This window comes from Lepisosteus platostomus, chromosome 7, assembly GCF_059453375.1.
Source record: "Lepisosteus platostomus isolate fLepPlt1 chromosome 7, fLepPlt1.hap1, whole genome shotgun sequence".
In the NCBI taxonomy this organism is placed as follows: Eukaryota; Metazoa; Chordata; class Actinopteri; order Semionotiformes; family Lepisosteidae; genus Lepisosteus; species Lepisosteus platostomus.
Genome location: NC_142617.1, coordinates 2,247,391 through 2,300,916, shown reverse-complemented (window position 1 = coordinate 2,300,916; position 53,526 = coordinate 2,247,391). Strand labels below are relative to the sequence as shown.

At 36.6% G+C, this 53,526-nt stretch overlaps 9 protein-coding genes and 1 pseudogene across 9 annotated transcripts; all 10 read right to left on the bottom strand.

Moving 5' to 3' along the window:
* Positions 1-3,362: 3,362 nt before the first annotated feature.
* Positions 3,363-4,526, bottom strand: LOC148657840 (olfactory receptor 52E8-like; annotated as a pseudogene).
* A 6,242-nt stretch (positions 4,527-10,768) lies between these two features.
* LOC148657839 (olfactory receptor 52E8-like) lies at positions 10,769-11,909 on the bottom strand. The gene has a single exon (XM_088641882.1). The coding sequence runs from the start codon at positions 11,856-11,858 to the stop codon at positions 10,857-10,859; it is 1,002 nt and encodes a 333-aa protein (XP_088498008.1). The 5' UTR covers positions 11,859-11,909; the 3' UTR covers positions 10,769-10,856.
* A 3,346-nt stretch (positions 11,910-15,255) lies between these two features.
* LOC148657838 (olfactory receptor 52E8-like) lies at positions 15,256-16,296 on the bottom strand. Its single transcript, XM_088638286.1, has one exon. The coding sequence runs from the start codon at positions 16,243-16,245 to the stop codon at positions 15,256-15,258; it is 990 nt and encodes a 329-aa protein (XP_088494412.1). The 5' UTR covers positions 16,246-16,296.
* A 3,512-nt stretch (positions 16,297-19,808) lies between these two features.
* LOC148657837 (olfactory receptor 52E8-like) lies at positions 19,809-20,792 on the bottom strand. The gene has a single exon (XM_088638285.1). The coding sequence runs from the start codon at positions 20,790-20,792 to the stop codon at positions 19,809-19,811; it is 984 nt and encodes a 327-aa protein (XP_088494411.1).
* Positions 20,793-25,912: 5,120 nt separating this feature from the next.
* On the bottom strand, positions 25,913-26,875 carry LOC148657836 (olfactory receptor 52D1-like). Its single transcript, XM_088638284.1, has one exon. It carries the CDS (start codon positions 26,873-26,875, stop codon positions 25,913-25,915), a length of 963 nt encoding a protein of 320 aa, XP_088494410.1.
* A 3,379-nt stretch (positions 26,876-30,254) lies between these two features.
* LOC148657835 (olfactory receptor 52Z1-like) lies at positions 30,255-31,244 on the bottom strand. The gene has a single exon (XM_088638283.1). The coding sequence runs from the start codon at positions 31,242-31,244 to the stop codon at positions 30,255-30,257; it is 990 nt and encodes a 329-aa protein (XP_088494409.1).
* Positions 31,245-35,005: 3,761 nt separating this feature from the next.
* On the bottom strand, positions 35,006-35,986 carry LOC148657834 (olfactory receptor 52E8-like). Its single transcript, XM_088638282.1, has one exon. It carries the CDS (start codon positions 35,984-35,986, stop codon positions 35,006-35,008), a length of 981 nt encoding a protein of 326 aa, XP_088494408.1.
* A 3,255-nt stretch (positions 35,987-39,241) lies between these two features.
* LOC148657833 (olfactory receptor 52Z1-like) lies at positions 39,242-40,186 on the bottom strand. The gene has a single exon (XM_088638281.1). The coding sequence runs from the start codon at positions 40,184-40,186 to the stop codon at positions 39,242-39,244; it is 945 nt and encodes a 314-aa protein (XP_088494407.1).
* A 4,242-nt stretch (positions 40,187-44,428) lies between these two features.
* LOC148657832 (olfactory receptor 52E8-like) lies at positions 44,429-45,818 on the bottom strand. The gene has a single exon (XM_088641881.1). The coding sequence runs from the start codon at positions 45,816-45,818 to the stop codon at positions 44,829-44,831; it is 990 nt and encodes a 329-aa protein (XP_088498007.1). The 3' UTR covers positions 44,429-44,828.
* A 3,734-nt stretch (positions 45,819-49,552) lies between these two features.
* On the bottom strand, positions 49,553-51,551 carry LOC148657831 (olfactory receptor 52E8-like). Its single transcript, XM_088641880.1, has 2 exons — positions 51,401-51,551; positions 49,553-50,560 (listed from the first exon to the last, which is right to left on the bottom strand). The coding sequence occupies exon 2, from the start codon at positions 50,527-50,529 to the stop codon at positions 49,585-49,587; it is 945 nt and encodes a 314-aa protein (XP_088498006.1). The 5' UTR covers positions 50,530-50,560; positions 51,401-51,551; the 3' UTR covers positions 49,553-49,584.
* Positions 51,552-53,526: the final 1,975 nt, after the last annotated feature.

Sequence of the window (53,526 nt, the reverse complement as noted above, 5' to 3'; positions counted from 1 at the left end):
ATTTTAGAAGATGCAGTAGTTTCAGGAGGAGATCCCAAAATGCAGGATTTCAATCTTTTCACATTTTAAAAGCAGAATGAATAAATGTGCTGGGCTCACATGTTAGTTGGCTGTTAGATCTATTAAATGAAGGTGATGGGGAGGTGTGGGAGTGCTGCTGCTACACAACTGTTTTTTGGGACAGGGGGTTCTCTGTTTGGACTTTTGTGTCCTTGCAGTGTTCAAGTGTTTTTTTCCTTCAGATGGTTCAGTTTTCCCTGTGTGTTTTGAGAGACTTAAGGATCTAAAGAACAGACTTTTTTATAATAATAATAATAATAATAATAATAATAATAATAATAATAATAATAATAATAATAATAATACATTGCTTTATTATCCCTATACAATTTCTTGCATTAGGAATTTGTCTTTTTGCATACCCCAGCTTGCTCTCCATGAGACACAGACGGAGAGAGAAGCTTGGGGTCAGAGCACAGGGTCAGCCATTGTATGGCGCCCCTGGAGCAGTTGGGGTGAAGGGCCTTGCTCAGGGGCCCAACAGAGTAGGATTCCTCTGCTGGCTGTGGGATTTGAACCAGTAACCTTCCAGTCACAGGCGCAGATCCTTAGCCACCGCTATGCCCTATAAGAATATTATTCTGACAAGAAGGCAGTGGTGCAGTGCAGCATATAAGTAAATTGTAAAAAACATAATATTCATATTATTAAATGATGTTTTTAAATGGCAATACAATTACAACATATTTAGTGAGATATCACAAGTTATCTGAAGAAATGTAGAAGATGCAACTCAATTTTCTTTGCTATAAAAGATACAATTACCTACAAAAATTCATCATCTGCAGTATGCCTTCTGATATCAGGGGCTCCTCAATATTTCCTTTTGTGGTTTGGACTTTCCACTATATGAATTCATTACAGATATCAGGGAGGAACAATGCCTGATCAGGTCACCTTTAAAAAGGCTGTAGTTCAAAGCTTCACTGCAAGAAAAAGGCCATACTTAGGCAGTTCCATAATGCCCCGAATGTCACCAGAAGTAAGGGAGAGGGCCATTGACATGCTACAGGCAGGCATGTCATGTGCCAACGTTGCCAGACAATATGGAGTTCTTACATGGCGCCAAACATGTCTACGGACAAGTACTGACATCATCACATTATTAATCGGCCTTCGAACGTGTTGAATGGACTTACTGTCCTAGAGAAAATTATTTTTTACACCATATTCATATTTTACACCAATATCCTCTAGCTGCCATTTAAGCAAACTCTGAGTTGCCTTCATTAGTTTGTCAGAGATGAGAGACAAGGCAGGGGTAGCTCCTTTCTCCACTGTTGTTTGCATTGGCAGTTGAGCCACTGGCCATTGCAATTAGTTCTCATCCATTTATACTGGGGGTAGAAGTGGGGACTTTAGATCAAGCCATTTCCTTGTCTGCGGACGACACCATGCTGTACCTTACAAATCCCTCAGAAATCCTTTAGAAACCTTTAGAAACCTTTACTACAGCAGCATGAAGAGATATCAGGTTACAGCGTGAATAGAACAAATGATGGAAACAAAATGCAATTACACCACTTAATATGGCTGTGAAGATTATGCCTCGAATGAACATAGAAACTTATTTGGGGAGTGAATTGATGCTGACCAGTATAAGAGTTACTTAAATGGCATCAATTGCTGTTAATAATGGTACATTGTAAACGTGATGATGATGATGATGTTATCCGGTCAGTCGGATCCAACTCTCAGCGATTCTATAGGCCATCTCTCGCCACACTTTTCTGTCTTGGACTTTCCCTTTCAGCTGTTCTGTGCCTAAGCCAGTATCCGTCTTGATGGCGTCGAGCCACCGCGTTCTTTGACGGCCTCGTCTTCTTGTTCCACTGACCATTCCAAGCATCATTGCTTTCTCCAACCCAATGGGCATTGATTTGGCATTGTATATTCACGGCGAAAATGCGGCTATACGTATATATACGTCGCCGCGACGTACAATCAACGTCGAATAGCAACCGTAAAATCGACGACGTTAATAAACGCATATATAACGTCGAAAACACATCTAACACAGTGCCTGAGGCTTTTTACTGTATGTATCGTGTGTGCCTCAACTAGGAGTATACGGCACTCTGCACAGTGCACGAAGTAAATTACAGCACTCTGCACAGTGTATGAAGTAAATTATTTTCGCAGTAATTAATTTACACGTGTATAATAAATATAGTAATAAATATAATAAATTAATTACTGCGAAAATAATTTACTTCATACACTGTGCAGAGTGTCACCCCCCTCAGAAAATACATATTTTTCAGGTGTGAATGTGTTTTTTCAGAATAAATTTCTAAACCAAATCATTGGGTTGATTTATTAGTTTCTACACCTGTAAAACCTATCTTTGATGTATAACAGACCTCTAACCATATACGTATAATAGACCTCTAAAGTTATCCGTATAATATACCTCTAACCATATACGTATAATAGTCCTCTAAAGTAATCCGGAACTCCTACCATATAAGTATAATAGTCCTCTAAATTTATCCATATAATAGAACTACTATATTATAGAATATACCATTTACGTATAATGAACATCTAATCATAGACGTATAATTGACGTATAACAATAGACGTATATTAGAATTTCATTCTAGACGAATTGCAGACCACATTTAGACTTCTAAGGTATGCGTTTAATAGACGTATATTATACGTCTTTTGCCCACTGGGAATTAATCTGATCTTTACACTGTAAAAGTAGTATATTGCAAAATGTGGTATAATATAGTATAATGCCTAATGTGGTTGAGAGAAATCACCTTATATTTTCAACTGGAAAAAAGTACCTTGACAAACAAAATCTAATGTATTGAGAAAGTATGAGGAAAATCTGTTACGTTTGTGTCAACCTCTACTCCCATGACTAATATGAGTAGTTTAGTTAAACACATGTTGGTTGTCTTGACTATGCTATTTTATGCTACAGTAAGTTTACAAGCTCAAATTTATTTTAAATCATTCTATCTCAACATTTGGTCTTGTTTTATATTTTACATATGCTTGTTTATAATTGTTGTGTACTGTACATGTAATACGTGTAATTCAATAAAGTAATAAAGACAATGTTAAAAAATTAAATAAAACAATGCATGTAAATGGGGAAAGGGGTAATTTAATCCAGTTCTGCTCCCAAACAGACAGATGAAGTCCCAAATAAATACAACACATTTTTATTAATGGAAAATTAATTAAAAAAAAGCTACATGTTTGTTAATGTCACTGTTTCAATTTCATATAAAATATGATGGGAAACTTATATACATTTGGTTAAGTGGACCAAATAGCCTCCATTCATTTGTAACCATTCTTACATTCCAGCAGAAGATTTCACACTGGGGGTGTGTGAAAAAAAATATCAAGTCAATTTTTCAAAGAAAGTAATGTTATGAAAAATATTCTTACCTTTTGTGAAGGCCTCTCACCTCTATTTTTTTTTTTATCTTGTCGATTTATCTTGTTCAGATAATATGAAATGTTTTATAATGTAAACATCAATATCCAATATTCTTGACTCTTGAATTTTCTTTTGGCAGCTATTTACTATACACTAGCTCTGAGCAATTTTGTGACACCTAAATATGTTGTAAACTCTTCTCCTGATCTGGTGTAATTTTAAACCATAAATGATGGGATTGAAAAGAGGAGGGATGATTAGAAATTCTAGTGACATAACGTTACGAAGAGACTGGGGCATGTCACTTGTCCCATATCTACTGTGTAGTGCATCAAAGAGCATGGCAATGATGAAGTTGGTAAAGGTTAGAAGGTGTGGCAGACAGGTGTTCATAAATTTAATTTGGTTCTTCTGAGATCTTCTACAGGCAACAATTATCTGTCCATAGGAATAAAAGACATAAATCACAGGTGCAAAAAACATTGGAATCTGAATATATCCATACACAAGACTATATGTAGATGGTATGCAGGACAGTTTCACCACTGACCAATTTTCACAGTAAAGTTTTTCAATGCGATTTCCACATAAAGGTAGCCTGACAGTCAACAAAATGGATAATATCATTGAAAAAGAAGGATAAATCCAAGCAAAAGGAATTAATTTACTAATTAGAAGAGGAGTCATAACTGAATTATATTGTAAAGACCTACATATTGCTACATAACGGTCATAAGCCATTACAGTTAAGTTAGCTATTTCACATAAACGAGAGGAGTAAATCACAGACTTGAATCAAGCATCCACTGTATGAGATCACATGAGAGTCCGAGAGAAAGTCAGCCAACAGTTTTGGATAGAAACCAGCAGTTCCATACAGTCCATTAACACATAAATTGCAAACAAAGATATACAATGGTTGATGTAGAGATTTCTCCAGAAGGATGGTCACAATAAGTGTCAAATTAACAAAAGTGATAGAAAGATAGACCAACAAAGTGAAAGAAAAAAATATATATTTATTTGTTCTTGTAGTGTTCAGTCCTGAGAGTCTTAACATTGGATAATAAGATAGGTTGTCCATTAATGGCAATTGAAATTTCTTCCTGATTAAGTCTAGAAATAAAGAAGAACATATAAAATACCACAAATATCTCATTGCATTTTATTCAAAAGCAACATTAATATTAAATGTAAACATTATATAAAATAAACGTTATAAAAGTTTGCTATTGTAGTACTGTATGTGTAATGTGATAGTTTTCATTAAATTAATTTGTGTTTATTTACCCAGTACACCTTCTCCTTATTTAGTGTGAAAGTGGTTTTCAGATAGTTTTATTTTTATATTTCTGTGTGCCCCAAACACAATAGCTTTTATACATGCCATTCAGTACATATTACTTCAGAATTTATCAAGAACACTTCATCTAACATAAAATCTTCATAAAGGTAAAGGTGCTCTAACGGTTATTTCTTGTATGACACAGTTATTGAGTTCATTTATTGCCATGGCAGTGGAGCATGTCTAGTTTTCATACAACACGTTTCCCAAATACATTAAGAAAAATATTTCTCACACTGGAATTACATGTCAAATCTGACATGCTTGTGAGCAAAATGAACCATCAAAAAAAATCCACAACTTTAATATGACTATTTTCTCATTGTTTTGAATCATAATGTCTATAGTAAAAAGCTAGATACAACAAATTTAATATAAAATGACATTAAAAAGAATGAAGCATTGCTGTATTGATTCAGTTCAGAGCTATTAAACTGTCTTACTGTAATATACAGTAAATTCAATACTTTCTGTAAGCACATGTTTTACCTGATTATAGGCAGTGACTACAGTGACTCCTGTCTCGATCACCCTTTCATTTCCTGTCAGCTGTCAGGACGGCACAGCATCTCAGCCTTATCTTCTGCTTTTAAAGTGAGGCTTATCGTTCATGATCTTAGAAACATCCCAAAAGATTTCAGGCTCATGCTCTGTTATAATGATATGAGATAAGAATAATTCTTAAATCATTCCTGATCACCAATAGCAACAAGGCAACAGCAGTGGGATCTGTTGTGAAGCTGTTGTGATACCTGCCTGAAGTAATAAAAGAAAAGAGAAAAAACTCCTGAAGGACTAAATAAATCAAGAAAACAAGAGACAATAAAAATGTGTCAAAGATATTAACTTATTCGTACCAAAGTAATGAAAACCATTTTATGAATGTACATAATACTTGTACATGATTGATGAATAAATGGATAAGTACTACCTTGAATCATTAAAGTATTCTAATTTTTTGTCTTTTACATACACCGTATTTCTCATGTCTTAAAAGAATGATATTGTATTCGGACATCCTCCTGAGATCAGCAGTCTATGGTGAAAGAGTTTTAGTGAACTACCTTTTTTTTCTGGTGACTGGACTTATGGTGTTCTTCAGTCTAATAAGTGTTGAAGGTGATCAGGCCTCTTCTTCTGAGTCACTTCTCTTATTTCTCAGACTTGGCCAAACTTATTCGATTGAAATTCTCTATAGACTGACTCTCTCTTCTAAACAATCTTTATACATGAAAAACATGAGACACACTTGGCAGGTGTGACTGAATTCCACATGCAATAGCTCTGGTTTGCAATCTCACCTGGACCTCATAGACCTGAGTCTGAACCTGAACCCTTCCTTCTGTCTGTAGAGCTTGTCTGGGATCCTGTTCTTCAGATGGTTTTTATTCCATCTTGTGGCCAAAATGTGGGTTCTTTACCTCAGTGGTGACTTTAAAGCTCTCTGGGATCCTAGAGACTGAAAGATATTATAGATATATAAGGAACTATAGTTTCTTATTCTATTTTTTATTAATAAAAGTGAGCTGAGTGAGTTTATGGTTTTTAGAGAAACCAGCTTTGTAAACTGTTGGCTACATTTTGGAAGGCAAAGGGTCGTGAGACAGGCCCAGGACTATCTTTGTAATTAAACTTAAACTGAGGTGGTAACAGAATGAGGACTTTCAGGTAGCAATAACCTCTCCATTGACAGAATGACTTCAACTGACCATCTACATGAAAATGACCAGCCTGCACTGCTCAGTGCTAACAGTTCTTTTATATAGGATGTGGTTCCTTGACAGATAAAATTCTCCATTAGAAAATATCCAAGACATGGGAAGACTGGTAAAGTTAGAAGACTTTATTGACAGATGAACGTTTGTCATTGACAGACCTGATATAGGACACTGAGCACGGAGAACTGATGTGTGTTACGCAGACTGTAGCTTTGTTTTAGCCAACGTGTGTGTTGGTGCAAGCGTCAGGAACACTAAGGAACACATTCTGTTCTGGAAATACCCCAAAATGCCTTTGCCAATGTTTTCTCGAATATTGTTTCATGGACTGTAACAGTTTGAGCTTCCCATGTCAGCTGGTTCAATGGTCCATAGAAAGTGCAAAGATGGTCATAATAATTTTAGGTGACGTGTGGTAATGTGACATTTTCTCCCAAAGGGCTTACATAAATATATAAAATCTTATAACTTCTCAGTAAGGATGATGTTTACTATGGAAAAAAGAAACACAACATTTTCTGAAATGAGAATGCTATAGTTATAGTTTATGTATTTTCACAAAAAGTTGTCAATTTGTTTTAAACCCTCCGACCAGTAATACAGCTTGTGCAGTGAGTCATTGCAACTTGCCAATCACTCGAAAGCTCGTTAGGTGCACTTTTACCCAACAAGGTCCAGGTGGAACAATGCTCCTCACGGCGCCACCATGCCATCCAAGGAAGTAACCATTATCATTATAATAAACCACTGTGAGAGAGTTTGTTTCCTTCAAAATACACTGGAAAATAGAATCTGTCCAGACTCTGAGACTCATTATTAAGGTACATCCTGTTATTTAATTGAGGGAGCTCCAATTTATTACCTTATTCCTTTATTACCGATGCCTTGCTTAGAGTACAGTAGGTGTTATGATGCAATCCTGTCTGTAAAAACAGGCTGGGTCTGGTGAAGGCAAGCAGACAAGTGAGAGCTGGGTACAGTGTGTGCCAGGCTGACTGGTATAACAGCAGATGACCTGGCTATGCAGACAGAAGGCTGACAGAATAGGTACAACACAGCTGAGCAGATCAGAACAGGGGAGCTGTGCAGTGCTGGCCCACAGAGCAGAACAGACAAGCTGCTCAGTGCAGGCCCACTGAGCAGAACAGGAGAGCTGCGCAGTGCAGACCGCAGAGCAGAACAGACGAGCTGCGCAATGCAGGCCCACTGAGCAGAACAGGGGAGCTGCTCAGTGCAGACCGCAGAACAGAACAGGGGAGCTGCGCCGTGCAGGCCCACAGAGCAGAACAGGGGAGCTGCTCAGTGCAGGCCTGCAGAACAGAACTGGGGAGCAGTGCAGTGCAGGCCCGCAGAGCAGAACAGGGGAGCTGTGCAGTGTAGGCCTGCAGAACAGAACAGGGGAGCTACGCCGTGGAGGCCCGCAGAGCAGAACAGGGGAGCTGCGCCGTGCAGGCCTGCAGAACAGAACAGGGGAGCTGCGCCTTGCAGGCCCGCAGAGCAGAACAGACGAGCTGCGCAATGCAGGCCCACTGAGCAGAACAGGGGAGCTGCGCAGTGCAGGCTCGCAGAACAGAACAGAGGAGCTGCGCAGTGTAGGCCTGCAGAGCAGAACAGGGGAGCTGCGCAGTGCAGGCCTGCAGAGCAGAACAGGGGAGCTGCGCAGTGCAGGACCACTGAGCAGAACAGGAGAGCTGCGCAGTGCAGACCGCAGAGCAGAACAGACGAGCTGCGCAATGCAGGCCCACTGAGCAGAACAGGGGAGCTGCTCAGTGCAGACCGCAGAACAGAACAGGGGAGCTGCGCCGTGCAGGCCCACAGAGCAGAACAGGGGAGCTGCTCAGTGCAGGCCCGCAGAGCAGAACAGGGGAGCTGCGCAGTGCAGGCTCGCAGAACAGAACAGAGGAGCTGCGCAGTGTAGGCCTGCAGAACAGAACAGGGGAGCTACGCCGTGGAGGCCCGCAGAGCAGAACAGGGGAGCTGCGCCGTGCAGGCCCGCAGAGCAGAACTGGGGAGCTGTGCAGTGCAGGCCTGCAGAACAGAACAGGGGAGCTGCGCCTTGCAGGCCTGCAGAACAGAACAGGGGAGCTGCGCCTTGCAGGCCCGCAGAGCAGAACAGACGAGCTGCGCAATGCAGGCCCACTGAGCAGAACAGGGGAGCTGCGCAGTGCAGGCTCGCAGAACAGAACAGAGGAGCTGCGCAGTGTAGGCCTGCAGAACAGAACAGGGGAGCTGCGCAGTGCAGGCCTGCAGAGCAGAACAGGGGAGCTGCGCAGTGCAGGCCTGCAGAACAGAACAGGGGAGCTGCGCAGTGCAGGCCTGCAGAACAGAACTGGGGAGCTGTGCAGTGCAGGCCTGCAGAACAGAACAGGGGAGCTGCTCAATGCTGGCCCGCAGAGCAGAACAGACGAGCTGCGCAGTGCAGGCCTGCAGAAGAGAACAGGGGAGCTGTGCAGTGCAGGCCCGCAGAGCAGAACAGGGGAGCTGCGCAGTGCAGGCCTGCAGAACAGAACATGGAGCTGCGGAGCCAAGCATATTAGGTAGGTGACACCATCCACGGTACATGTAGCAAGTTCTGGCTCTGAATCAGAATCAAGGATTCAGATGGGCTCAGGGCGAGTACAGGACGGGAAGTACTGGCAGGCTGGCTCATGCCAGGAGCACTTCCACACACCGGTAGGAAGCTCCACGACACAGAGTCTGGACAGGTAGGGCATACGTACTGTACCTGGTGCTAATGAGGTAATTGCCCTTTAAGAAGTGGGGGCAAGACGGCTTCCCCGATCGTGTTCTGTTGTCATTGGGAGGTGTTTGACTTCTCATGTGTACCCGGCTGGTTGCTATGGGAGCTATGTGTTCTGGCACCCTGGGCGTAACAGGAAGGACTTACATTCCCAATTTGTTAACATCTGACAGGGATTTAATCACAGCTATGATTCTTTTATTTAGTAAGACAGAGGTTCCCTATTTGCCTTTTAAGGCGTTTCTTGTGTTTAGATTACAGGGGTAGAATTAAGTTTTTTTTAAATGTCTGTATAAATCAGGGCTACGGACTCACAAACTTGGAAATATCAATATACCTTATTGTTGTGATTGTTGAGTGTTGCATTTGTGTTTTATTTCAATTGATACATATTTTTCTCTCTTGTTAAGCTTGTTGCCTGGTCAGTCCATATTTGCATATTAAGTGGGGAATAAAAATACATATATGCTGTGTAACACTAAGTGTTAAATGAAATTAGGAGAGAGATTATCATAAATCTTTACACAGTCAATTGCTTACATAGCAAGCTGGTGCCATGACCTAGTTTTTATATGTATTTAATTAATTCATTTTACAGTTACGGTCCCTAAATAATTTAAAAATAACCTTTCTCATGACATAATATCTTACAGATCAAAGCCTCAGAAAAGTGCTAACTAAATTATTTTCCCTAGCCTGAACCTTACACTGATCTGCATTTTAATATTTTTATTTTTGTGACTCTGTAGTTTTGTATATGAGGTAGTTTGTGGTCTATGGTCTGGAAAGCTTGTTTGCTCTTATATGACATATGATTATCTTGCACTCTGTTATAGTGAAAGTCATATCCTTATGTCATATCCCATGATTGTGTCATTTACATGATTGTAAATCCCTTAATCTACATATGTGTAAAAACCCTACAGTTAAAAACTGACCCACAGTATATCATGCACGTCAGATACTTAATTGAGCAGTGAACATATACTGTACTACATGTGCTTCTCTTAGTCATTTTACTAATGAATTTCAGAGGAAAAAAGACTTTTCCTTTGTTATGATATGCATATTTACGTAAAAGCCCACCCCACCAAAAATGGCAAATTTCACACAAAAAAACTACATACAGTAATGAGCGCAACTACATGATATGGATTATTTATTGATTTGTATGTTATACGAAACTGATTTCTGTAGTCTTGAAGTACAGTAACATGTAGGCAAGGCCACATCCTGACAGATATGAGGTTCAGGAAGATAAGAATGAGAAAAAAAAGTTGATTAAAACTAGAATAGAAAAACATAGATACAGTATAGACAAGACAAGGCATTTCAAAGATATTCTGTTTGAAACAAAGAACAGATAAAAATTATCAAGAAACTGTTTAACTAAATGAACTAATGTTGAAAATAAAAAGAGAAAGAAAAATATATACAATGAAATATATAAAGTGTTGTTATATTTAATTTCAGCAAAAGAGGACAGTACATTAAGAGAAAGGGTCAGAACAGATTTTCCCAGCTCAAAGTAAGACAACATACGAAGTCTGAATAACTAAGGAATGAATAACTAATAACAAATATGACCTAGAGAGTTATGGATACATTTTTCTGTACTAAAGTGGTTTTCTGCTTCTTGCCCACAGATGCTCCAACAGAATTTATATGTTTTCCAAAGAACATTTTCATGGTCCTTCGTCTTATCTCCTGCAATTTAACTCCATAGACGATGGGATTTAAAAGAGGAGGCAACAGAACAAAATTTATTGACATCATAGTACGAACCACATGGGGCATATTACTGAGGTCAAAACGATGTTGAAGAATTTCAAAAAATGTGGCGATGCTGTAGTTTGTAAAGCTCAGTAAATGAGGGGTACAGGTCTGTAGAGCTTTAGCACGAGCTTCCTTTGTAGATTTCAGACACACTGCCAGGATTCTGATATAGGAGTAGATGATGACAGCGAATGGAAAACACATAACAGTAACTGTCACGACATAACCAAAGGAACTGTTTACAGACACATCTGAGCATGACAGCCTGACAACTGACCAGTTATCACAGTACACTTTTTCTATTATAAACCCACAGAGAGGCAACCGAATTGTTAGAATTAGATGTATCAAATTAATACAAATGGGGTATGTATATACAAACACTAAAAGCTGAATCATTTTACATGGAGTCATAATGCTGCTGTACATCAGTGGATGACATATGGACACATATCGATCATAGCCCATCAGGGCCAAAACTGAATATTCAAATGATCCATACGTGAATATAAAAAATATCTGAGTCAAGCAGCCAGTTCTAGATATGGAGGGGGTTTCTGACAAGAGGTTGGCTAAGATATTGGGATAAAATGCTGTGCTACCATATACCCCATTCAGGGATAAGTTACAAATAAATATGTACATGGGTTCATGGAGTTTTCTTTCTCTAGCAATTGTTGTTATAAGAACTGTATTTACAAAGACAATCAAAAGATATATCAAGAGGGTGACCATGAAGTATAAATACCTAATGTTGCCTTTAGCTACATAAGAATTAAAAAGGAATACTGTCACAGGGGTTGAATTCTGCATAGTAAGTATCTTCTTGGTTTTCTGAAGTCACCTAGGAAACCAATTGTGAAAGTTTTCTGAATATACTGTTTTTTTGTTTTTTATACCATTAGAAGTTTCAATTAAAACTATAGTAAATGTACTATAATAAAACATTCTACTCCTTTCACTGTAAATTTTTTTTATGTCAACCTATTAAAGTGTTTTCTTCACTTCACATATGTACTTTTTTTAAAACAAAAACTTTTTATAGAGAATGTCTGATTAACAAAAAGTCATGTCAATGTAATGTGTTTTAATAGGACATTTGAAGCTGAAATACTTCAAATTCACATACCGTATATTTTAATATCTCCTTGCACTGAGACATCAAAACTGAATACCTTCTTAGCTTACGTCCTGCTCTGTCCTCATTAGGAGAATTCCCTGTCTAAAGGAGAAGAACTGTTAACATGGGAACAATAAACACAACGTTAAATTTCATAACTAATTATTGGTGAGAGAATTTCCCCAGTGACAACCTGGAGCTGAACAGAGATTTAAAACTCCACGTGTTTATTGTTCTCCTAGACCATTACAATGCAAACAATGTAAAAAGTACACAGAACATATCCTGTAAATACCTGCAGTGTTCCTTATTCCACTTTAGATCAAACACAATTCAGCCTTTACAAGTCTTTACAAGAGTAAAGGATTGGTTAGGAAACAGTAAATCTAATCTTAAACTTTTTTTTAAATGAAATACTGATAATTTTAGACTTTACTTCCTACAGTACAGTATGTTAACCGATTTTATCTAATCTAATTCACCAAGATTGCTGCTGTCATACAGTACATACCTGAAAATCCTTGTCATGAATAGTGACTTACAATAGGATGGGTCTGTGCTAAAGACAATACCACCTTTTATACTCTATCCTCATCTGTAGGGACTGGATGGGTTTGTTCTGCTGTAACAACTCCCATGTGTGAGAGTTAACTGGAGTTTTGTAGTCTCCAGTAACACTTTGAGATACAAGGGTTACAAGCTCAATATAGCTTAGGCTCTCTTTTTCAGCTTTGTAAAATTATTTGGGACACAAACACCATGGTACAGATAATAAAGTATAGCTAAACTTGTGTACGGTATGTTGAATTATACACAGGTTCTGTGTCATTTTTCTGTGTTAGACAAATGATTAAACAACAATGACATTGAAACAAATGTGATGCACTTCAACAAACGCAGCAATGTAATAGTTTGTGAAACTAGGTACTATAAATGAGGGGCATAGGTTTATAAAGCTTCAGCTCAAAACTTCTTTGAAGCTTTCAGTCACATTGCAAGAATTGCAAGAGATAATGATCACAATGAAGAGAAGACATAGTAAAAACTGAAAAGGAGTTGTTGAGGAAGATGTAAAAGAATGTTTCTGCACATATTAGAGTCACAAGGTCTATTATTTCACTTAGAATTAAGTGTTAATAAAGATTTCTAATAATCCTTCTGTGCCTGGACCAAGCAGTGTGGTGCATCTCTCTAAATGCACAGGCATATAAAAGAGGCCTGATCTCAGCCACAAGATGACCTAGTGTTCTTTGCATTTGGTAAAGTAAGGGAGGTGAGTTTGTCTTTTGGATAATGGTCTTTCCAATGACAGTGACAATCTAAACTCCCTTGATGGATGTCACTGCTGGTGCTTCGGTGTCCATCAGAGAGCCATAGGAACATCTGGACCTGATCTTAGGTCCTGATCTCAAAGCCACAGGGCATGATCATTTACCCAAAGTGAGATCCACCAATAGGTGATCTGTAGGTAGAGTATCAGAACCAAACCTGATGGTCTCTCAGCTAGTGATGTTGCCCCATATAACCTGTAACCCAGTACATCTTTGACGGTTAACCACTGACTTCAAATCTCTCTCTGAACTGACAAACGGACTTTTTCAAACCTCTGACAGCAAGAAGTCAAGGTCCGGGGGTTTCTCCAAGACATCAGTCTGAGAGAGTGTTAGTAAAGTACAGAATTCTGTTGAAGATAATCTTCCTGAAACAAAAGAAATCTTGTGTTCACAAACCCACTGATATTTTCACCCAATCAATGAAATTAGACAATTGGACATCCAGAATATCTAAGTATTTTGAACAAAAGCTATAGCTGGAAAAAACTGAGTCCCCCCTTTGTCTGACTTGCGAGGCCTCAAGAAGACAACCTGTACAGACTGTTTTTAAAGACCAAAGTCAGCAAGAAGCTACTGTGGCAGAGCCACCTGAGCCCAGCACAAGGAAAAGTTCTGTCTCTCCTGTGTCTGCCCCGACAAACCCACCCAGCTTTTTACAAACTCAAATTTTAAACTCATCTAGGAGGTTTGACCAACAGGTTGTTGAGTATTACTTCATTAATCACATTAGTTATTAACTCTGAATCTTTGTAATCCCTAAGTGAATAATTAATCATTCCATGGTCACAGCAGATAACATCACTGATATATATTCTATTAAATCTGTTGCCTGTTATGCATGTTTTGGTTACATCAATAAATTGTTTATGATGTATTTTTCAATCTGTGCGCAAGACTGTAAATTATTATGTTTCATAAGTTCCTTAAAGTTGTGAAGTACCTTCACGATTTAAATGTTATCTTGTTTGCTCTTTTAGAACGAATAATTCACTAAATAGTGAAAGAAACCAAAACATGTTCTAAATACTGTAAACCATGATTGTGACATTTGTAAATGTCCTGAAGCTACATACAGTATGTGTAAAAATTCCTCTTTTTACTCCTGACCCAAAATATATCATCCATGTCAGATACTTCGTGGAGAAGTGACATACAGTATACTGGTGAACTGCACAAGAAGAAAGACCCTTCAGTTCTTATGATATGCATATTAAAAAATCCTGCCCCCCCCCAAAAAAAAAACCCTGCAAATTTCATTTAAAAAACACACAACACTTTGGGCACAAAAAACATAATAGGGATCATTTATTGATTTGTATGTTGATTTCTGTAGTCTTGAAGTCACTTGTAGGCAAGAATTCTAACACATCTTGACAGATATCAGGGGCAGGAAAAAAGACAAGAACAAGATTGACAGTTTATGAAAACTAGAATGGAATAAAATGCTAATAATACTACTAAACTAGATTAGAGAATGGAGGACAGAATTTCAAAGATATTGTGTTTAAAACAAGAACTGATTTATAAAAATAGCCTAGAAACATTTGAGCTAAATAAATGAATAAATTAATTGTGAAAATATGAATAGAAAAATATATTTAGTTCCAGAAAAAGGATACAGTGAATTACAAAAATGTCCCAAAATAGATTTCCCAAATTCAGTGTAAGATATCATAAGAAATCTAAAGAACCAAGGTTTCAACTGCACCAACTGGACAGTTATGGATTTTTTTCTGAAATTTCTTCTGAAGCGTTTTTACATCATGCTTGAAACAAAAATGTTTTTTCTGCTCTTGCCCTCAGATTCTCCAATAGAATTTGTTTTTCTTCCATAGAAGATTTTCATGGTCCTTCTTCTTATCTCCTGCAATTTAACTCCATAAATGATAGGATTTAAAAGAGGAGGCAGCAGAACAGGGTTTATTGACATCATAGTGCGAACCAAATGGGGCATATTACCGAGGTCAAAACGATGTTGAAGAATTTCAAAAAATGTGGCGATGCTGTAGTTTGTGAAGCTCAGTAAATGAGGGGTACAGGTCTGTAGAGCTTTAGCACGAGCTTCCTTTGTAGATTTCAGACACACTGCCAGGATTCTGATATAGGAGTAGATGATGACAGCGAATGGAAGACACATAACAGTAACTGTCACGACATAACCAAAGGAACTGTTTACAGACACATCTGAGCATGACAGCCTGACAACTGACCAGTTATCACAGTACACTTTTTCTATTATAAACCCACAGAGAGGCAACCGAATTGTTAGAATTAGATGTATCAAATTAATACAAATGGGGTATGTATATACAAACACTAAAAGCTGAATCATTTTACATGGAGTCATAATGCTGCTGTACATCAGTGGATGACATATGGACACATATCGATCATAGCCCATCAGAGCTAAAACTGAATATTCAAATGATCCATACGTGAATATAAAAAATATCTGAGTCAAGCAGCCAGTTCTAGATATGGAGGGGGTTTCTGACAAGAGGTTGGCTAAGATATTGGGATAAAATGCTGTGCTACCATATACCCCATTCAGGGATAAGTTACAAATAAATATGTACATGGGTTCATGGAGTTTTCTTTCTCTAGCAATTGTTGTTATAAGAACTGTATTTACAAAGACAATCAAAAGATATATCAAGAGGGTGACCATGAAGTATAAATACTTAATGTTGCCTTCAGCTACATAAGAATTAAAAAGGAATACTGTCACAGGGGTTGAATTCTGCATAGTAAGTATCTTCTTGGTTTTCTGAAGTCACCTAGGAAACCAATTGTGAAAGTTTTCTGAATATACTGTTTTTTGGTTTTTATACCATTAGAAGTTTTAATTAAAACTATAGTAAATGTACTATAATAAAACATTCTACTCCTTTCACTGTACATTTTTTTATGTCAACCTATTAAAGTGTTTTCTTCGCTTCACATACGTACTTTTTTTAAAACAAAAACGTTTTATAGAGAATGTCTGATTAACAAAAAGTCATGTCGATGTAATGTGTTTTAATAAAACATTTAAAGCTGACATACTTCAAATTCACATACTGTATATTTTAATATCTCCTTGCACTGAGACATCAAAACTGAATACCTTCTTAGTTTACGTCCTGCTCTGTCCTCATTAGGAGAATTCCCTGTCTAAAGGAGAAGAACTGTTAACATGGGAACAATAAACACAACGTTAAATTTCATAACTAATTATTGGTGAGAGAATTTCCCCAGTGACAACCTGGAGCTGAACAGAGATTTAAAACTCCACGTGTTTATTGTTCTCCTAGACCATTACAATGCAAACAATGTAAAAAGTACACAGAACATATCCTGTAAATACCTGCAGTGTTCCTTATTCCACTTTAGTTCAAACACAATTCAGCCTTTACAAGTCTTTACAAGAGTAAAGGATTGGTTAGGAAACAGTAAATCTAATCTTAAACTTTTTTTAAATGAAATACTGATAACAATTTTAGACTTTACTTCCTACAGTCCAGTATGTTAACCGATTTAATCTAATCTAATTCATCAAGATTGCTGCTGTCATACAGTACATACCTGAAAATCCTTGTCATGAATAGTGACTTACAGTAGGATGGGTCTGTGCTAAAGACAATACCACCTTTTATACTCTATCCTCATCTGTAGGGACTGGATGGGTTTGTTCTGCTGTAACAACTCCCATGTGTGAGAGGTAACTGGAGTTTTGTAGTCTCCAGTAACACTTTGAGATACAGGGGTTACAAGCTCAATATAGCTTAGGCTCTCTTTTTCAGCTTTGTAAAATTATTTGGGACACAAACACCATGGTACAGATAATAAAGTATAGCTAAACTTGTGTACGGTATGTTGAATTATACACAGGTTCTGTGTCATTTTTCTGTGTTAGACAAATGATTAAACAACAATGACATTGAAACAAATGTGATGCACTTCAACAAACGCAGCAATGTAATAGTTTGTGAAACTAGGTACTATAAATGAGGGGCATAGGTTTATAAAGCTTCAGCTCAAAACTTCTTTGAAGCTTTCAGTCACATTGCAAGAATTGCAAGAGATAATGATCACAATGAAGAGAAGACATAGTAAAAACTGAAAAGGAGTTGTTGAGGAAGATGTAAAAGAATGTTTCTGCACATATTAGAGTCACAAGGTCTATTATTTCACTTAGAATTAAGTGTTAATAAAGATTTCTAATAATCCTTCTGTGCCTGGACCAAGCAGTGTGGTGCATCTCTCTAAATGCACAGGCATATAAAAGAGGCCTGATCTCAGCCACAAGATGACCTAGTGTTCTTTGCATTTGGTAAAGTAAGGGAGGTGAGTTTGTCTTTTGGATAATGGTCTTCCCAATGACAGTGACAATCTAAACTCCCTTGATGGATGTCACTGCTGGTGCTACGGTGTCCATCAGAGAGCCATAGGAACATCTGGACCTGATCTTAGGTCCTGATCTCAAAGCCACAGGGCATGATCATTTACCCAAACTGAGATCCACCAATAGGTGATCTGTAGATAGGGTATCAGAACCAAACCTGATGGTCTCTCAGCTAATGATGTTGCCCCATATAACCTGTAACCCAGTACATCTTTGACAGTTAACCACTGACTTCAAATCTCTCTCTCGAACTGACAAACGGACTTTTTCAAACCTCTGACAGCAAGAAGTCGAGGTCCGGAGGTTTCTCCAGGACATCAGGCTTGAGAGTGTTAGTAAAGTACAGAATTCTGTTGAAGATAATCTTCCTGAAACAAAAGAAATCTTGTGTTCACAAACCTAATGATATTTTCACCCAATCAATGAAATTAGACAATTGGACATCCAGAATATCTAAGTATTTTGAACAAAAGCTATAGCTGGAAAAAAAACCCCTTTGTCTAACTTGCCAGGCCTCAAGAAGACAACCTGTACAGACTGTTTTTAAAGACCAAAGTCAGCAAGAAGCTACTGTGGCAGAGCCACCTGAGCCCAGCACAAGGAAAAGTTCTGTCTCTCCTGTGTCTGCCCCGACAAACCCACCCAGCTTTTTACAAACTCAAATTTTAAACTCATCTAGGAGGTTTGACCAACAGGTTGTTGAGTATTACTTCATTAATCACATCATTCTCAAGAGAACTATTATTACAAATGCATTTTTGATGTTTAGTTCACAATAGTAAATGCATAATTATATGTGTATAAGAATATAAATGTGATTTAGTTATATCAGACTGATAGAACCTACAAGTTAGACTGTAACGCATAATAGTGAAAGCATATTTTTAACTCTGAAGTTATTAACTCTGAATCTTTGCAATCCCTAAGTGAATAATTAATCATCCCATGGTCACAGCAGATAACATCACTGATATATATTCTATTAAATCTGTTGCCTGTTATGCATGTTTTGGTTACATCAATAAATTGTTTATTGTGTATTTTTCAATCTGTGCGCAAGACTGTAAATTATTATGTTTCATAAGTTCCTTAAAGTTGTGAAGTACCTTCACGATTTAAATGTAATCTTGTTTGCTCTTTTAGAACGAATAATTCATTAAATAGTGAAAGAAACCAAAACATGTTCTATATACTGTAAGCCATGATTGTGACATTTGTAAATGTCCTGAAGCTACATACAGTATGTGTAAAAATTCCTCTTTTTACTCCTGACCCAAAATATATCATCCATGTCAGATACTTCGTGGAGAAGTGACATACAGTATACTGGTGAACTTCACAGGAAGAAAGACCCTTCAGTTCTTATGATATGCATATTAAAAAATCCTGCCCCCCCCCAAAAAAAAACCCTGCAAATTTCATTTAAAAACACACAACACTTTGGGCACAAAAAACATAATAGGGATCATTTATTGATTTGTATGTTGATTTCTGTAGTCTTGAAGTCACTTGTAGGCAAGAATTCTAACACATCTTGACAGATATCAGGGGCAGGAAAAAAGACAAGAACAAGATTGACAGTTTATGAAAACTAGAATGGAAAAAAATGTTAATAATACTACTAAACTAGATTAGAGAATGGAAGACAGAATTTCAAAGATATTGTGTTTAAAACAAGAACTGATTTATAAAAATAGCCTAGAAACATTTGAGCTAAATAAATGAATAAATTAATTGTGAAAATATGAATAGAAAAATATATTTAGTTCCAGAAAAAGGATACAATGAATTACAAAAATGTGCCAGAATAGATTTCCCAAATTCAGTGTAAGATATCATAAGAAATCTAAAGAATCAAGGTTTCAACTGCACCAACTGGACAGTTATGGATTTTTTTCTGAAATTTCTTCTGAAGCGTTTTTACATCATGCTTGAAACAAAAATGTTTTTCTGCTCTTGCCCTCAGATTCTCCAATAGAATTTGTTTTTCTGCCATAGAAGATTTTAATGGTCCTTCTTCTTATCTCCTGCAATTTAACTCCATAAATGATAGGATTTAAAAGAGGAGGCAGCAGAACAGGGTTTATTGACATCATAGTGCGAACCAAATGGGGCATATTACCGAGGTCAAAACGATGTTGAAGAATTTCAAAAAACGAGGCTAAGCTGTAGTTTGTGAAGCTCAGTAAATGAGGGGTGCAGGTCTGTAGAGCTTTAGCACGAGCTTCCTTTGAAAATTTCAGACACACTGCCAGGATTCTGACATATGAGTAGATGATCACAGTGAATGGAAGACACATAACAATAACTGTGACAAAGAGTCCAAAGCCACTGTTTACAGACACATTTGAACATGACAGCCTGACAACTGACCAATTATCACAGTAGACTTTGTCTATTATAAACCCACAGAGAGGCAACTGAACCGTTAGAACAACATGTATCAACATAATACAAGCTGGGTACATATATACAGACACTAAAAGTTGAGTCACTTTTAATGGGGTCATAATGCTGTTATACATCAATGGATGACATATGGACACATATCGATCATACGCCATCAAGGCCAAAATTGAATACTCAAATGATCCATATGTATGTGTGCAAAATATCTGAATCATGCACCCAGCTCTAGATATGGAGGGTGTTTCTGACAAGAGGTTAGCCAAGATATTGGGATAAAATGCTGTGCTGCCATACAGCCCATTCAGGGACAAGTTACAAATAAATATATACATGGGTTCATGGAGTTTTCTTTCTCTAACAATTGTTGTTATAAGAACCGTGTTTACAAAGACAATACAAAAATAAGTCAATAGGGTAACTGTGAAATACAAATACTTAATGTTTCCTTTAGCTTCATAAGCAGTGAAAAGGAATACTGTCACAGGGGTTGAATTCTGCATAGTAAGTGTCTTCTCAGTGTTCTGGAAAGCACCTAAGAAACAAATTGTGAAATATATATGAATATATTGTTTAACGGCATTTTAACTTTGGATGTTATCTTCAAAAGTACTGTTAACATACTATCATCTCTGTTCAACCACAGTTCTCCCTACAACTGTTGTCTTCATAGTATTTCAATACCTCCATCCATCCATTTTCACAATCAGATGAAGGGCCCTTTTTCCCAGAAGCCAAATAACCTACCTGTGTATTTTTGAACAGTGGGAGGAAACTGGAGCACTAGGAGGAAACACATGCAAACACATGAAGGACATACAAACTCAACACAGACAGCACATCAGATCTGGAATTGAGCCCAAGGTCCCATTCCTGTGTTACTGTGCTTCAATACCAACATCATTCTGTGTCATTTTCACTGCTGCTACTGTATCACTTTCTAATTAGCAAAAAATAATGTGATTTAAATGTATTTTAATTAAAAGCTGTATTCAGTATATTTTAACATTTCCTAGTACTGTGATAAAAAATCAGTACCTTCTTAGATTGTTTTGCTCTGTCTTCATTAGGAGAATTTCCTGTCTAAAGGAGAAGAACTGTTAACATGGAAGAAAAAAAAACTTTCATTACTAACCATTGTTGGTGAAAGAATTTACCCAATGATGACCTGAAGCTGAATTGAACAGAGAATTAAAACACTTGGTGTTTATTATTCTCCTAGTACATATCAGCATGGAGTATTTAAAACTACACGAAACATTTACTGTAATTAGTTACTGTATAGTGTCAAAAATTCTTCTTTGTTTCTAACACAAATAAGCATTTAACTGTTATGTTAAATAATTAAGGACTTGTTTGGGAACACTGAGTTTAATCTGATTTTTTTTAATAATGATATTCTAAAAATAATTCTAGATTTTACATTACTATATTGTCCTATTAAATATATAATCTGATTTTCAATAGTATCAATGTTGATTGCTGCAATCATACATACCTTTAAATTCTTACCATGAGCAGTGATTTAGGATGGGTCTGTGCTAAAGAAGATACCACTTTCTATTGAGTTTTATACTCTATCCTCCTCTGTAGGGAATGGATAGGCTTTTTCTCTCTAACAACTCCCGTGTGTGAATATGATAACTGAAGTTTGAAACAAAGAAAAATCTGCTCTAGGGTACATTGGGAGTCTCAGGGGCTTGGCATACAACAGCCTTGTAAAATGATATATCACAGGAACACCATGGCATTGTAAATAGAAAATACATGCTGTGTTTTAATATACAAAGCCCTTATGTAATTTCTCTCAATGAGACAATTGTTGAAGATCCAATGAGCACTGAAACACAGATCTTCCCTAACATACAGTACCACACATGTATCTCTGTAAAATAAAAGGCTGATTTTAAATAATTTAAGATTAAGATTTTTGACATACTGTATTAGAATATATAATAATGAAAGATACTCAGTGACATGTTCTTAATATAACATTGATATAGTATATTGTATGCAGTAAAAGATATTGTGAGAGATTCTGTCCTTTAGGGGAAACACTATACTGAATTCCAGATTCATTGCTCATAATGATACCATGGATTTGCATAGTCTGGTCTTCTTAAATTCAATTATTGTAGCAATTTCTTATTTCTCCCCCTGATCTGCTTTGGAGTGGGACTGTTGGTGTTTGATGGCTGCTGTGTGTTGCCCAGGTGTATGCTGCACCTCAGTTCTGGAGAAGTGGATAGGTCCCCTCCTATGTCGAAATCGCTTTCACATCCTTTGGAAAGAATGGTGTAGCAAACACTGTAGAAACAGAAAATTTAATTTAACGATTTAGCTAAAATTCATTATTTGGGCAAACAGCTGGCATATACGGACAAGCATTGCTGCCACCAAGAACAAAACATCTCCCCCTTATTTCATAATTACTAGATACAGTAGCAATGCTTACATCGGTGTACGGTATGTACAACCTGTTATGTTGTGCACTGAATGCATGTAGAAGCTACCGCGAACTTGGCTGGCACTTTTGGTATAATGATTGTGTCAATGTCCAGCATTGCAGAATTTGTACAGATTAACTTCCGACTGGGGTTTAGTCATAATGAAGTCTTGCACTTTTTAGCAAATATGAAAAGAATCATTACAAGCATGAGGACCAGTTTGTGGGATTCAGAGATCAAAACAATGATGGTTCGGTTATGAACAGTTATACAGTACGTGCAATCACTTCGACTGCTTAAAACTGTAAGTCCGCACGTATTGATATAGGTATTAAAGGGATAAGTTAAAGCTTTATTCCATGCTGAAAAGAGAAGAAAATAAACAATGTTTTGGCTGTGAGGTCTTGTGTTTCTTTTTTTCTTTTTTTTTCTTTTTCTTTTCAGCATGGAATAAACCTTTAACTTGCAGCCTACACATGCTGCTTGCTACTTGATATAGGTATTATATGACAATTGTGCTATCGCATGATCACATAAAGTATGTGAGAATTACTATAATAATTCCTTATCTGGTAATTATGAGATAAGGGAGAGGATTTTTCTTTTCCTTGTTGGCAGCAATGTGCTTCCATAGGCATATTTACAGTACATACAGTATCTGGCAGTATATGCAGTCATATTTAATAGCACAGAATTTTAGTCAAACGATATTAGGTTAAGATTGCATAATGCAATAGTGAGTCCTCATGAAATAGTTGAGAAAATCCCTTGGAATTCTAGTGCAATGAATAATAGCAAATTAATGACAAGGGAGGGTACTTTGAGAAGTGATACCTGGAATTGTGCCCCTGGACAAAACCACTATATTCCTTTTAAGGCCTGTTCCTATCTGGAAAATGTGAAATTGTTTTGGGACAGTGTTTTTAATTGGTGGAGCGAACCCTCGGAGCTCCATTTTACATTGAACAATGTATCGATTCCTTTCCCCTAAAAGTTTTGTTATTTGTTTTTAGTAAACAGCTTAGAAATATAGAACATAAATGTAGAAAACAGACGACTTTAAGAAAACCCTAAAGACTAGCCATGTCGGGTTTTATGCAGTCTTGCAAATATTCAACTAGCTCCAGGAGTTCTTTTTAAGGCACATAAACCACACTTTTATTACAACACTGCAATATTTACAATCAATATATATATATATTTTTTTGGTGTGCTTCTCATTCATTCTATGTGAATTGTTTTTCAGCTATTTTATTCATGTTTTATTTTTGAAACACTTCTGGGTCATTGTATATCTCTCCGCAAGCAGTTATAACATCAGTAATTTTGATCAAGTGTAGCTTGTAATTTATGTAATTTATTATCATTATTTAATCATATAGAATATGTTTTCAGTGCAATGGAAAATGAAACTTTCTATTAAATAAATGATCAATTTATGTTTTTCCCTAAATTCAGGAACTATGGGATCAGGAAATGTAGAGGCTAAGGAGGTTGTGTTATAGAACAAATAATCCTATTGTGAAATAAAGCAAAACATATACCTATACTACATCCCATTGAAAAGTAAAACATATTGTACAGTATGTGCTTCTACTCGGTCACTGGACTGATGAACACCCTGCCTTTTTTTTAATAGCCACATTAAAAAAGCCTGTTTTTTTTTTCATGAAAAAACAACAGTATACATTGTGGATATACTACTGCACATGATAGGTATTGTTTATTGATATGTATGTTGTATGAAACTGATTTGTGTAGTGAAGGGCAGGGTGATGAGAAAAGGAAAGCAAGCCTGTGAAAACTATGTCATCTAGTTCATCTGTGCCCCATACTTAATTGAGAAGTGAACAGATACTCTACAGTATGTGCTTCCAGTCAATTTATTGATGAGCTGCACTAAAAGAAAGCCTCTTCCAAGTTTATGATGGACACCCCAAAAACTGCAAATAAAACATTATATATGATTGTGACATTTGTAAATTCCGTGAAGCTACATATGTGTAAAAATAACACTTTTAACAACTGATGCAAAATATATTACCTGAGTCAGATACCTAATTGAGAAGTGGAAACCTACTTAATTTTACTGATGAACTGCACAAGAAGAAGTCAGCAGCCATATCACCCTGCAACTCACAACTGGCAACCCACTGAAGCAAAGCAGGTGTGAGCCTGGTCAATACCTGGATGGGAGACCAGGGAAAAAATAAGGTTGCTACTGTGGTCTGTGTAGTTTGACTGGGACACTATACTCTAAAAAAACATAGTTTAGATGAGATGAGACTAAAAATTCCTGGGTGTTATCCCGGCATCCTAGCCAAATTTCCCATTTGCCTTTGCTGATCATGGCCTCCTAATAATTCACATCTATAAATTGGCTTCATCGCTCTGTTCTCCTCCCCGCTGATAGCTGATGTGTGCTGAGTGTAATGTGCACACTATGGCTGCTGTCACATCATCCAGGTGGGGCTGCACATTGCTGGTGGAGAAGAGCCCCCATTACCTATAACATGCTTTGAGAGGAGTGTCCAGAAAATCGCTGTATAAAATGTAAGGGGTTATTATTTTTAAGAAGCAAAACTCTTCAAGTATTATAATATGCATATTAAAAAAGACCACCCCAGAAAACTGCATTTTCATTAAAGAAAAAAATGCTACACATGGGTAGGCCTTATTCATTAGCATAAATGAACTGATTTCTGTTGTCTAAAGGTCACATGTAGGAATCAGACACATCTTGTCAGATGTCAGTGGAAGGAAGATAAGAACAGGAAAGAAAATTTATGAGAATTAGAACTGGTAAGGATACATAGGCTAGACTAAAGAATGGAGGACAGCTATTCAAAGATATTCTGTTTGAAAAAAATAATGGATTAAAACAAAAAATAGCACAGAAGCCATTAAACTTACTGAATAGATGAACTGTGAAAATCCAAAGAGAAACAAAACAATACACTGATAGTATTGAATTATTTAGTTCCAGCAAAAGAGAACAGTCAATCACATAAGAGATAAGAAGAGGTTTCCCCAACTAATTGTACAACAACATACTGAGGTCTGAAGAACTAAGGTGTCTTCATTGTAATATGACAAACTGGTGAATTACAGAACAGTATTTTTCACTGAAGTTTCTGCTGAACGTGTTTTTACTTCATACTTGAAAGACACATGGTTTACTGCTTTACACTTGCAGGTACTCCAACAGAACTTGTATTTCTTCCAAAGAACATTTTTATGGTCCTTCTTCTTATCTCCTGCAATTTAGCTCCGTAGATGATAGGATTTAAAAGTGGAGGCAGCAGAAAAGGGTTTATTGACATCATACTGCGAACTAAATGGGGCATATTACCGAGGTCAAAACGATGTTGAAGAATTTCAAAAAACGAGGCTAAGCTGTAGTTTGTGAAGCTCAGTAAATGAGGGGTGCAGGTCCGTAGAGCTTTAGCACGAGCTTCCTTTGTAGATTTCAGACACACTGCCAGGATTCTGACATATGAGTAGATGATCACAGTGAATGGAAGACACATAACAATAACTGTGACAAAGAGTCCAAAGGCACTGTTAACAGACACATTTGAACATGACAGCCTGACAACTGACCAATTATCACAGTAGACTTTGTCTATTATAAACCCACAGAGAGGCAACTGAACCGTTAGAACAACATGTATCAACATAATACAAGCTGGGTACATATATACAGACACTAAAAGCTGAGTCACTTTTAATGGGGTCATAATGCTGTTATACATCAATGGATGACATATGGACACATATCGATCATACGCCATCAAGGCCAAAATTGAATACTCAAATGATCCATATGTATGTGTGCAAAATATCTGAATCATGCACCCAGCTCTAGATATGGAGGGTGTTTCTGACAAGAGGTTAGCCAAGATATTGGGATAAAATGCTGTGCTGCCATACAGCCCATTCAGGGACAAGTTACAAATAAATATGTACATGGGTTCATGGAGTTTTCTTTCTCTAGCAATTGTTGTTATAAGAACTGTGTTTACAAAGACAATCAAAAGATATATCAGTAGGGTGACCGAGAAGTACAAATACTTAATGTTGCCTTTGGCTTCATAAGAATTAAAAAGGAATACTGTCACAGGGGTTGAATTCTGCATAGTAAGTGTCTTCTTGGTTTTCTGACGTCACCTAGAAAGCCAATTGTGAAAGTTTTCTGAATATACTGCTTTTAAGCATTTCAACATTAGAAGTTATATTAACAATCATAGTAAACATACTAGTTTAAAACTTTCTAAAACAGTAAAAAAAAATTCCATTGGGTTTCAATACTTTCTGAAAACCTTTTATAGAGAAAGTACTGTACCTGCTTTAGTTCTGTATTTTTCTGTATTTCCAACATTGACATGTTTATATATTTTATCTATGTGCATGCCACCGTGTCTCTGAATTATTTTAGAAATGTCTTTTTCACAGCTGCTACTGTACCACTTTCTAATTAACAAAAAGTCATGTCATTGTAATGTGTTTTAATAGGACATTTAAAGCTGACATACTTCAAATTCACATACCGTATATTTTAATATCTCCTTGCACTGAGACATCAAAACTGAATACCTTCTTAGATAACGTCCTGCTCTGTCCTCATTAGGAGAATTCCCTGTCTAAAGGAGAAGAACTGTTAACATGGGAACAATAAACACAATGTTAAATTTCATAACTAAATATTGGTGAGAGAATTTCCCCAGTGACAACCTGGAGCTGAACAGAGATTTAAAACTCCACGTGTTTATTGTTCTCCTAGACCATTACAATGCAAACAATGTAAAAAGTACACAGAACATATCCTGTAAATACCTGCCGTGTTCCTTATTCCACTTAAGTTCAAACACAATTTAGCCTTTAATAGAAAGTTTATAGCTGACATACATCAGATTCACATATATTTTAATATAGATAAGATCATTTTATTGGCCATATACAATTTCTTGCATTAGGAATTTGTCTTTTTGCATACCCCAGCTTGCTCTCCATGAGACACACAGTCAGAGAGAAGCTGGGGGTCAGAGCGCAGGGTCAGCCATTGTACAGCACCCCTGGAGCAGTTGGGGTTAAGGGCCTTGCCCAGGGGCCCAACAGAGTAGGATTCCTCTGGCAGGTGTGGGATTTGAACCAGCAACCTTCCAGTCACAGGCACAGATCCTGAGCCACAGAGCCACCACACCACCCTTTTTTTTTAATAAGAAAAAAATATCTCCTTGCACTGTGACATAAAAACTGAACACCTTCTTAGTTTATGTCCTATATCTGTTCTCATTAAGACAATTCACTATCTAAATGAGTAGCGCTGTTAATATGGGAAAAGGAAACAATGTTAAAATGTTATAACTAATTATTAGTGAAAGAATTTCCCTGGAGATGACCTTGAGCTGTGTTGAACAGACATTAAAAACTCCAGGTATTTTTTATATTCCTAGGCTCTTACAACAAGAAGTATGTAAAAATATAGTACATATAAAAAACAGAACATATCCTGTAAATACCATTATTCTACTTTATTTCAAACATAATTAAGCATTACAAGTTATTTTAAAGGGGTAAGCACTGGTTAGGAAAAAGTAAAGTTTTAAAAGTGAAATACAACAAATAATAATTATAGACTTTACATTACTATATAACCTGATTGAATATTTAATCTAATTTACCAAGAGTATCACCTCTGATTTCTGCTCTCAGTACATACCTTAAAATTCTTATCATGAGCAGTGATCCAGGATGAGTCTGTTCTAAAGAAGATACCACTTTCCACTGAGTTTTATGCTCTATCCTCATCTGTAGGGAATGGATGGATTTGTTCTGCTGTAACAACTCCCATGTGTGAAAGGTAACTGGAGTTTTCCAGTTTCGAGTAATACTTTGAGATACAAGGGTTATCTGCCATAGTATAGATTAGGCAGTCTCAGGAGCCTGGCATGCAGCTCCCTTGTAAAACTATATGTCACAGGTACACCATGGCAAATCAATACGTACTGTGTTATAATTTACACAGCCCTTATGTCATTTCTCCGTGTGGGACAAATACTGAAAGTAAAATGACAATGAAACTGATTTTTCTTAATTAAACTCATGTCCCTCTGCAACATAAGAAAGTTCATTTCGAATACTTCAAGATTAAACTTATATTTACTGTATTTGACATATGCTATTGTGAGTGGCACATTGCCGCAGTGGTTAGCATTGTTGCCTTGCAGTGCTGAGTCGCTGTGTTCAAATCGGGATCTGGGGTGTTATCTGGAAGGAGTTTGTATGTTCTCCCCATTTCCGTGTGGGTTTCTTCTGGGGGCTTCAGATTCCACCCACAGTCCAAAAACATACTGTTGGGTGAATTGGTTTCTGGGAAGTCTGGTGCTGGTATGAGTGTGTGCATATCCATGTTTGTGTCTTGTGTGTCTGCCCAGAGGTGGACTGGCATCTCATCCAGGATGTATCTGTCAGAGTTTCCACGCACTCGCCACCACAGTCCAATGCGATGATCTGAGCTTCACCTTTCGCTTCATGTTTGTCTCAGTACTTGTAACTACAGAGTCGGGGGTAGTTAATGGAGAAGGTGATGTCTAGAAATGGAAGATTAGTGGAAAAAATCTTAATATTTGTGACACATTTCCATTTCAATGGATTTTTACTCTTAATTCAGTTGCATTCCAGCAGAGATATTGCATGAGAGCTCATTGAATGGAAGACCTGCGGTCCCAGATACGATTGTCCACAGGAGAAGATGGCAGAAGCGCGCCGGGTCCCTTGTGCAGTTCAGGAGACACTGTTTTCAAGTGGCAGTGTCTGTACTCTCGCATGTGCAGTCACTTAAAAACCCACCGTTAACAACTGACCCAAACATATCACCATGGATACTTAATTAAGAAGTCAGCATACTGTATAATATATGTGTTTTTACTCAGTCATTGAACTGCAAAAGAAGAAACAGGATAATGATACACATGTTAAATTATCATGCTTCCCGGAAACTGCAAATTTAATTAAAAAAACAATACACATTGTAAACAAACGACATGTTAGGGATCATTTATTGATGTTTTTAAAATGGATTTCTATAGTTTTGAAGTCGCATGCCAGCAAGGATTCTTTGATGTCACGGCCAAAAGACAAGAACATGAAAGAAAGTTTATGAAAACTAGAATGGGAAAAGATAGACATAAACAAGACAGCATTACAAAGATATTCTGCTTGAAACAACAGATTTAAATGAAAACAGTCTAAAAGACATTGAACTAAATTAATTGTAAAAATATGAAGATAAAAAAGGCACTTTATTCATACCTGTACAATGATGGTATTACATTATATAATATTTAGTTCCACCAAAATAGAACAATGAACGACAAAAGGGACAGAACAGATTTCCCAGCTCATTTTTAAATATACAGTATACGAAGTCTGAAGAGCCAAGGTGTCATCACTGCACCACAACCAACTAGCGAGTTATGGACTTTAATTCTTTTTTAAAATTTTACAAAAATGTTTTTACTTCATACTTGAAATACAAATGGGTTTCTGCTTATTTCCCATAGATTCTCCAATATAATTTGTTTTTCTTCTATAGAACATTTTCATGGTCCTTTGTCTTATCTCCTGTAATTTAACTCCATAGATGATAGGATTTAAAAGAGGAGGAAGTAGAACTGGATTTATTGACATCATAATACGAACCACATGGGGTATATTACTAAATTCAAAACGATGTTGAAGAACTTCAAAAAACGTGGCAATGCTGTAGTTTGTGAAGCTCAGCAAATGAGGGGTACAGGTCTGTAGAGCTTTAGCACGAGCTTCCTTTGTAGATCTCAGACACACTGCCAGGATTCTGACATAAGAGTAGAAGATCACAGCGACTGGAACACCCATCAGAAGTCCCGTGACCAGGAGACCAAAAATATTATTAACAGACACATCTGAACATGCCAGCCTGACAACTGACCAGTTATCACAGTACACTTTTTCTATTATAAACCCACAGAGAGGCAACCGAACCGTTAGAACAAGATGTATCAACATAATAAAAATGGGGTACATATATACAAACAGTATAAGCTGAGTCACTACTGATGGGGTCATAATGCAATTATACCTCAATGGATGACATATAGACACATATCGATCGTACGCCATCAGGGCCAAAATCGAATATTCAAATGATGCACATGTATGTATGAAAAATATCTGAGTCAAGCAGCCAGTTCTAGATATGGAGGGTGCTTCTGACAAGAGGTTAGCCAAGACAATAGGATAAAATGCTGTGCTGCCATACACCCCATTCAGGGACAAATTACAAATAAATATATACATGGGTTCATGGAGTTTTCTTTCTCTAGCAATTGTTGTTATAAGAACTGTATTTACAAAGACAATCAAAATATAAGTCAACAAGGTTAACGTGAAATACAAATACTTAATATTGCCTTTGGCTTCATAAGCAGTGAAAAGGAATACTGTCACAGGGGTTAAATTCTGCATGGTGTCTTCTTGATTTTCTGAAAGCACATTGGAAACAAATTATTAAATATTTATGAGTTGTTTTATTATTATTTTTATAAGCAATTATCTTATAAAAAACATACACAGTATCATAAAAGGTTCCAGTACCTTCACTGTAGAGTTTTTATTCCATATGAGGATTCCTTCACTAAAACTATTTCTTTCTTCCATTTAAAAGCATGCTTTCTGAAAAACAAACCACGAATGTAGTGTAGTTATGAGTGTTTACATTTTAAATCATTTTTAAGCAAAGAGCATACTTTGATAAGCATTGCATACTGTATTGTATTTAACAAAGCACCGTCAAATGTTATTATCTCTCAGAAACAAGGTAGTGAAAGGAGAAGGAGTTAGAAAAGTCACAGTTTTAATATGCATGTAGACACTTTTGTTTCTTATAGCTAGAGTGTGAGGCATACAATAATGCTACTCTTTTATTTACTAATAAGAGTGATTTTTTGTAACATACTGTACAGCAAATACTCATTTTAACCTGTTTGAATCACTAAGAATTATACATTTGATATGATCTCTTCAATGATCATCTCTGAGAAGCAAGCCAAAGGAGCAGACAAAGACAAAGTTGTGAGAGAGGACTTCTCTGCTTTCACAGCCCTGTTCTGAGTACAGGCAGCTATGTCTCTAAATCAGTCTTGTACATTTTCGGTGTTTATCCCAGCTGATAATTCTAATTAGCAACATCATTTTAATGTAATCATTTAATTTAAATGATTGAAGCTAAAACATTCAAAAACATGTAAATATTTCATATATTCTAACATATTTTAGAACTGTGACAATAAACATTTTCTTAGTTTAGGAGCTGTTCTCCTGATTTTTTTGCAGCTTTAATGAAAAAGACCCCTTAATAGAGAAATATAAAATATGATATGAACATGGGATACTAACTAATTATGTAACAAAATCCTCAGTGATGCCCTAGTGAACAGAAATGTAAAACCCCTGGGTTACTCTTGTAGTCCTCTTAATATTTTGTAACACGAAGCCTGCTGATATAATATAAATGACTGCAGTGTTTTATATTGTGCTTTGTTTCAAACACAAAATTAAGGATTAGCTATCTTAAACATTTCATTTTAAGTTTTTTGATGAAAAATATAATAATGATAATCATAAGCTATCTATAGCCATATCAAATTATTTAATAACTATTTCATATGTAACACTGTTCAACAACTGTTGTACTACATACCTCAGAACTCTCTTTGTCCGTGGCTCAGGGAGGGTCTGTAGTAATGGAGAATACGCTGACTTCTGTGCTTTATGCTGTATCCTTGCCCTTACGGAACTGATGAGTTTGTTCTATTCTAATGATTCCCATGTGAATGTGTGTTAATTGGAGTTTATTGCAGCCATTTCAGGTGCAGGCATTCAAAATTTTAAAAAAAAAATGTTGCAGTTTCAAGTGGGCTTTGTCTTTGGACTGTTATATTAATATATACAGTATACTGATAGTGAACATGCTCTAGAATTGACAGGATAGTATACTAAACTATTGTGATTCTATGGTAAAGTGTGCACAGCACAGTAAATGTACCTTAAAACCTTGATCTTTGTGGAGACACATCATGGTAATTGTATTAGATCATCTTTTTTATATTCTCAAAGTTATACTGTTGGTGGTATTTCCATTCACTTGCCTTTTAATTCTATTCAAATATCACTTCTAATGGCTAATTCATGCAATAGGGTTTATACTGAGAAAAGCACTGTTAGTCTGCCTGCAGCTGAGCTGAGAAGTCCACTTGGGGAAGAAAAAAGAGAGGAAACAGTGGCTGATTGTATTGAAAGACACGCATATCATTGTATTTCATTGTGTTTCTAAAATATTTAATATATATTTTATATATATATATTATATATCATATAAATATATATAAATATATGGGCCTGCCCATGAGGACAAGGCTGAGAGGGTCACCCTTGTCTCCATGAGGAATGAGTTAGGAGTGCTGAGCAGACAAGATCTTCTGTTGTATCGACAGGATAAAAATGGACAAGTAATAATAGGTTTATTCCAGGCTGAAAAGAGAAGAAAGAAAACACTACGTTTCAGCCATGGAGCCTTGTTCAGGTGTGTGGCTTCAGGCTTCTTCACACCTGAAGAAGGCTCCACGGCCAAAATGTAGTGTTTTCTTTCTTCTCTTTTCAGCCTGGAATAAACCAATTACTTGTTCCTTTACAGCCTACGCATGCTGACGCAGCTGCCCACCTGAGCTACTATAATAAAAATGGGGTACATACTGTATATACAAACACTATAAGCTGAGTCACTACTGATGGGGTCATAATATACAGTAATTATACCTCAGTGGATGACGTATAGACACATATCGATCGTACTGTACGTCATCAGGGCCAAAAACGGAATATTCAAATTATCCATATGTGCATATAAAAAATATCTGAGTCAAGCAGCCAGTTCTAGATATGGAGGGGGTTTCTGACAAAAGGTTAGCTAAGATATTGGGATAAAATGCTGTGCTACCATATACCGCATTCAGGGATAAATTACAAATAAATATGTACATGGGTTAATGGAGTTATCTTTCTCTAGCAATTGTTGTTATAAGAACTGTATTTACAAAGACAATCAAATTATAAGTCAACAAGGTTAACGTGAAATCCAAATACTTAATGTTGCCTTTGACAAGATCTTGTTGGGTAGGAGAGTGGACTAACCCTGACCTGAAGGTCTGTTTAGGATCACCTTTTATGGTATTAGAGACTGTCGGGAGATTATGGGAAACAGAGATCTAGATTTCAAACATGGATTGAAACCAGCTCCATGTGAGCTGTTGTACGTACATACAAATAAATGTTGATTGACACAAATGCATTGCTACAATTTGTAAAAAAATATTTGTTTTCATTTTTATTTAACATCCTGTTATACAATAATAATCATACATTAAATACACAATAAAACATGAAAGAATGACACTGTTCATAAAAATTCCGAGTGTTAAACCAAGTTCCTGGTCATGCCACTCTGGATTTGTACAATATGCCTCCTTGAAAGTGTCCCCAAAATTCACCTGGAAGAGCAGTTTCTTACTTTCCCTCCTGATCAGCTTTGTAATAAGGCTGTTGTGCATTACCAAGATGCATGCTGCACTTCACTGGTGGGTCAGTGGATGGGTTCCCTCCCATATTTAAAACACTGGGATAACATGGGATAAAAAATGCTATATAAATGCAAGTAAATAGTATAATTCCAAAGCCTATTTAGTCAATATCCAGTTAAGGTGGTGCAGTACTGAAAGCTGGAATCTTTGATTGAAACACAACAATGTAAAAAGCACGCATCACTGTCATTGTGGCTGCCCTAGTACTTACCAATCAATAAGCACCTACAGTAACAAAACCTTTACCAGTCAGCCTTATTGCAATTTGAATATCTCCTTTCAGAGATTCAAGGTTTTTTCCAGTGTCTTGGTTTCAAGAACACAATAAGAATATAGTTATTTAGTAGGAGTGAGATGTGCTTTAGTTTTGGATGTAGTGTGTTCCCTCTGTTTATAAAATACTTTAGGATCATTATAAAAGGATGATGTTATATGTAGACAAGGAATAAAAAGAATTATTAAGAAAGTTAACATCAAATGGACACAACACAGGTATGTAAGACAGGCCTAAGGTTTAGTGTTCAAACATTTCTCTAGCACAAACGTAAAAAATCTGAAGGGTGAAAGTTTCCCCACTGTATTTTTGTATTTTTAAGTATTTGAAAGACTCAAGATTTTCTCTTTATTTCTCACAGAAACTGAATTGTTTTTTCTTCTAAATAGAATTTTAATGGTTGCTTTTCTTATCTCTTGTAATTTAACTCCATAGATAATGGGGTTTAAAATAGGAGGGAAAAAAACACAATCTATAGATGCTAAAACTCTCAAAATATAGGGCACATTCGTTAAATCAACACGGTGTTGAAGAACTTCAAAAAATGTGGCGATGCAGTAGTTTGTGAAGCTCAGTAAATGAGGGGTACAGGTCTGTAGAGCTTTAGCACGAGCTTCCTTTGTAGATCTCAGACACACTGCCAGGATTCTGATATAGGAGTAGATGATGACAGTTACCGGAAGACACATAACAATAACCGTCACAAGCAGGCCGAAGGCACTATTAACAGACACATCTGAGCATGCCAGCCTGACAACAGACCAGTTATCACAGTACACTTTTTCTATTATAAACCCACAGAGAGGCAACCGAATTGTTAGAATTAAATGTATAAGTATAATACAAATGGGATACATATATACAAACATTAAAAGCTGAGTCACTTTTAATGGGGTTATAATGCTGTTGTATCTCAATGGAAGACATATAGACACATATCGGTCATACGCCATCAGAGCCAAAACTGAATATTCAAAGGATGCATAAGTGTGCATGAAAAATACCTGAATTAAGCAGCCAATTCTAGATATGGAGGGGGTTTCTGACAAGAGATTTGCTAAACAGTTAGGATAAAATGCTGTGCTTCCATATACCCCATTCAAGGTCAAGTTACAAATAAATATGTACATGGGCTCATGGAGCCTTTTCTCCCTCGCAATTACTGTTATAATAACAGTATTTGAAATGACGATTAAAAGATAGCTGAATAGGGTGGCAGCAAAATACAAATACCTAATACTTCCACTAGCTTCATAACTATTAAAAAGAAACATAGTCACTGGGGTTGAATTATTCATTGTTGATGTATTCTGTAATTTCTTGTGGCACCTGGAAAACAATTTACAAAACATTTGTGTTTATATTGCTTTTTAACTATTCATATTAGCATGTACTATATTTGCAATACAACTGTAAATGAAAGAATATTATACATGCATTATTGTAAAATAATATATATGCTCAATATAATTTTATTTCTACAAAATGTCAAGGTAAATTGTTTTTTGACTATTACATTTAAATACCCACTTTACTTTTAAAGTATTTACAGGATACTTTGTGTTGTTAATATTAAACATATTGATCAATTGATATGCATGTCTTGCAAATTTTAAACAGCACAGTGTAATTGTCAGGATGCAACAAATAGGAGAAAGCAGACTGATAAATCAATTTGTTATATAATGTACAGTATGTCTTAATGTAACAGTTTTTTTCTTGTCTATTACAGTTCACTAGTGAGGCATATTTTTTTATCTCCGTAAAATACGCAATACACGGCACAGCAATTTGAGTGGTTGCAAGATTCTTATTGTTGGTAGCTCAGCCAGTGAAAGAGCTCTCTCAAACTGCACAATGGGCTCTAGGGCCTATATAATCCTGTTTCAAGGTCATGTCACTACCAAAGCGTGACTGAGATTCTTCAAGCTGCAGGACCCAATGAGCAGAGCATTGTCATTGTGCGAAAGGGCAACTTTTAGATGTTAGTGAAACAATGACTTGTGAAACTTTAGTGGGTTAGGAACCCACTGGGATGAAATGACACCAGTGAGACAGGCATCACTCTTCCAAGCATCACCAATTCTTATATCAGGAACTGTGGGGTCAGCAACATGTCAAATACCATATGACTCTGACAAGGAAGCACATTGGAGGAAGTCACGTTTGTCTTCATTCTCTCCATGCATTAAAGGCATTTCAACCTATTTCCAATTTTACTGTGTAGCCTCTCAGGTTAGGAATGATCACCTCAGAATAAGAAGTGGAAGAGCTTGAAAAAAAGGCAAAGTCCTGACTCTAATGTTATTTGGTCATATCATGGTGTTGGAGATCTGCCTGCATGTCTTCATAGCCCTACTGCAGGCATCTGTGTCTCTGAATGAAGCAGTATGTTTTCAGTCTGATCACACTTACTTCTGTATGGCTTTCTGATTAGCAAAACCACAGGTTATTTTAAAATACTGCAATGCAAAGATTGCAGAAAACATTTAATATTCTTTACCACAATGAAGAAGAAAAATAAAAGACAAACTTCCTTGCTTAGATCCAGCTCTGTTATGGTTATGCGGTTTCACTGCCTAAATCATAAGAGTCTTTAACAGAAGAATAGGAAACATGACATCAACTTGCATTACTAATTATCACCCAGTGGAGCTGAATTGAATGGACATTAAAATTCTGACAAATTTGGACATTGATATTCTGAATTTTGCTAATATTTTTCAACATGAAGAATGCAAGATACAGTAATTCCAAATTAAAATATTCCAATTCATTTGGAAAGCCAAAAAATAACTTTAATAAGGAATTAATTATTTGTTATATAAGTAATTATACACATAGACAATAAATTACAATATAGCTGTTTTAACATCTTATATAATTTACCAATAATACCATTACTGATTGCTGTTGTCATACATACCTGAAAATGTCAGTCATGCACAGTGACTCAGAATGGGCCTAAAGAAAATGCTACCTTCTTCTCTGTTTTATACTGTATCTTCATGCTTGGGGAATTAATGTTTTTTTTTCTGCAATTTCTAATTAATCCCATGCGTGAAGATGTTAATTAGAGTTTGATCTTACAATTCTAACGAACCCTATCTGTGGAGATAGGGTTGTGTCTTTGGGACCTGGCATGTCGATGTACATCCCTATCTGACTTGTAACATTAACCAGAAAATTTAGTTTAATACCAGAATTTAGAGAATAGGGTATCAGAACATGGTGATGTAATAGTAAAACTTTAAAACCTTCAGACAAATGACTGACATTAAATCATTTGTACTGTGCAACACAGGAATTAGAACCTGAAATGTGATTAATAATATATTTTTTTGCTGTATTTGCATTTGCACCATACATGTTCATTTACTTCTAAACAGGCAGTCAGTAATCTTAGAAGTGGTAAGTAATATGAGTTACTGTATATGCATAAATGACTTCTCACTTTCAAAGCAAAAAATAAATAAATAACGAAAATAAAATAAAAATTCCAGATTGCATCAGCATTTAAATCAGACACTGTGGAAAACATGAATGAATTTAGATGGGCAAAATTAGACTTAATGAGTCTCATAATTAGTTTAATGTACCTGTATGAAATAATAGTCATTCTCCAGCTTTTAAAATTGTTTCTGTGAGATTCCTTGGTCAGGTAGTGAAGTACGTGGAAAGACTGATCTCTTTTGACACAGGAGCTTTCAAAGCAAGTCAGGGTACAGAACCAATGCCCAAGACCATTAACATTTGTTAGAGCACGGTGAAATAGTAGTGGAAGATATTCAGAGGTGCAAGATGCCTGGACACCACCTGAGCAGCCAGGCAAGGAGGAATCTGGTGAGGGACACCACCATGAGGCCAGCAGCATCTTAGAGTGGTACAGACTGCAGAGGCTGAAATGTGAGTAAAGATCATGGGCCACCAATGTCCCAGTCACTCCACAAAGGAGGCTTGTATGCAAATGAAAGAAGCAACACCCACAATCGCATATGGTGTTTACAACCAGGTACCTAAGGAGAAAAGCAAACATAACTGAAGATATTTGGTGTAAATATAAAGAATCACAACATATCCAAATCCAAACTAGTGCACCACTAGTCAAATCATCCTGGCTATAAAATATGGGGGTGGTAGCATTTTGTTATAATGCTGTTATATAGCTGTGATAAGCTTGTCAAGACTGATGGGAACATGTAGCAAGATATTGACAAATTTTAGGAAAAAACCTGCTTTAATGTAAACCTGGAACAAAAACCTGGAACAAAAATGTATGTAAACCTGGAACAAAAATGTATGTTTAAACGGGAGAATGTTAGCCTAAAATTAAGAAAGAGCACCTCCTTCAGTGGCCAAGTAAAAGTGTTGAATCTTTGGAAAGAATTTGAACTGTTGCTCATAAGTGATTTCCAAGCAAGCCAAAAAAGCTTGAGCAAATTCACAAGTAAATTGGGCATCTATTGCACCAATTAAGTGAGTAAATTTCTACCAAAGATATTCCACAAAATATTAAATTCAACAATCTGAATATGCGTGCAATCTATCTATTTCTATGCTTCCATATAATATGCTTTTATTATATAGAACATTTTCATGGTCCTTTGTCTTATCTCCTGTAATTTAACTCCATAGATGATAGGATTTAAAAGAGGAGGAAGTAGAACTGGATTTATTGACATCATAATACGAACCACATGGGGTATAGTACTAAGTTCAAACCGATGTTGAAGAACTTCAAAAAACGTGGCAATGCTGTAGTTTGTGAAGCTCAACAAATGAGGGGTACAGGTCTGTAGAGCTTTAGCACGAGCTTCCTTTGTAGATCTCAGACACACTGCCAGGATTCTGACATAAGAGTAGAAGATCACAGCGACTGGAACACCCATCAGAAGTCCCGTGACCAGGAGACCAAAAATATTATTAACAGACACATCTGAACATGCCAGCCTGACAACTGACCAGTTATCACAGTACACTTTTTCTATTATAAACCCACAGAGAGGCAACCGAACCGTTAGAACAAGATGTATCAACATAATAAAAATGGGGTACATATATACAAACACTATAAGCTGAGTCACTACTGATGGGGTCATAATGCAATTATACCTCAATGGATGACATATAGACACATATCGATCATACGCCATCAGGGCCAAAATCGAATATTCAAATGATCCATATGTATGTGTGCAAAATATCTGAGTCAAGCAGCCAGTTCTAGATATGGAGGGGGTTTCTGACAAGAGGTTAGCCAAGATATTGGGATAAAATGCTGTGCTACCATACACCCCATTCAGGGACAAGTTACAAATAAATATATACATGGGTTCATGGAGTTTTCTTTCTCTAGCAATTGTTGTTATGAGAACTGTATTTACAAAGACAATCAAAATATAAGTCAACAAGGTTAACGTGAAATACAAATACTTAATATTGCCTTTGGCTTCATAAGCGGTGAAAAGGAATACTGTCACAGGGGTTAAATTCTGCATGGTGTCTTCTTGATTTTCTGAAAGCACATTGGAAACAAATTATTAAATATTTATGAGTTGTTTTATTATTATTTTTATAAGCAATTATCTTTAAAAAACCTCAAACACAGTATCTTAAAAGATTCCAATACCTTCACTGTAGAGTTTTTATTTCATATGAGAATTCCTTCACTAAAACTATTTCTTTCTTCCATTTAAAAGCATGCTTTCTGAAAAACAAACCACAAATGTAGTGTAGTTATGAGTGTTTACATTTTAAATCATTTTTAAGCAAAGAGCATACTTTGATAAGCATTGTATACTGTATTGTATTTCACAAAACAAAGTCAAGTGTTATTATCTCTCAGAAACAAGGTAGTGAAAGGAGAGGGGTAAATATATTTCAGATGCTAGTTGTCAAGTCACAGTTTTAATATGCATGTATTAGCCAGCAGCCATATCACCCTGCAACTCACAACTGGCAACCCACTGAAGCTAAGCAGGTGTGAGCCTGGTCAGTACCTGGATGGGAGACCTCCTGGGAAAAACTAAGGTTGCTGCTGGAAGAGGTGTTAGTGGGGCCAGCAGGGGGTGCTCACCCTGTGGTCCATGTGGGTCCTAATGCCCCAGTATAGTGATGGGGACACTATACTGTAAACAGGTGCCGTCCTTCGGATGAGACGTAAAACCGAGGTCCTGACTCTCTGTGGTCATTAAAAATCCCAGGGCGCTTCTCGAAAAGAGTAGGGGTGTAACCCCGGTGTCCTGGCCAAATTTCCAATTGGCCCTTACCAATCATGGCCTCCTAATACTCCCCCTCTATGAATTGGCTACATTACTCTCTGCTCTCCTCCCCACTGATAGCTGATGTGTGGTGAGCGTTCTGGCGCACTATGGCTGCCGTCGCATCATCCAGGTGGATGCTACACATTGGTGGTGGTGGAGGGGAGTCCCCATTACCTGTAAAGCGCTTTGAGTGGAGTGTCCAGAAAAGCGCTATATAAGTGTAAGCAATAATAATAATAATAATAATGTAGACACTTGTTTCTTATAGCTAGAGTGTGAGGCATACAATAATGCTACTCTTTTATTTACTAATAAGAGTTATTTTTGTAACACACAACAAATACTCATTTTAACCTGTTTGAATCACTTAGAATGTTGATATGGTTTATACAGTAGACTGGTTTCCTTTGTTATGGTATGTTGTGGCACAGGACTCAGATTACAGAAGCATCAGTGAGAGCTGCATCACTACTCCATTTAGTGCTGCTCTCCCCTCAGGCATTGTTGGAACAGCTACTGTACTTATCAAATAACTCAGAGCTCTAACAGGGAGGCATATTGGAGGAGCATGTGTTGAGTCCTCATTCTCTCCATGCAGTACAGCAGTTGTAGCCTTAAGCCATTTCTTGCAACAGCTAGGGCTTCCTATGTGGAGGGCTTGGAATTTGATTAAGCTAGTTATTCATTATTTACTGGGAAAAACACTCTCTTCAATGATCATCTCTGAGAAGCAAGCCAAAGGAGCAGACAAAGACAAAGTTGTGAGAGAGGACTTCTCAGTGTTGTTATGCAGGTAATCGTGTTATGGTGATGAAGTTCCTTCTGTCGGAGTGCTTTCACAGCCCTGTTCTGAGTACAGGCAGCTACAGTACAGTATGTCTCTAAATCAGTCTTGTACATTTTCAGTGTTTATCACAGCTGATAATTCTAATTAGCAACATAATTTTAATGTAATCATTTAATTTAAATGATTGAAGTTAAAACATTCGAAAACATGTAAATATTTCATATGTTCTAATATATTTTAGAACTGTGACAATAAACATTTTCTTAGTTTAGGACATGTTCTCCTGGTTATGAGAATTTTCTGCAGCTTTAATGAAAAAGAGAAATATACAAAATATGATATGAAGATGGGATACTAACTAATTCTGTAACAAAATCCCCAGTGATGCCCTAGAGATGTACTGAACAGAAATGTAAAACCCCTGTATTACTCTTGTAGTCCTCTTAATATTTTGTAACACGAAGCCTGCTGAAATAATATAAATTACTGCAATGTTTTATATTGTGCTTTCTTTCAAACGCCAGATTTAGGATTGGCTATCTTAAACAACATTTTCAAGGATTACATTTCACTTTAAGTTTTTTGATGAAAACTATAATAATGATAATCATAAGCTATCTATTACCATATTAAATTATTTAATAACTATTTCATATTCAACACTATTCGAGAACTGTTGTCATACATACCTCAGAACTCTCTTTGTCCGTGGCTCAGGGAGGGTCTGTAGTAATGGAGAATACGCTGACTTCTGTGCTTTATGCTGTATCCTTGCCCTTAGGGAACTGATGGGTTTGTTCTAGTCTAATGATTCCCATGTGTGAAGATGTTAATTTGAGTTTATTCCAGCCATTTCAGGTGCAGGCATTCAAAATTAAAAAAAAATGTAGCAATTGCAAGTGGGCTTTGTCTTTGGACTGTTATATTAATATATATAATATATTGATAGTGAACATGCTCTAGAATTTACAGGATAGTATACTAAACTATTGTGATTCTATGGTAAAGTGTGCACAGCACAGTAAATGTACCTTAAAACCTTGATCTTTGTGGAGACACATCATGGTAATTGTATTAGATCATCTTTTTTATATTCTCAATGTTATACTATTGGTGGTATTTCTGCACACTTGCCTTTTAATTCTATTCAAATATCACTTCTAATGGCTAATTCATGCAATAGGGTTTATACTGAGAAAAGCACTGTTAGTCTGCCTGCAGCTGAGCTGAGAAGTCCACTTGGGGAAGAAAAAAGAGAGGAAACAGTTGCTGATTGTATTGAAAGACATGCATATCATTGTATTTCATTGTGTTTCTAAAATATTTAATATATATTTTAGATATATATTATATATAATATAAACATATATAAATATATGGGCCTGCCGATTAAGACAATGCTGAGAGGATCACCCTTGTCTCCATGAGGAATGAGTTAGGGGTGCTGAGCAGACAAGATCTTCTCTTGTATCGACAGGATAAAAATGGACAAGTAATAATAGGTTTATTCCAGGCTGAAAAGAGAAGAAAGAAAACACTACGTTTCAGCCGTGGAGCCTTGTTCAGGTGTGTGGCTTCAGGTTTCAGGAATATGTTGAAAACTTATATAAGCATGAAGTATGTAAAAATGACATTCAAATAAACAAAACCTCTCAGTTTCATTCCGTGAAAAGCTTTTTATTGAAGGTAAATGTCATGTAAAATGTAATTTTAGCTCCTCTCATATAATAGCAGAAATACATTTGCTTATTACTCTCCAGTACCTGTTAGAAAGACTAGGTTGTGATTGGACCTGGCTGCCTCTAACCCAAGGGAGTATAGAAGAGACAGGGATTACCTCTGGATAGTATAGTAGATCATCATTCCAGATCTTCAATGATGCCTGACACTATACGTGGTAAAATACAGTCTACCACAGGAGTTCCAAATTTAGCTCATGCGGTGTGCTTTAGCAGGTATTTTAGATATCTTATTAGACCTTATTAATATTTATTCAAGACTATGCTGTAGTTGGAAAGTTATCTACTAAGAAACCTTTTTCCAGTTTTCCAGTGTTGGGCACAGCTAATATAAAATTCTTAGATATGTTTTTATAAATTAAAAGGTGTATTAACTCATATACAATACATGTAGTTATAAATTGGCTCCTTAGATTAAATATATCTGCAAAAAAGAAAACTAAGATTTGGCATACCTGAGTAATCAGTTTACAGTTTGAAAGACACACCTGCTGTATGCATATATAATAGAACAAGTAATAGGTTTATTCCATGCTGAATAAATATTTTCAGCATGGGATAAACCTACTACTTGTTTCTTTGCAGCCTACACATGCTGACGCAGCTACCCACTTGAAGTACTTCAACCTACATATATAGTAGTACTTGAAAGAAAAGATGAATGCTTTATGATTCTGTGGTCGAAACTGTCCAGAGCAGTGTGTTTGCAAGCGACACATCAGGAGCATGAATGTATTAGCAAGTCCAAGGAGTAATTTGTAGGAATCAATTTATAGATTACATTTGTGTAATGATCCTTTCAGAAGGGTAAACCTGGCCATTGGAAAGCCATTAACAGTATGAAGCAGCATTACCACTGACTCCAGTAAGTATCACTTTCTAGCCTGATCTCAGGCTTGATCATTACTGGAATGTGAAATTTCTAAGCAACCAGAATGCTGTTGTAAGGTGCTTGCCCCTCTGCTCCAGAATTTCTAAGACAATGCCCCAGTATGATGACTGTGCTATATGAAACACCACGCTTTGGATGAGGTCTGCCTGGTCATTGAATGGGTCATGGTACTATCTATAAGAGCAGGGATGGTAAATTTAGTTATTTTGCTTATTGCTGCTCTGGGTTTGCACAATCTGGACTCCCTGAAATTCCCCTTAGATTCAACTGGCTAAGACGTTTCTCTGTGCTTGTCCATCTGGTCTACTGGTTTATAATGGCTGCAACACACCACAAGAATTAAACATATTTTCTAGCCAAAAGTGTACTATTCAGAGTGTGCAAAAATGTACACTAGACACATATTTTCCCACCTCCCTGCCTGCATCTGATGACTGAATTACTTTTTGTGAATTATTATCACTTCATATGTGAAATACACATGACCTTCTGTTTGATTCCCACTGGTGGCTCAACATGATTTCCTTTTCTTCCAAAGAACATTTTCATGGTCCTCCTTCTTATCTCTTGCAATTTCACTCCATAGATGATAGGATTTAAAACAGGAGGAAGCAAAACACAATCTATAGATGCTAAAATTCGTAAAATATGAGGCACATTTGTTAAATCAACACGATGCTGAATAACTTCAAAAAATGCAGCAATGCTGTAGTTTGTGAAGCTCAGTAAATGAGGGGTACAGGTCTGTAGAGCTTTAGCACGAGCTTCCTTTGAAGATTTCAAACACACTGCCAAGATTCTGACATAAGAGTACAAAACAACAAGAAACGGTACACATATAAGAAGACTTATGACAATCAAACCGAAGGCACTATTAATAGACACATCTGAACATGATAACCTGACAACTGACCAGTTATCACAATAGACTTTTTCTATTATAAACCCACAGAGAGGCAACCGAATAGTTAGAATTAGATGTATAAGCATAATAAGAATGGGGTACATATATACAAACACTAAAAGCTGAATTATCTTTGACGGGGTCATAATGCTGTTGTACATAAGTGGATGACATATGGACAAATATCGGTCATACGCCATCAGGGCCAAAACCGAATATTCGAAGGATGCATATGTGTGCATGAAAAATACCTGCGTCAAACAGCCAGCTCTAGATATGGAGGGTGTTTCTGACAAGAGGTTAGTTAAGATATTAGGATAAAATGCTGTGCTGCCATACAGCCCATTCAGGGACAAGTTACAAATGAATATATACATGGGTTCATGGAGTTTTCTTTCTCTTATAATTACTGATATAAGAACAATATTTAAAAAAAATATCAGAAGATAACCCAACAGTGTGGCAGTGAAATACAAATACCTAAAATTTCCTATGCCTTCATAAGTAGTAAAAATAAACATTGTCACTAGGGTTGAATTCTGCATTGTAAGTATCCCTTTTTTAATGTGCCAAGAAAATCAAGTACATGAATTATTAGTTATAATTAAATATACAGCTCAAATACCTAGTCACTTAATAAAGTAACTTTTACACAGAAAGTTTTTAGTTGTTAAAGTTTTACGTATTGCCTAGATTGATATGTATGCCTTGAGTATTTTATTTGATCAAATACATTAGATTTGTTTACGGTCTGAAGCAATCAGGGGAAAGGAGAATGATAATTACATTTGTAATATTTGCCCTCAAGCCACAGTTTTCATCTACTGTAGGGTTACGTCTTTAGCACAGTTCTCTATTCAGGCAGGATAGACTAGTATTTATCTGTTAAGAGTAAATTATGCAATAGGCAGCACATACTAATTGTAGCTCCTCTGCACTACTGGCAGTTTCTTATGCTAGGCCTCAGAGCTGATCACACAAAACTCTCAGGTTCAATCAGTGAAAGCGTTCTTTCAGAATACTTGATGAGCCCTAGTGCTCAGACATAATGGGTTCAGGGTGATGTCGCTGGCCACAGCTGACTGAGCTCCTCAGGCTGCAAGAAACAACTGGCCTCTCTCGCCGGCGCTCCGTGAGCACCAGCTGGTCATGGAATTGTCAGCTCTGGCAGAAACAATAACTCTTGCAGCTCCCCAGGTGCTTATAGGTTGGAGGAGACATCAGTGAGATGTGCCTCTCCTCTCCAGGCACCATTAAACCTGCAAGAAAATAACAGAGACTACTGTATGTATAAAATACCACATGGCTGTATCAGCGAGGTATATTGGAAGAGCATGTGTGTTGGTCCTCATTGTCTCCATGCAGTACAGCAGTTGTAGCCGTAAGCCATTTCTCACAATGTCTGGGATGTATTAGAATTTAATACACTGATCATAAGCATTTGAAACAAGGATGTTCGGATAGGAAATTGCCATGAAAACTTTTTCTTGAAAACTTCTGACAAATAAAAACTCTATTAGTAGAAGCGCTAAGTTGCATTTGTTATGAATAATAAAATTGTCATCATCTAAGAGAACAAAGAATGATGAATGATGACGGATCTGAGAGTGAACTCCTCAGATTTAATAGGTGATGAAGTCATGGTCGTGGAGCTCTGTCTTCATTCCTCTGTATCCCTGTGTGTCAATCACAGCAGTTATAATGTTGCTTTCTGGTTTGCAAAACCACAGATCATTTCAATATATTTTACTTAAAAGGGTATAGACAAAATATGCAGACATCGTTTGATATGTATTAGCTTAAATAAACTAAATTTAACTTACTGATTTTAATACACCTTAAAGAAAATAAACATCTTTTATGATTTAGGCATTCTCTGTTCTGGACATTAGGTCTTCCTGCCTAAAACAATAAGAGCCTTTAACAGGGGGATATAAAATATATTAGTAAAGTACATTACTATTTAGTTCTGTGGGATTTTCCAAAGTAATGCTGTGGAGCTCTATTGAACAGAGAATTAGAGCTCATTTTATTATCCTCCTAAACACTTAACACCATGAAGTACATTGGATAAAAATGTAAATACTGTATGTGAATACCTGTTGTGTTCCATGTCAAGCTTTGTTTAAACTGTACTGTATATAGCACATACAATATATCTTAAAGAGTTATAGATAGATTTTCAAACATCACATTAAAAATATGTAATGATAATTATACACTGTGCATTATTATACTAATGTAGTATCTCTACAGATCTATAGTTTGTTTTCAGCATCACTCCTGATTGCAAATGTCTTACATACCTGAAAAGTCCTGTCATGAATAGTGCCGCCAATACCACCTTCTTCTGTGATTTACTGTTGGAAAAATTGTTCCCAGCTTCCCATTAAAAGACAGTCAGGAGTCTGTCTCAGAAGTTAAAAGAAGTTTTTATTTCATGCGCATAGGAGCGAAACACACAGATATGCTCAGTGTATTTTAATACTGTATCCTCTTGCTTGGGGAATTTATTAGTTTGCTCTATTCTAGTGATTCCCAGGCGTGAAGATGTTAATTGGAGCTAAATTTAACAATTTCAGGTACAGACATTTGAAACAAACAAAACAAAAAATGTTACAGTAAAGCTGGGACTGTCCCTTTGGGGCCTAAGGCCGGATCAATTGACAGATCTCCAACTGCTTTGCAACACTAAGTGACACAGGAACACCATGGTATGGTAAACACTATATCAGAATTTAAAGTGTCATTGATATACAGATTCTTTTGTTGAGTGCACATAGTAGTGAATACATTAGGACCACAGTAAAATCTTTATTAATGTGAAAAATAGTATGGTACTTTAGTTAAATTATATTCTCTCAGGCAGAACTGACTCATACAGTACCTGCACTTATTGGATAGTTTTTCCCTTTACACCTCATGTTTTATCCTATAAATGTACTGTAGTTTATACGTGTCTGTGGGACATCCCAGACCATCCCAGAATAAATTATACAAATGAGTCAACATAATGACGAAGCAAGATTCAGTCATATTGAAAGACATGGAAAACTTTGTATTTTCCTATTTTTTTAAGTAAAAAAGTTAAGAGTATATACTGTACAAAACAACATTTATTAAATCCCATCTGTCACATGTTTTTTTTCAAAGTTTATGAGTTTACACCAGTCAGTTAATTCCTGTCCTAGACGTAACCTAGAAGTTTCTTTTTGCTGCTTGTTTAAACCCCAGTTAACCTCATTCTAAGGGATCCGAATCTTACTTAGTCTCTGACACAAGAAACGGCAGACACAAATGGAATTGATGTTTTGTACAGTTTCACATGGTCAGAGGAAACAGCAGTTAACCCAGACTATAAGGAGGTTCGGGAGTGTTGTAAAAGGGGTGTTTGGTGTTTCATTTCTGGGTGGAAATGGGAAATGTGCAAAAAGGGACCTCCAGAGTGCTTTGTGAACAGCTGTACTGTATATGCAAATAATTACATGCAAATAAATAACATTTGATCCAAGAAATTAAAACACAAGTTATTAATTAGCTGAACACAAATAACTTTAATTTAAATGTTAACTTTTTTATCATTAGTGTTTTAGTAGTAACAGATACCATACCCCATCTTATTAATGTAATTGACAGATCATAAAGCTTCTGTTTGTCTTATCCAGTAAATGATCTAGCTTAGACCACAGACTGAACCTCATCAGCCAGACATTTAAGCTGGATCATGCGGCAGTGAGACAGGGTTTCTTCAAGTGGCAATGCTCAATTGGCACAGTCCTTCCAGAGCACTTACAATAAGAAGCAGTGGAGGACATCAATTTAAAATTTTGCATTTCACACAATATTTTTATTTTGTATAAATGTTTTGGATTTTACTCATTTTAATGTGGGACAGTGATATCTGCTTGTGTGAGATAGGTATTAAAATATATAAAATATTGGTTTGCAATAATACATTTATGTACAGTATATTCAAGTTTTTATTTCAACATTTTCAAAAACACCCCCTGGATTTTTTTTTTATATATGATAAAAATATACAGTAAGGTGACATACAGTAGTGTCAGCTTCAAAGGAACATTTATATATTGTAGAACTAGAACACATTACTAGTAAAAATGTCCAAGATTAATCCTCTGTGAAGGCAACATATTTTAATAATATGTTATTATTTAAATATATAATATTTTAATTTGACTGATCTAAAATTTGTTTAGATCAGTCGGATTGAAGTGTACTCCTGACTGTACCTGGGTATAAGAGCCAGGACATAAATTTGTGGAGATGCACAAAAAGATTTTTGTCTTATATTTACACTTCAACACAATTTGGTTTTGTACTAAAGAATGTTCTTCTGATCCTTTTCCTGATTTCCTGCATTTTAACACCATAGATGATGGGATTTAAAAGAGGAGGCAACAAAATAAAATCTACTGACATGATAATTCGTGAAATAGGAGATGTATTACTTAGGTCAAAACGATGTTGGACAACTTCAAAAAAAGCGGCAATGTTGTAGTTCACAAAAGTCAGTAAATGAGGGGTGCAGGTTTCTAAAGCTTTAGATCGAGCTTCCTTTGAAGTTTTCAGGCACACTGCCAGGATCCTGATGTAAGAGTACAAAACGACAAATATTGGTGCAATCATGACAACTGCTATAAAACATAGGCCAAAGACATTATTAACAGAGGCATCTACACATGAAAGTCTGACAACTGACCAGTTGTCACAAAACACCTTAGTAATGATAAATCCACATAATGGCAATCGAATGGTTAAAGAAATGTGTATACAAAAAAAACAGATAGGATAAATAAACACGAAAACCAAAAACTGAACCATCTTTGATGGGGTCATAATACTGTTATATATCAATGGGTGACATATGGATAAATATCTGTCATATGCCATCAGAGCCAAAATTGAATATTCAAAGCATCCATATGTGTGAAGGCAAAATATTTGAATGAAACAGCCAGTTCTGGATATAGCTGGTGTTTCTGACAGGAGATTTGCCATACAGCTAGGATAAAATGCACAGCTACCATATAGTCCATTCAGAGCCAAGCAACAAATAAAAATGTACATGGGTTCATGGAGTTTGTGGTCACTTGCGATGACTGCTATGATGACTAAATTTGCAAATAGTATGAAAAGAAAGCCTAACAAAGTAGATGTAAAATACAAATATCTCATATTGCTATTGTCGCCATATGCAGTAAGAAAGAACATTGTCATGTTGGTTGAGTTTTGCATCTTAATTTTCTTCTACTTGTTTTGAAGGCACCTAGAAAAAAATACATACAGTGTATTAAAATAAATACATGTATTAAATAAATCTGACCGTAACATATTTTGCTTTTTCATTTGAGCTACATCTCTTGCAGTGAGGTGCAGTAAGCCATGTTCTTTGACTGTGTTGTGAGTTGTGTTTTAACATCTTATTAAATTGCACCTCTAATTTTTAACTAAATTTTGTACTGTGCTGAAAAGAAACAAGCTAATTTCACTTTAATGTGCTTGTAAAGCACTTTATTTGGTTTTGACTATAATACTATGAAAACCCTTTTTGACTCCTTCCATGGAGTTAAATTCATGCCTTTAATCTGTCGTGCCGTACTTTGCTCATTTCATCCTCCCCATTCCTGTTATCCAAATACCAAACAGAAAAATCAACATCTGAATGTTAATTATTACATCTGTGTGACATACTCTCTGTTCTGTCTTCTCTTTTGAGTTTTTAAACTAGTACAGTACACATCCTTTTTAAAGCTTACTTTTATCAAGCTTGCTTACTTGCTTACTTTTATCATAAAATCTGCTTTTGTGGTATGGGACATGCATCACTAAGTTAAATTAATTGTATTATTGTGGATTGCAATATTTTGTATTTTGGTAAATTAAATCAATAATATCTGTCATATTAATTCCAAGGTCTTAGAATATAAATTTATGAAATTCTGCACTAAATACAAATTTTATTATATATAAAAGCTGTATTACAGAAAAATATTCTGTAATATACAAGAACACGTTTAGCTGTAGCAGATTATACTGAATAGTCTAAAAATTTAACACACACATAATGTCAGTTTTCAATAAGACTGGATTTGCAACTGTCACATACCTTTTAAAATCTTCGTTTGTTCTGCTACGACCATAACTATGACCTTTTCTTCTCTGCTTTATATTGTTTCCCCCCTGTTTGGGGAATATTACATCATGTGCTGCTCTCAAACGTCCTGCGGGAAATCAAAATAATTGGTGTTTAATCATAGATCATTATCCCCAGGTTGTCAATTCAATCTAAACAAGAAAAATGAGGCAAAAGTAAACTGGACACAGGTGACGCCACAGGAATCATTCATGAGCTTTTGTGAGTTGAATAACAGGCAAGGTTATTTACACTTCTCTATTTACTCATTCAAAGTCACTTTTTCACTATGTGACTCTCAACAGGACAGTACTATAACACCCCTGCAGATGGACTAAAGGTTAAGATTCAGTGTTACATGTCAGTGAAGCCCAACAATATGGGAGCCTGAACAGAAGTCATCTGAGTGCATGCTGAGCTATAACGCCCAGCTGTCACACATTTTAGCCTGGAGTAAACTGTAATTGGGATTCCAAAGGCAGCAGTGCACAATTGGCAGAGATAGGGACTGGATTAGTCAGACAAGTCACTTGATGGAAGGGTACATTATTACCATAAGAGTGGTTCCATGAAAATAAATATAATCATTAACTCTTGTTAAATCCCATGTACTTATCATGTGCTGAGCACCTATACTATACTATAACTATCCAGTAAGACCTTGCTACATCACCCAGCCCCACTCTCTTCTTCTCACAAGGCTGTTGGTATTGGACAATAAACACACAGAAGAGTGGGAATGACATAGTTTCACTAGCCTTAAAAAGAAATGGTCACACCAGTCAGCAAAAAGAAAACCACTGGCCCACACAGTGAAGGTGGAGGGTCCTGACTAACAGAGGCCAGGTAGGTGAGGGTGGGAACCCAAGACCACAGACCAGGGACAGCCACACACGTACACATGCATAACACATACTGTACAGTACATAAACCCCTGTCCTTCCCCCCAAGAGTTACCAATGTCCTTGATAGTTCCCATCTATCCCAGGAAGCTCACCTGGGGCGGACATTGTCACGTTCATAAACCCCTCCTCTTAAGGATGCTCCAGCCCTTCCTTGTTTTTTACTAATCTCCCGAACCTGCTCCCTGTTCCAGCCCCCTTTTCAGTTCACCTTAAAAGCCAGACGCTCACTCTGTTCCTGTCTCTGCTTTGGTTTCCGTACCAGGTGAGTCCGGGACCTGGAAGCGCCTGGTCCCGTCAAGTTTTTAGTTCCAGTTCCCGTGCCGGTCCCGACCCGGTTCCTGTTTTGAATCCGTTTGTCTTGGTTGGACCACCTGGCTTTGGACTTTTGCCTCGTCTCAGATTTCCCCTTGGACTTACTTCTGGACTGTTTGCCTCGGCCACACCTCCCCCGAACACCAGCACACCATGGACACACCCCCTGTTTTCGTTCCTGACTCCCGCATGCTTTCTTCCCCGTGTTTTCCTCACTCTACCCTGGACTGTGCTAAAAGAATGCTTTCGTTACAGACATCACCCCATCGCTGCCTGTGCCACCAGGCCTGCCTGGAATAATTGTGACAAATATTTAGGATCCTTATTAAGGAATAAAAAATCAGGGCCTGTAAGGAAACATACTGTAAATGAACAATCTCTCCGATGTTATCAAAACCTTTAAAGGCTTCTTTACATTTGCATTACTATATAAATACCAGCAGAGACTGATTTGGAAAGCAGATGTTAATCTGTCAGTCAGACCGACAGCTCCTTGCAGCAGGGGGTTATATAAATACTTTACTACAGTATTATTTTACTGTTAGTAACACTTTACTGTTAGTGACAATTTAATGGAGCAACTTGGGTAAGAAACTTTGCTCAAGGGTATAACTGCAGTGTCCCACCTGGCCTTCAATATCACAAACCTATAGTCAAGAGGCTAGAACCAGCAACAGCCTTAGACGTAAAGACAGGATTTTGATTTTGGAGTTTCAGACAATTTAATTTGATGTCTGTACAACTACCATCCAATCACAAGCACCACTACCACTCTGTGTGCTTATGTTTTGTTTAACTCCAAAACTACAGGACATGGAGTAGAAGACTAGATAAACGCCCATGCATCTTTATGCAATTCAAACCCAATGGGCACAAAATGAT

Coding starts and splice junctions, on each gene's coding strand:
- LOC148657839 (XM_088641882.1), bottom strand. CDS start 11,858: ATGCAGAATTCAACCCCTGTGACAGTATTCCTTTTTAATTCTTATGTA.
- LOC148657838 (XM_088638286.1), bottom strand. CDS start 16,245: ATGCAGAATTCAACCCCTGTGACAGTATTCCTTTTTAATTCTTATGTA.
- LOC148657837 (XM_088638285.1), bottom strand. CDS start 20,792: ATGCAGAATTCAACCCCTGTGACAGTATTCCTTTTCACTGCTTATGAA.
- LOC148657836 (XM_088638284.1), bottom strand. CDS start 26,875: ATGCAGAATTCAACCCCTGTGACAGTATTCCTTTTTAATTCTTATGAA.
- LOC148657835 (XM_088638283.1), bottom strand. CDS start 31,244: ATGCAGAATTTAACCCCTGTGACAGTATTCCTTTTCACTGCTTATGAA.
- LOC148657834 (XM_088638282.1), bottom strand. CDS start 35,986: ATGAATAATTCAACCCCAGTGACTATGTTTCTTTTTAATAGTTATGAA.
- LOC148657833 (XM_088638281.1), bottom strand. CDS start 40,186: ATGCAGAATTTAACCCCTGTGACAGTATTCCTTTTCACCGCTTATGAA.
- LOC148657832 (XM_088641881.1), bottom strand. CDS start 45,818: ATGCAGAATTCAACCCTAGTGACAATGTTTATTTTTACTACTTATGAA.
- LOC148657831 (XM_088641880.1), bottom strand. CDS start 50,529: ATGCAAAACTCAACCAACATGACAATGTTCTTTCTTACTGCATATGGC.